Source organism: Schistocerca americana, chromosome 6 (assembly GCF_021461395.2).
Source record: "Schistocerca americana isolate TAMUIC-IGC-003095 chromosome 6, iqSchAmer2.1, whole genome shotgun sequence".
Taxonomy (NCBI): Eukaryota; Metazoa; Arthropoda; class Insecta; order Orthoptera; family Acrididae; genus Schistocerca; species Schistocerca americana.
In genome coordinates this window covers 71,880,748-71,952,836 of record NC_060124.1, presented here as the reverse complement: position 1 = coordinate 71,952,836, position 72,089 = coordinate 71,880,748, and positions in this window count along the sequence as shown.

The window sequence follows — 72,089 nt, the reverse complement described above, 5'->3', positions numbered from 1 at the left end:
CTCTGCTGAGGTGTGTCTGAAGTTACATTCAGGCCTGAAGGTGCCTCTGTTATGAATAACATGATATGTTCTGAAACTTTCTGGCAGATTAAAACTTTGTGGTGGACCGAACTCGAGACCTTTGCCTTCAGTGAGCAAGGGCTCTAACAACTTTTTTTCTTTTTGTTGATCTGATTTAGTTCGTTATTGTTCGATGAATTTGACCGGGGCCGCCATCCCACGACACCGGTTCGAGTTCATCGTTATTCCATTCATTCAGTTTTTTTTTCACGCTGAGCTACCGTGTCAGCAGAGAGCTATCAAACCAAGTACTTTAGTGACTCAATTAGTAGAGCCATTGTCAACGAAAGGCAAAGGTGCCGAGTTCAAGTCTCGGCCTGGCACACAATTTTAAGTTTCATACCAGTGCAAACTTCACTACAGAGTGAAAAATCTCATTCTGGATGATATGTTCTATTTGCTACGAATCCTTCACTCCACTCGCAATGCTGGTGTGATGCCGTAAGCTTCTACTTCTATGGACGATAATCCGTCTCTGTACCCAGTTTTATAAAAATTTCTGGTCTCCAGTGGCGACCGGTGATCATACGCTAATGTGCTACAGCACTCTGTAAATATTGCCCTTAAAATACACCATTTCACTTCAAATGCGAGGAAAAAATCACATTAAAAGTACGTCATTTCCCTTCGAATGCGTGTGGTATGCAAATAAAATGGACGAAATCATATTTTGTAGCACTCTCTTCAGGATAACTTGAAAACAGTGTCGAGTGCTGAAATAATGGTCAGCCGCACTACGATCAACTTAGAGAAGGGATGTTTCCGACTGCGCTTGCTGTAATGTGACGTCATCTCTTCCGGTACTGTGCCCTGTTATCAAGCGCACCGACAGGTAGTTCGTCCCTCGGCTTCGATTCCCGCTGCTACCATATATTTTCGCACTTTTTTTATTCTTCGCAACGTTAAAGTATTAATCACAGAATTTAAATATTTTAAACAGTTTTTTTTATACATGTAAAATTAATGTATTGAATTTAGTTATAATTTATACACTTGTAAGTTGAAAGGTTATAGGTGGTGGTAAAAAAAATGAGTATACGAGGACATTTAGCGTGAAAATGTATGTATATCTGCGGGTGTGATGTTCGCAATGCATTTATTTTGCTTACGATGTTGATTACACAGCAACAGTGATGCTCAAGGTATTGACGGAGCTCACAAACATATCAACAACATACTTGATCTTAGTGCATAGATCACAGGAACATTAACTCACGCACATCACGACGTCATGGTGAGACAACCTGATTTTTGTAATATTGTAGCACATACGTAAAATTTTGCATGAACCGTCACTACCGGAATCTGTTTTCTGTAATAATGGTTTTTCTAAATGCTTGCGGCAGCCTACATGTTATATGTTATGTGACAAAATGACGCGTTCTTGCGGTTTTTATAAACGCTTGCGGCAGCCTACATGTGTAAGTGACAAAATAACAAGTTTTTGCAACAACAAGAGTTCCAAATCAAAACAAATCTGTCGGTGCACAAAGGAAGTACTAACTGTACAAAGGAACAACTAACTGAGCAACATGAGACTAAAGAATCTATCCATAATATCTCCATACTTAATGCGTGCAGTGCTTTGCCACAGGAACGTCACTTCTTAAGGAACAGCTTTAGTCGTACAATGTTGCAATAATCCATTTAGCTTAAAAACACTTTTCCATTCAAGAAATGCTTTCGTGGAACCGCTCTGCATATTTTTCACTAACTGTGCCAACATTATCCCGGAAGAAGATCAAATGACCAATCGAGAAATGTAGTTTATGTAACGTTTTACCCCCAATAAAGTGGTGTGATCGGAGTAGTTTAAGCACGAGATCATGATACTTTTCGGCCTGATATTTATCAAAATTGTTCTTGCTGACACTTGTGAAAAAGAGTCATTCATTGTTGTTTTTTTTAAATCAACCGACAAATCAAGCCAACGGTTATTAGACAAATAACCTGTTTCCTAATTTTAGGTCCGACATATACTCCCTTCATTATATTTCCTTCACCCATCCTTGGAAGCCTAAATCGCAAATAGATGAATCCATGTGAAGTTTTATCCATAGTTTTCACATAGTTTTAAGGAATCCCAATTTAATGCGGAGCTGTGGTATGTATACGTTTTTGGGGCCAACAGTATGACTGTTATATGCGATTTCAGTCTTTCTAGGCGTATTCCACAGATGAATTCTTCTCAGAAGACGATGGGTACGAAACTCATTGAAACGTTACGACAAGACGACTCGGCTGATAACTCGAGAAGAATTCATCAAGATGAGTGTTCAGAACATTTTTCTGTCCAGGCAATTGTTTACTCCGAACAGGCCATTTCCTCCCATAAATGAGTTTTTTCTGCCTCTGCTGTCCCATTCGCATAGAAAGCAGCCGTCCCTCGTGGACCTGAGGTCCGTACTGAGGAGAGATGCTACCACCAAGATATTTTCACATGTATATCATTAGTATTTTTCATACTGGATGCATCTGAGTAGCAACTTAAAGTTCGCACTTTCTCCTTCAGATTAACTGCATGAGCAATTGGAACAGAAGGAAATTTGTTCCCATTGTGGAGAAATAGGCCTACTGCTTTCATATTAACTTGGGTGGACTCTATAAACAAGAGCCACTCAATTACACTGATATCATACTGAACGAGACGTCATTACAAGAAACCATGTCACCTTTGGAGAAACGTTAAGAAAAAGCACCACGGCAATCCCGATAAACAATCACTTTCCTATTGCCAAGGAGAAGATCGCGAAGCCTGTTACATCGACAGATTTAGATCGTACAAGATCGTCGAGATTCCCTTGGGAAAAAAAATTGCAGTTCATTTGATTTATAGTGATCTTTAAACGTCTCGGCGTGTGTATCTCCTCCTTCACTGTTCTCTGCGTGTTTGTCACTGTCACATTCAAAGGAGGCACTGGCATCGGCAATCCATCACTGTAAATGTACAGGCCTTATAGCTAATGGCAAATCAGGTTTTGCACAGTTTTACTTGTTTTCCGGGTGATTACATCTGTTTTTGCCAGAGTAAAATAACAGTCCTTTATGTGATCCTTCGGTTCCCTCCAAATAATGGGAACAGCAAAAGACTCTTGGCGTCATCCTTTTAACCAGCCGGTCAGGAGTGTAATACATAAGGAATAGCAGATGTGAAGGCACAATTGTTTTGTCCTGATATTTTTTGTACATATTTAGATTATTTTTAAACAATTAAATTGGCAGAAATTCTAACTTAACGCTTCGCTGCGATGGATTGCAGGTATGCAAAGCAAAGTTTCAAATCTCTTTCCATAGTTGTCTTTGAAGTTTAACATTGGAAACTGCACTTCAAAAAATGGCTCTGAGCACTATGGGACTTAAGTCCTGAGTTCATCAGTCCCCTCGAACTTAGAACAACTTAAACCTAACTAACTTAAGGACATACACACATCCATGCCCGAGGCATGATTCGAACCTGCGATCGTAGCGGTCGCGCGGTTCCAGACTGTAGCGCCTAGAATCGCTCGGCCACAAACTGCACTTCAGATGGGCAGTGTTGCTTTATAGAGGTAACTAAGTAATTGGAAGGAATGGGTGATCAGAATCAGCTACTGAGCTCATGATGCGATAATGTGAGTTCCTCTGTGTAGCATTGTCAGAGTGGTACGCATTGCTTCCTTGTGATGGCGATTGTTGATATTTGCAAGCAAGAACACGTGAACGTACAAAATATACAGCGTTTCTATAACCATCGGAGAAATACAGTTCAGTTCTGCTTTTATGTTAAGAAATACGTAATTACTACAAGCATCAGTAACGTTTTCATGTACGAAGTAGTGGTTGGTAATGCTCCTTCCCACATTCCAGCGATAGCCAATTAGTGTTTCCTTCCTTCTGCTTTCTTCTAATTTTTCATGTGAGTTCGACGGTTGTAATGGAGTCACTCTAGTATTCTGAAAATGGACGACGCAAATTGATGACATGCAAAGAATTCTTGGCCCTAGAATGTCCGTCTAACACTGAAGATGGATTAGGTTTTGAAGGTTCTAATTAAGATCCCAGTGAAACTGTAAATGATCTGAAATCTGCAGACGGTGATAGCGAGCTTGAGACTACTATAAGGATGATGATAATGAACTTGTTGCTGATATACCAGTACAAGAAGCTTCTGAAAAACACCCAAGATGTGGAAAAATGGAATCATTTGGGAAAAAGAAAATGCTTCATTTGTGAAAAACAAAGGGCCTCATTTATAAAAATAACCTTTTTAGATTCTAAACAAATACCTCACTTCCACATTCAATACTTAGTTATCTACGCCGTAGAAGTTTAAGTACCTTTTTTACTGACGAATTGATGGCAAACATTGTAGATGAGACTAATCTTTAGAGCAAAAAGCAAAACCCAAACAAAACTTTCAATTGCATTTTTCTTGGTATTTATATATTTATAGGCATATGCGTTAGTTTCTCTTTGGCTCTTTCTGCAGCTCTTTGTGATCAGTGGAATGACATTATTCATATTGAGCTAATAAAACAGAAAATGTCTCACAGATACTTTAAAAGTCTGATGACAGCCTTGCATTTCAGTGACAATACGAAGCGACCGGAACCTGAGAGTCGATATCATGACGAATTGTTCAAAATTGGGGCTACAACAGATCATGTGAATAAAAAATGTCTTTACGTTTCAATGAGTGAGCGTTTGTCAGTTCATAGACAAATTTGGCATCCAAAGCTACAGACACGTATTTGAAAGAAAAAGCACATAAATGGGGGTATAAAGTTTTAGTTTCGTGTGGAGAAATGAAGCTTGCTCACAAAACTGAAATCACAATGGGTAAGACAAAAATTCAGAATTCAGATTGGATAATGCGCCAGATGGTGGGCTATCTGGAAATGTGATTCGCCTCGTAAGGGAAATTACAAGGGGGCTAGAAATAAAAGATCTATTTTGACAGATATTATACCTCAATAGATCTACTCTTCGATACTACCGTTAATTCTGTCGTGAACAGTTGTTCATTTTCTGTTTAGAACTATGTTTTATATTTAACAAAATTTCACACGGTTTTGTATTAAGTATAAAGTGTAACTGAATAAGACACGTTTCACAAAGTTTTGCATAGATGCAATGTGTAAAATATATATTTCCTTCCTGAATGAAGAATTTTTCCTAACGTCATTTATCAATTACAAATACAAACAAAGAGATTTGCTGTCCGAAAGAAAAATGCCGAGTGAAAGGTTAAACAGTCAATATGCACCGCAGTTAAGTATTTTGATAGATAGAAGGTGGAATGGCACAAGAAAAATGAGCCTCATAGCAAGAAACTGATTTCATTATCGAATTCAGCACTCATGACCTAGAAAAGTTCTCCACGTTCTTTGGAACAAAATGTTTTTGTCAGTATCCCTAGTCAATATTATAGAAAGAAAAATGTAGGAGTACAGCTCCAATTTAATTCTCGTTGCATTGAAACGATTGGTCAAATAGATATTAGTGTCAGAGGCGTTGGGAAATAACGTTAATTATTAAAACTGAACAAGGCTCAATAGACCGATTGGAATCACTGTCAGGTTTTATAATGAATTTGCTGTTGGGTTAGACCCTCTTTTAATTATAATCTACCGTACAGTCCTCGAAAAAAAACCTTGAAACACTAGTGGGAAGAACGCACACACTTTTACAAAAGGGGAAACAAAAGTACACTATGTGATCAATAGTATTCGGACACCTGGCTGAAAATAACTTACAAGTCCATGGCGCCCTCCATTGTTAATGCTGGAATTCACATAGTGTTGACCACCCATAGCCTTGATCACAGGTTCCAATCACGCAGGCATACGTTCAATCAGGTGCTGGAATGTTTCTTGGGGAATGGCAGCCCATTCTTCACGAAATGGTGCACTGAGGAGAGGTATCGATGTCGGCCGGTGACGCCTGGCATGAAGTTGGCGTTCCAAAACATCCCAAAGGTGTTCTATAGGATTCAGGTCAGGACTCTGTACAGGCCAGTCCATTACAGGGATGTTATTGTCGTGTAACCACTTCGCCACAGGTCTTGCTTTATGAACAGGTGCTCGCGTTGAAAGATGCAATCACCATCCCCGAATTTCTCTTCAACACTGGGAAGCAAGAAGGTGCTTAAAACATCAATGTAGGCCTTTGTTGTGATAGTGCCACGCAAAAACAACAAGGGGTGCGAGTCGCCTCCATGAAAAACACGACCGTACCGAAATATCAGCACCTCCGAATTTTACTGTTGGCACTGCACAAGCTGGCAGATGACTTTCACCAGGAATTCGACATACCCACACCCTGCCATCGGATCGCCACATTGTGTACCCTTTTCGTCACTCCACACAACGTTTTTTCACTGTTCAATCGTCCAATGTTTACGCTCCTTACACCAAGCGAGGCTTCGACTGGCATTTACCGGCGTGATGTGTGGCTTATAGGCAGCCGCTCGACCATGAAACCCACGTTTTATTACCTCCCGCCTAATTGTCATAGTACTTGCACTGGATCCTGATGCAGTATGGAATTCCTGTGTCATGGTCTGGATACATGTCTGCCCATTACACATTACGACCCTCTTCAACTGTCGGCGGTCTCTGCCAGACGACAAACGACGTCGGCCTGTACGCTTTTGTGCTGTACGTGACCCTCCAAGTTTCCACTTCACTATCATATCGGAAACAGTGGACCTAGGGATGTTTGGGAATGTGGAAATCTCACGTACAGACGTATGACTCAAGTGACACCCAGTTATCTGAGCACTTTCGAATATACTCTGAAATCAAACGTAGTGATGCGTCGAACAGAATAACCCCCTCCATGCCAAACAGCATGATTGCCCAGACACTTACTTTGTGAAATCCAGTTCACACTTTTCTCACGTGTCATAATGAAAGCTATGGATCTAGGCAGTATGGTACATGCAGTGTTTGTTGATTTAAGAGAATCATTTGACTAAGTACCACATCTGTGGTTATTATCAAAAGTTGGGATATCAAGCGTAATTTGTGACTGGATTGACGATTTTTTTGGTAGCGGAGCGGCAATTCATTTTGGATGGATAGTCATCAACAGATGTTGTTGCAACTTCGGGTGTACCCCAGGAAAGTGTGTTGAAACCCTTCTTGCTCATGTTGTATATTAATAACCTTGCGGACAATGCCGATAGGAACCTCACCCTTTCAACAGATGATACAGGTATCTATAATGAAGTTGGATCCGAAAGAGGCTGCGTAAATTTTGATTCCGATAGTGATAAGATTTCGAAATGGTGCTAAAATTGGCAACTTGCTCTAAATGTTCGGAATGTAAAATGGTACGTTTCACACCCGGATGTAACAACTTGTAGGGGTATGAAATACAAAGGTCACATGGACACAGTCGTAATTAAAGCAGGTGGTAGACCGCCATTTATTGGCAAAATACTACGAAAACACAGTCAAAGGAGACTTTCGTGATTTCGCGCATTTATATTCTATTTCAGTCGGTATTTTCTAATAAAATTAAAGCAGTTCTTACAGGAACGACGATATCAATATCAGGCGGCTTTTTTGCCTCACATCATTGCGTCGTGTATTCCTATCGATATCAACTGTCTGGACACAGGTTCCTGCCGCGCGGGATTAGACGCGCGGTATTATGCGCTGCAGTCATGGACTGTGCGGCTGGTCCCGGCGGAGGTTCAAGTCCTCCTTCCGGCATATGTGTGTGTGTGTGTGTGTGTGTGTGTGTGTGTGTGTGTGTGTTTGTCCTTAGTATAATTTAGGTGAAGTAGTGTGTAACCTTAGGGACTGATGACCTTAGAGGTTAGGGACTGATGACCTTAGCAGTTAAGTCCCATAAGATTTCACACACACTTGAACATTTTTTTTGACACATGTACCTAGTGTTGCCAAAGAGCCCGTATTTCTAGGGACCTCCCGTATTTCCAGCATAATTTTAAATGTTCCGCCGGGACAGGCTCTGTCCCCATTTCAACCCTGTTCGATTGTTATTGCGAAACCTTTCGAGCTACAGCTGGCAAGTACATAGTACCTACGCTCGTACCGCATACTGATGCGCCTAGCCCGGCTATCAATCGATGATACATACTCTGTTCATCATAAGAATAAACCTGATGTAAACAAACACAAAAGCGATCATTGGTCAGAAGCCGTAGGACGCTGATATTGTTACGCTCTTGGAAGTAGGTCCTACTTATGTATTAGATATCTTATTACTGAGTTACGTTAAATGAAACTTAATACATTCTAATGTATTAATAGCCATCTACGTTCCTCTTAGTCACGCATTAGCTGTGTATTTTTATGTAAAAATTCATATAGTCACAGTGTCTTTACTGTTGTGCTCTGATTGTCGAGCTGTAAATATGCAATATTAGAATGAATGAGGCTGCTTCCTAATTCGCAGTGAAACACGCGTGTGAGCACGAGAAGTAGATGAACACGAGAAATAGATTGTTCTTAATTTTTTTTCATAAATTTACAAAACAAAAATGGCATTGAAGTTTTCCGAGGGACTGCATTCGATACAGTTGAGATACAAGTACACTGGTCGTACAGCGGAATCGGGAGCGAAGTAGCTTGGTAGTGGAGTGCAGTTTATGAATCGCTGGCTCAAGCCTCGTCTTAGTCATCGTCTTTTTTTCGTTCGATTTGAAATACCTACACCTCGTAACTGTAAAATTGATCACCATTTTTTTATGAATAATGCACATCTTCTTGTTTCTAAATACATAATGCACGCGAAAAACCTGTTTTAATTTCAAATATAAATTCTTAATCATCGATAATTTATAAAAGATTGTTAATAAAGATTGCTTAAATTAAGAAAACATAACAATTTAATTTTTAGGACAAAAATGAAGAACCTAATACTATTTGACTATTTCCATTGTTTTATACCACAGATGTAGTCTGACACTCATCAGTGTGTCGTAGAAATGCAAATAATCATTTTCAAAGCATCCAGCGTACCATGCAATTGCTGCAGTTTTACATTTACCAATGTACCAATACAGTATGTACCCTGGACAAAAGATGTGGAGCAAAGTTAAACGATTTGTCGCTAGATATAACAAGACTGTTAAGCTGACACACGTACTGGAACTTACGCACGCAGCTTTATCATGCGTCGCTGCCGAACGCTGGCGGGATAAAGAACGGCACGTCGTAAGAGGGCAAAAGTGAGGCGCCTGAGTGACTTCGTGGATTCTATTGTTGATCGACTCTTTGTCGAGGTAGCAGATGACAGTTCCAGAACTGAAATGTTTTTCTCAGATTGGGAGATTGCCAGACGACTGACAGTAACTAATACTTTCAGTGGCTTCAGTATTCAACACTACGGTGAAATCCCTGCAGTATGTTTCTGCATTACACACAGCTCGCTCAGAAAAATTACCCTGTCTTTAAGTTGAGAATGTTCATCACTCTTGTTTGTAATTAGAATACTATTTTAGTTTAGACGGAGTGCATCTTGTGTTTCTGTCTAGTCACCTAAAAAGCGTGCGGTAGTGCTGAAATTTTGCCGAATATGATTTCTTTTCCTTAAAAATTAAATGACATTCGAAGTTACATTGTTCCTCTGCCCGTCTCTTTCTACGTCTGAACTGCAACTGCTCACATCATTGCAGGTTACTTTGATCAGCTGGCTGGCCACTGCTGACCAAGTTAGATGCGCCGGTAAAGTTGTTTTCCCGCGTTATCGCTCAGTCTATGTACGTGTAACACTACGGAAAATGTATGTATCCCTATCATCGTACTTGACTGTACTGGAAACAGCTTGGCTCCTGCACCACGTGAAACGAAATCCAATGAGATTCAACCAAACGCGCAACAACACATGGCGTAATGTTCACATCTGTTTTATTTTTATGATGAACAGAGTATAGTGCCAAGTGGGGCCGTTATTCACCAATTCCCACCCTCTTGCGCGCCGCCGCACTTCTGTGTTTGCCTCTGTCTGTTTTACATTCTTCTATTTGTTTAATATTCATCCCACTTCCTTTCTGCAATTTTGTGCTTCACATTTTCGTTCGCTTGCTACTTCGTTAATATGCCATCTCAACGCTTGTTAAAATGACTGCAAGGATTTTTTAGCTCCATTCAGGACTGTCATTCTAGTTTCAAAATACGTTCATTGTTTTACGAGAACTGCTGAATGTTGGATGTGTTACACTTTGAATTACTTCTAAAACTATAGACAAATTGATTTAAGTGACAGTGACACAAATAATTCGTTCAGCAGTGATGGAATAACTTCTAAGAAAGCCAAAAGCCTTTTAAAGTATAATCCTAACTGGGAAAATGAAAACTCTTACAAGGCGTAATGTCGCCTGTGCAATAAGGATTTCTCGTGTACTCATCAAAATCTCACGCGACTGTTGCTAGCAGCAGAGCATCAAGTACCTTACCTACATATTTCAGGGAGCCTGAACCATCTGCCTCGGAGACGGACAAGATAACTGTTTGAGTACTCGCATCGGTTTATCACGCGGTAAAACATTCTCTTAGTTAACAGTAGTATGGACTGTGAACAGAAATTATTATCATGTATCTGCAGTGATTTAAAACTCGCTCAAAGTTTTAGCTGAGGATCAACAAAAGCGGAAGCCACTGTATGCAATGTGTTGGCAAAAGAATTTGTTAAAAATATTTTAAAGACTATACAAGAAAAAGATCTATACTTTTCTATAGTGGCAGATGTAAGCTATAAAATAATAGAAAAATATTTCCAATTTGTCTGTTTTTCTTTGATTGTGGTACCGGAATTGTAACTGTCTACTGGAATTTGTAGAATGTAACGATGTATGTGCACATCAAGTTTCGATGTTATTAATAAACACGTTGGAGAAGAATGGATTGCCTTTAAATAAAGATTAGGTATCCGCAGCTGGCAACACTAATGTAAACTTCGGCAGAAACCATTAAATTTATACACGTCTTTTAGAAAAAAATAATAAAATTGTGAAAGCTGGTACCCGCGTTCATATTCTCCGCAATGCTGCAAAGTACATTATTGATAAACTGGGTGTGGTTGTAGAAAGTTTGATACGGAAAATATGCAGCCACTTCAATAGATCTGCGAAACGAAAAGCGGACTTGCAATGCCAATTTGTAGCGAATGTGATGCTATGGGAAGAAATAATAAAACATATTGTCATGAGATTTTTATCTCTTGGCTCTGTTGTCGAAAGATAATTAAAAATATAGCCGGAACTAAAATCTCTCTTCCTGAAATTCCCCGATTAATGTTCTCGTCTATTAGGAAAAACAATCAAATGTGAAGGAGAACAGACAATATATTCAGACGAATTGTTCGTTTCTGCATGACGTAATGTTTTCAGTTGAAATAACAATGAAGGAGATTGAATCAGTTTCTCTGTCAATTGTTGAGATGCATGCTGAAGTGCACGGGATTCGTGAAAAAACTGAGCAAAGAACAAAACACAACTTTTTCGGAAATAAGACAAGAGAAATAATGGATGAATTAAGCACTAACGCAAAGGAATCTGTTTCAAAATCACCAATAAATTACGATCATTTTCAAAAGTTTGCAAATCTTTTCATGATCGATCAGCTGAACATGGATTCCTTGCACGAAGAATTTCAAATAATTAAAAGAAGCCCGTACATGACAAAATCTTTTGATGACAAAAATAAGGTTGTGTCTGAGAAAGGGAAGAAAATCATGGAAGGGTTTTCAAAGGATGAAGTGACCAACATTTTTCACGTCTTATCGTTCATCTTTAGTATCCCTAGCTCCAACTTCTTCGACAAAAAGAGTTTTTTCACAGGTGACGTTAAAATGGACTGATGTACGAAATAAATGTGGCCCGAAACTGATGATAAGTGAATTAATGACGATTTTGAACTATGATTATAACTGCATTCTTTTTTTAAATATGTAAAATCAAACAAGTGCACGTTAAAATTTACACATTCTGTATTAAAATATAATAAACCAACAAATTAAAAAATAACATTTTGAGTTTTTATTTGTAAAAAATGAAAGCCCGTTTTTGGACCAACTGAACATTTGTCCCTTACAGGACGAAAAAAAAAAAACACCACATGTAACCATCTTGCGTAAGCTCACCTTGCCTGCGCACAACTACATTAGTTTGTCTCCTGCAGACCAAGACTTTAAAAAAACCATAACTTCCGTAAAATGAGGCAAAACGATTAGGATACCGCTGAGCACCCACGAAGCACTTTTGTAATACAAGCATAGAGCAACTGAAAATAGCGAACTCTTACTTAATTGCGTCAGCTAATTGGTTAACTAAGACAGCAATATGTGTGCAATTTATTAAAAGCCAGTAAGTGACTGTAAACGTACAAAGAGTACCAAACTGTGATATGTTGAACAGCTGGCTAGTAATAACAAATCCCATAAAGAGTCCGCTTGGTTAGCTGATTGGTAACGCGCTTGTCTCCCATGCACGATAACATGTTAATTAGTTCACTTTTATACTTTAATAAATGAGCATTGTCGATGATAGGAAACAATTTTTTGTCAGTTGAAATGAAAGAACAATAAATTCCCAAAAACATAAACTGATGTAAATATCTACAACAATATAAAAATATGAGAGGAGAATATCTAATGTTAGGCTGAATACAATGTGCATATAGACTAAAATAGCTTCTCCTAACAGTTTATGTACGATGTGGGACTTGTAAATAGTCTTCACGGGTTTGGAGGCAAGAACTAAAATAACACTCCTCTGAACATATTATTATTGTCGACAGTGATTTTCTTAATTTTTTTGTCTGATGCTCGTTGTCCAACTTCTGATAACATTACTTTCTTTTTCACGCATCAAATATTCTGTTAAAAGTAGGTTAACAGCAACTACGACAGAAGTCACAATCTAACGAAGTAGATCAGGACCCAATTTCATATGATAACAGGCAGAGTCTTAGCTTCACGAACAATAGAGATGAGCACCTGAGCTCGGGGTAATCATAATACAGTGCAACGTACCTTTTTACAGAACGGTGGTTACTGGATGTGTCCTCTCTAAATTCTATTGTTCAGAATGTCAGTTTGAACAAACAACGAAGTAGTACACATCGCGAAGAGTTGAGCTTTAAGAAAAAAAAAAAACATCTTCACGCTATGATTGCTGCGAACTTTGAATCACGTCCTTGATCAAAAGTAAATGCAGTTTGTGATAAAGACCGTGCAGTATAATTTCAAAGATCTTCTGACTTCCGTGCACAATAGATCGGCTGCAAATTACAAACTCTTGTAGACTGGAATGTCTAATTTTACTTGATTTTCAGATAAATTTCGTACACCACATCTACTTCGAACATTACCTTGAATTGATTTTAGTTTTATGATTTGTCGCGTATCAGAAATACTGAATACATTTAGTCGTGTGGATAGCTGAGAATGAATCTAATATACACTTCCAGTTCTGCATGTAGTTTACACGTCAAAGTATAGCAATAATAATTTCAGGAAGTGATAACAGCGGAAAAAATTGGCTTTCAGGGGGTCCCTTTTATTAAACCTATCCATCAGACCTAATATGTGACGATTTGCATCTGTCGGAGATCATCGTTTTGATTCATTTCGGTAACACTGATTGTTCTTGTTCAGACGACAAAATGTTTTAAAGGACGTCCGTTCAGGGAATACAACGCAAATCGATTATATTTTAATTAAAACCGAAATAATTAATATATCCTCTTTAAAACATGGCTTTTAAAGCCATTGTATACCTTTTCACACAAAATGCTAATGAAGGACACGCATTAACAAATGAATTTTATTTTAAGCGTTGGAGGAAGTAGACATTTCTGTTATTAAATGTCACATATTTTCTCCTTAAGGCAAACCCAGTTTTGAGGTAATCTACTAATTAAAAGAACTTATTCTACACTAAAAGAATGCTATTCGTGAAAACATAAATTTATGGGAAAGTCTTTCGACTCACAAATGATGTAGCAGATTATAGCATTTCTTAATAGAACCGTTTCAGACATGAAGGGCAGTTGGTGCTGCCAGGTCTTACTAACCAAACAGTTGTCTGATATCGGTTATCTGGTAAATACTGTTTTAGTAATTTTAATGTGGTAACAATTGGAATCAATTCAGTGTCATTCACTGCGTTTACCGCAAGTCCACGTGCACGGATTGGCGTCTGCATGTCAGCAGCTACCACCACCCAGCACAGGAACGGCCTGTCCTAAGGTCCTTCGTCCACCGAGCTGGATATCTCAGATGCTAAAAATCTGCCGAGGTAACTGAGCCACGTCGTACAGTTTTCAAGGGAAACGATTAGAACAACTGACAAATTTCGCAAGAACTTTCATCTGAGGTGTGGAAGCAGAAGGCCTCCGAAGAACACACGAAGCAAATTGCGTTTTCACCTTTCTGTGACTCAATAACTGGGAAGATTAGCCGCCCCCGGGGAAAAATAAAATTGACAGTCTTGAGGTCCCCCAGTAAGGATTTGGCAACTAATGAAGCCTGTGAAAGACGGTGTAGGCCTCAGAACACCTGGAGTATACAAAATACCGTGTGGATCAGGGCAGTTTTATGTTGGTCAGACTGTTCTCATTATTGGACAGCACCGCATAGAACATGATATGTGTTTCGGCCTTCGCTATCCCGAAAAATCAGCTGTAGTGGGTCATGTACTGGAAAATAGACACCACACTGCATTCGACGATACTTCTGTTACTAAACAAACCAACGGCCTCTGGGACAGCGTAATAAATGAAGCAACAGAGATCAAAATACCAACGTTTTCAATAAAAACGGTGTATTGCAGCTGAGTACGGCCTGGAATACTGTGATTGGGGAGTTGAAGCATGCGCGGCGGTGGATGCCACAAAAACATTGCACCTGAATTGTGCGGGACTGGCCACGAATGTTGTCACTGGCGACGGAGCGGCTGTATAAGCACGTTAGCGGCATTCACATGACAGTCAACCACTTGACAATGACAGAGGAGATATCTACCGAAAGCTCATGGGAAGTTAACCACTTTATGCAGCTTGAAACCCGAGAATGTTGTATGAATCCAGTATCACTCTGCAGGAAGTCGGAGTATACAACGGATACTGACTAGTAGCAGTTATACTCAGAGACATTATTTGTCTTGAAATCTCATAACCATTCGTCGTTCGCCACTGTACTCCTGGCAACAGAAAATACCAGATGACTGCGAGTTCTAGAAGATTCCGGTAGCGTTATCCCTTCAGTTCGCGATCTTTTTCCCGACTAACAGCCAACTGAAAGTTTAATACCTAACAGTAGACAAATTATACGTACAAATCTTGGAGAATCACAAGATTTCGACACTATGTGTCTCGTTTGAGCAATGGACTGTGAATACCTAAGGAGCGAACATTTTTTGTTAATTTAATGGAGATTTTCAGAGCGATATATATCGAAGGTGCGAGTTTCACGTTGCCAGATATCGATTTTGTCTGCAGCGATGACACCTGCGACAACAAAAGGTTTTGCCTGTAGGGTTAGCAACAACAACGACCATTCAAAAATATCGTCCGATTACGATATAAAATGGAATTGCACGTACGTTACTTGCCGTTGATATCTTCGTCTTGGGCAATTCCGTATAAGATTTCCATAATAGCGCGATGTTCTGCGTGTGAACCGACAGATCCTCAGAAGACACGAAATCCACTGAATGGTTCACAAATTCGTAGTCAAATCCATCTTTCTTCAAAGTATTGTACGATTTCAATCCGACTGTAACTACTGTGGTTCGGGGAAAGATTAAAAGAGGCACTAAAGTTCGTTTACGCCTGGAATACAGTTTCAAATGAAACATCTCATAGATTCTCTTTCTAAACCTCCATACACACAAATTTTTTTCAGTTTCCTTGTTGAAAAGTCGTCCTTTCCCCGTATCGTGAGGGGATTCATGTACATCTGCAGCTTTGATGTCACTACCTATAGAAGTACTGTCATTAGACAGAATTACGAAACATACTTCACGACAAAAACCGCAGTAACCGAAAACAGTGATAATCGATAATCCAGTGTCTGATGCTGTGGTGTTTTTCAAAAAGTCTTCTTTAAAACAGCAGGAAACCAAGAAGATACCATGCTGTATTGTTAATTTATGAATATCGAACAACGTATTTTTTCTTATACTTATTATTCTCCGTCGTTTGATACAATATAACAGTTATCGAAAGTCAAAATCGCTGGTTTTTGATCCCAATTTGGGACTTTTTTGCCCATAACAGTCCACGAAAATTTCTAGAACCGTGAGTCAGGAGCAGATGGTACTCCTAACAGAAGTCTAAACAATTTTGCATAGTAGTCGGTCAATCAATCAGTCACGCCACGTGAGAGGATTACTACTGTAAATTATACTGGCTTCAGTCGTTTCTATACCACTACTGATATTATATATTCAGTTGTTAATGAAAGTCTATCAGAAGCACTTGCAGAACTCTCGCAATTTCTTTGCAAGCGCATGTCATGTATAAATACACTGCGAAGCGATCCTTTATTTTATATGTGGAGCATACTAAAAACGTGAATGAAGTTGTCTTTCGGAGTTCATTATGCCGCTATAATTTGTGGTAGCAACAAAAAATCTCCAACGTCGTAAAATACATGTCTACTTTTTTAATATGCCAAAATGAGTCTGCAATCCGCAAAGAAACTTTTGAAATGTTTAACAACTGACGCAATTACATTCCACTGCCGTTTCCTTTTATTTTGCTATGAACTTGACACTAGCCATTTATGTTGTATTGAGAACGCCGCTCTTTGCCGCAGTTAATGTATTATAGCTGTAAACACAATTGATATCTGGTTCCGTGACAGTCGCACCTTCGATATATCGCTTGCAAGCTTTCACGGAAGTTATCCACTTTTCTTAAATCGCCTACATACAATGGCTCCAAAAGTCACGCGATTATCGTGCGGTTTAAGGCTTAGCCGTAAGCGCGATCTGTTCTAGAGGTTGCTTCCGTTCAAGAATGCTTTCTATTGTATGACTGCGTCTCGTAGCATCTTAACAATTTGCATTATAGTCCTGGAATGAAACCAGATGTCAGTATTTTTTTCCTAGTTACGGAAAATGAAGAGATCCACTTCACAAATGTTTAGGCTCTGTACTGAACTTTATCGTATTGATGAATCCTTGTTTTAAGAAATTACGAAATGGCTTCTTAGAGCGCCATTATGAAAGTGTCCCGGAAAACTTACAGTTTGGAGCTTTGAAATGCAGCGAATTAGCAACGTATCACACTGCGAAATATTTGGAAGAACTGGATACATACGTTATTACTTTCTGGTACTTTTCCCCGATTTTACTTTCTAGCAAATTTTTTTTCGTTATTTTCTGGGACTTTTTTAAAAAAACGTTCTTCATTCTTAGAGAAACTGATGTATCAGTCGCAATTAAACGTTCACCGCGTAGGGACTTAATGACTACTGTAATATAAGCACAGCTATTTATATCAAGAACTCAGATTGCCATATGTAAATGTTATCTGCATGAGAACATTGCTCGAGGTTAAAGGCACTGCAGTCTGGAACCGCAAGACCGCTACGGTCGCAGGTTCGAATCCTGCCTCGGGCATGGATGTTTGTGATGTCCTTAGGTTAGTTAGGTTTAACTAGTTCTAAGTTCTAGGGGACTAATGACCTCAGCTGTTGAGTTCCATAGTGCTCAAAGCCATTTGAACCATTTGAACATTGCTCGAAATGTGTACGCGGCCAACGAACTGACTGTCTGAACGTTTCCATACTGCCGAATTATATATTACTAGTGTCAGAAATACACACATCAAAAAAAAAAAATTGCGACACCTCTGTTCCCAGAACTCCTGACGACAGACGTTGACTGCGGATATTGTATCAGTCCCTTTGACTGTTCAGAGATGTCACTAAACCCGCCCAAGGACGTAAACAACCATGCATGAGTAGCACTTATTAGACGGAGGGGGTCCGACAGCCGATCAGGTGCCTCGGAGTAAACCCGTCTTCATGGACGACAATTCGTGCCCCCCATCGTGCACGTCTTGCGAAGGACTTCCGTCGGGATAAAGACATCGCTCGACTAGAGTGGCCAGCATGTTCTCCAGGCATGAACTCTATCGAACATGCCTGGGATAGATTGAAAAGAACTGTTTATGGACGACGTGACGCACCAACGACTCTTAGGGATCTACTCCGAATCGCTGTTGAGGAGTGGGACAATCTGGACCAACAGTGCCCCGATAAACTTGTGGATAGTATGCCACGACGAATACAGGCATGCATCAATGAAAGAGGACGTGCTAGTGTGTAAAGCAATCTGGAACACCACCTCTGACAGTCTCTCTGTATGGTGGTGCGACATGCAATGTGTGGTTTTCAGGAGGAGTAAAAAGGGCGGAAATGATGTTTATGTTGATCTCTATTCCAATTTTCTGTACAGGTTCCGGAGCTCTCGGAACCGAGGTGATACAAAACTTTTTTTGATGTGTGTATATGGCGATCGAATTATAAAAATTAGCGCTACATTTTATACCTGCATTGCACTGTATCTCGATATTATTCCACGCTTAAAGTACCTATTACTACTATAATAACTACATTACCACCTTCTTGATACTTACGTATGAAAAATAATTTTTGTCCTTACATTATTTTCGGTTTTTATCTAGAGCAGCAACAGTTCAGCACTATTGCTGTTATCAATAAATAAATCTGTTGTAACAGATCCGATTCATGCAACAACGAATTTTTGGGATTAGCCAAGAATGGCGGGATACAACCAGTCGGTTTTGACCATTGACTTGAGAAGCTACCAGAGATTATGTATTGCACAGATTTAACAGCAAAGAAGAACAGAGAAAACATGCGGTAGACATATATCACGTACATCCATATTTCGAATGTAACGTTAGGTATATTGTTTCTCTGAGTCCTACTGCATGTATGGGTTAACTGCAACACAGGATACAAATTTAACGTCTGTTGACGTTTTCGCCTTCGCTATGTAGGTCAACTGAAGTACGGGACACAAATTTTACGGTTGTTGCTTTTTCGCCTCCGCTACTAGTATCATCCTATTATCCAGTTGGTACAAGTACTAACGAAGGCAAAAAGACGGACATGTAAAATTTACGTAAAATTTCTATCCCATACTTCAGCTGAGCTGTATAGGTCAACTGAAGAATAGGGTACTAACACTAGCGAAGACGAAAAAATCTATGTACTTAATGTTGGCATCCTGCATCTCAGCTGAACTACTCAAAGCCGAAAAGAAACTATATACACACAATTTGTAACCCTTACTTCAGTTGACCTACATAGGCCTTCGATAGTAATAGTATCGACTGAAAAATATCATAGTAGTAATAGCGACAGCGAAAAAACCGACAACAGTAGTATTTGTATACCATACTTCAGTTGACCTAGATAGGTCAACTACACAACAGGATACTACTTCCGTAGTTCAACTGAGGTGCAGGATGACAAGGTTACGTATGTCGCTTTTTTCGTCATTGCTAGCACCAGTATCCTATTCTTCAGTCGACCTATGTAAGTCAACTGATGTAAGGGATACAAATTTTTCATATGTCGGTCTTTTCGCCTTCGATAGTATCGATTGAATAATACTGTAGTAATATTGGTTCTAGCGAATGCGAAAAAAAAGTGGCAACCGTAAAATTTATATCCCGTACTGTAGTCACGATGAATAAATCCATACGACCAAAGGTAATTCAAACAGTAAAAATTGTCCAGAGTGACAAAGTTCTTCCAAAATATCTCAAACCCAATAATAACGGAAATTAAGTACGGAATGAATTGGAAAGAACAAATGATTTAAATTAATACAAGTGACAAAAATCGTACAAACATCTAGTCCTGTCTTTTAAAGAAAGGTTTTATATATTTCAATTTGCAATGATGGACGCCTCACTACTGAATATAACCGATGTACTATCCAGCATAGACCATATATAACATAGCCCGGGAGGGACAGCGCTTGAAACCAAAATCTAATTCACGTGGCTCGGGGCAGAAAGCCGAGTTCCTGTTACTAAGCGACGTGTGAATTGGAGCTGACAGTTACAGTTTCTCTCATTTGTAGCTGAAATCAAGCATTGATTTTGACAATTCAACGAACTGCAGTAGTACTCTTGACATATAATAGCGCAGTTAACCTAATTTCTCCGAAATACCTGATAATAAAGCAGTGGTTATCGTTTTTACACGTGGTCAAGCTGAAACGTATTGACAGTTCTTTTAACAAGCGACAGAATGATTATTCTGAAGTGAATACTTTTTTTTTTGCACTGTGAATTCTTGTAGTCCACTGCTTCCACAAGAGTGGAAGACAAAATAAGTTTCGAACAGAGCATTAGTTTTCTAACGATTACACGTGAATGTGTATGAAATGCTGTAGTAAGCTTTTTCAAGAAAGGAAATTCGCTTATGTGCATAATGTCAGGAATTTACACAAAATAAGCACATATGTTTTCCCAGTACAGATACCGAAACGATATTAAGATAGGAAGCGTAATATATTACAAAACGTATTATTATACTGGTGTAGGGAGCTAGATATCAATGATATGTCGTCTCAAAAGCTTAGTCATTCACCAAGTTTTACATCCGAGGACAAACATCCATGTTAACTTTCAACTTACGGAAATACCTCTGCAAGTATTTTAAAGTAATTCACTTCCACAACTGAGATTTTCGTCACTTACCTAATTCGTAGGATTCAAAACAAGACTTGTCTACGCATATGTGAAGGACTTTCCTTCTGCATCTAGTAAAAATCACAATAGCACAGCATTTGATCTATAACAAAAATGTCATAAATTGTGCACTATGAACGCGTAATGACATACTCGGCTTCGTGCCCTGAGTCACGTGACTTAGGTGTTGGTTTCAGTAAAATGACATCACGCGCAGTCTGTGTTATCTATGGTCTATGGTATCTATGACTCGAAAATAAAGACATTAGTATCTATGAGTGAACTATGACGTCATTGGTCAAAGCCGACATGTTGTATCCCATTCTTCAGTTGGCCCAAAGTTTTGCTCTTAGCGTAAAAGCCAACCACGCTTTCCTTCATGAATCATACGAGCGGCACCTGGCTGTTTCATGGCGGCCACATGGCATTGAGATGCAATAGCTAAGGAATAAGCAGAGCGTCCTGCTATCAGGAGAAAATTGAAGTGGTTGGTCACAAAAACAGCAATGTAAATGTACTTATCGTAGCGAATCTAATCTAGTAAAAATTGTTTACAGGTGGAATGGAATTGTCATAAAATGATCGAAGCTAGTACAGTATCTTAAAATTAACTTCACCTATAGCGAAGTGGAGTCTACGGTACACAGCCACTAAAAGTATGTATGTATCAGAAGTAAACCAAGGTGTTTTACCAAATACCCTTTTTCAGTTAGATAAAGAGGTCATCTAATTTTTCATCTCCTCAGATAAATGCACTCTCGGATTTTCGCTGTCGGTATCTTCAAAAATGTTAACAGCACGAGGCCGCTCGGACTTGTGACCACCTCCACAAAGGCTGATAACTCAATAATATCCTAGAACTATCGTAGAACAGAAAATGCACTGGTAGTTTGAAACCAGCGAAAATATGGAGACGAGCAGCTCGAAAAAGAAATTCAATCCAAAATATGTACCAAAAGGCGGCGATATGGCAGTCATCGCCATTTCATCACTATTAGTTAAAACTGACAGATAGTATCGCGTATTCCTGCTGACTCCGAATCTCATACAAGTCATGCTCTCTCAGTGAACAATACTGTGGGTACAAGTTATCCATTAGTCGTATCATTATTATGGTCGATAATTAATAATTAATTTGTCAACAGTTTTATGCTTTATTTTGTATGAAGTTGTGCTGTTTCCTTCATCTTTCCGCGTTTTATAAAACTAAATTAATTTGAGCTTCACTCTCCCCCTCCTCTCGCCACCAACAAACGTCCTGAGCACGCCCTTGGCTGGGGCCTAACTCCACTAAACTACGCATTCGAGCACGAAGGCAAATATTTTCAGCTACTGTGCAGACATACATTCTTTTGGCGTTTTCTTTATCTTTCCAGGAGAAATGATGGTCAAGGTGGATATTAATTGTTACGAAATTCATGAAGCAGCTGAATGTCTCTTCAAACAGCTAAGGATTCTTACACTGAAATTTTATAACATCTCTTCGTTTATGTGATTTGCGACTGACAATATCAACTTATTTCAAAAAGGAACAGTAGTACCCATTCAGTGAACACATGATATGGTAACGACTTTCATACTGTAACCTTAAACTAAAGCATTCAGCAATCGGTAACAGACTTTTTAACTATGCATCCACAAGAAATTAATGTATTTAGTGACACACAGTTGATTTTCAAATGCAAATTGACGGTTTTACTCCGAGGAAACCTATTCTATTTCCAGAACATGTACTATACTGTCTCATAAGAACTCATTAACACACTATTCTCGCCAAATTAATAAATACTACGTTTCGTTTAATGCTTGATTACCAAACCCAAGTAGCATGCATTACACATACAAAGCCGGAGATGATTTGTAATTATTGGTTCAAATGGTTCAAATGGCTCTGAGCACTATGGGACTCAACTGCTGAGGTCATTAGTCCCCTAGAACTTAGAACTAGTTAAACCTAACTACCCTAAGGACAGCACAAACATCCATCCCCGAGGCAGGATTCGAACCTGCGACCGTAGCGGTCCTGCGGTTCCAGACTGCAGCGCCTTTAACCGCACGGCCACTTCGGCCGGCTGTAATTATTAATTGTCCTAAACTAACAACCGCATTCACTGTATTCTCATACACAAAAGTGCTTGTGACTAAATAAAATGAATGATCAAAATCAACAAGACGATTACGAAAATGATTAAACGGTAGAAATAACTTCAGATAAAATTGTTTGTCAATAAGACTCAGCAGCTCGTAATGACGATACGAACACGTTTCTTGCTCAGATATCATCGTCAGACTCACGTTAAATATAATGTAATAGATGTAAACAAAGTCGCTGGTGTCATGTCCACAGGCTCCCTACAAAATTGTGGCAAGTGTAGTCAATAGCGTATGAGACACTGATCAAAAGTTTAAAATGAAGACTGGTGCCTCGTCTGCGCTACAAAAAGCACAACATTGTGATGCTTTACTCACAGATTGCAGCCCATAGGTTAGCCATCACGCCGCGCCAACTGCTCTCCGCCGCAACAAATGAGAATGTGCAGACAAATGAACGTCGAAGTATTCGGTGCGTGAATTTTTCTCGGAGTTCCGTTAAAAGCGCTCCAACGGCATTTCCACCAACACGGCTGTTGAAAGATGACCAACGATTTAATGGACGCGGAACACTAAATATCCGTATTAATCTAATCTCCCGTCATAGTCAAGCTGCGACGCGTTGAGAATATCGATTACTAATTCTGTCGGAAAGTTGCTGCGCTGCAGTATACTGAAAATAAGGACGCAGTATGAATTTAGCAGTATTTCCTGTAACTGTTACGGTGCATCAGAGATTACGTGCAGCGCGTGACAAGCATAGAGATGTAACATAACTGTCTCTAAAACTAAGGCCCGTGTAACACTCAAGTATATTCGACAGTCTTTTCGTAATAACGAAACGAACACGTTTGTTGCTCATATATCGTCAGACTCACGTTAAATATAATGTAATAGATGTAAACAAAGTCGCTGGTGTCATGTCCACAGGCTCCCTACAAAATTGTGGCAAGTGTAGTCAATAGCGTATGAGATACTGATCAAAAGTACCCCAGTATACCGTCAAAGATATTATAAAAGTCTTTATAAAAACTTTGACAAAATTATTTTACCTTGTGATATGGACGCGAGAAAGGAGTTAGACACTGAACTTATTATTGTACAATTCCGACCAATATTTCATTTTGTCTGACTACTTCTTAGAGCATTACGTCAAAAAGAAAATAGTTCACATGTGCTGCACAATGCCGTTGACGCTTCGAAACATTTATTTCACGTTATGGAAAGTCTTCATTTTGGTGGGATCATTGGACCTTCTGAGGATTAAGGGATATTTCGATAAAAGCATATTGTAGTGAACATGCGCCTACGCGTCACATTTCCACAATAAGACGCCGACATTCATGTCATATTTTTCGGCGTATTTCGAGCTACAAAACATCAGTATTCCTTCAGAAAGATAATAGGTTTGGGTAGAGACATTCTTATAAAAGTATTGTGTCTAAATATATTTTAGCGTCAACTAATGCAACATTTTGCAATTACAAACAAATAAAAAAGAACATAAATAAAATAGACATTTTCATTACAAGATTTTTGTGCATAGCAAGATATACCTTAGAAATGCAGCTGTAGTGAAGACAACTATGCGTATGAATGAAGTAAAAAAGGAAATTAAGGAATGTTACTACGTGTCTCAAAGAAAATTAACTATATATTTCGAGTTTAAACGGCGAGACTCCATTACGAAGGGAGAAAATGAATAAATTTATGTGTGTCAATAAAGAAACGTTGTGAATACTCCTAATGACAGAATTAACTGTGATATCGATGTCCGTATTATACGTAACAGAAATTAACGATATAAACTGTTTCTAAACTAAGGAATATGTAACAATTAAGCATACAGAAACACAATTCGTAGAGCACAGCAGTCATTATGACGTCAAAACCGACTGTCAGTGTCGTAAATTCCTCTTGAACTAATATCCTGAAATAAAATCATTTGAGTAATTAGCTGAATTAGCTTACCGATGAAATTATCTATAGTATCATCTTGAGTTCATTCGCTTCCATTTGCATGTAATACAAAATTACAAACTATAGCTCGTGAAATATTCCACCTGTACACGTACGCTACTCCTGGCCTTGTGACATGGCGCATTATCTTGTTGAAAACTGCCATTTCATCGGGAACATAATGGAGTGTACGTGGTCTGCAACCAGTGTACGATATTCCACGGCCGTCATGGTGCCTTGCACGTACTCCACAGGACCCATGGATGCCCACATGAATGATTCTCAGAGCATAATCAGCCGCCGCCGGCATGTCTCCGTCCCGCAGTACAGTGTCAAGGAACTGTTAACTGGAAGACGACGGATTCGCGCCCTCCCATCGGCATGATGAAGAAACTAACAGGATTCATTAGACCATGCAACTCTCTGCCACAGCACCAACATACATGGTAACGTCCCATTTCAGTAGTAGTTGCCAATGTCGTGGTGTTAATTGTGGCACATGCATGGGTCGTCGGCTGCAGAGGCCCATCGTTAGGAGTGTTCGGTGCACTGTGTGTTCAGACACACTTGTACTCGGCCCTGCATTTAAGTTTGATGTTAGTTCACCTTGGTTTCACCACACGTTGAAGACACTCACAACAACAGTCCTCGAACGCCCGATAAGTGGTGGTTTCCGTAAAGCTCGCGCCGAGCCTGCGAGCCATCGCAACTGCCCTCGGTCAAAATTCAAATAGATCGCGCGCCTTCCCCATTCTACACACGGACAGCATGCTCGCTAGTGCACTCCTAGCGTTATTCCATCTAGCTGGAACCACGTCTAGATATTCTAAGTTGGCGGTGAACAAATGAAGTAAACAATTTGTTTCATATAGCTGCTTTTTATTTAGAACACAATTACATGGAACCTGTTGCGGCGGAAGTGGTTGGTACACCATATTTCTCGGAAGATTTCACCTTTTACAGCGAGTCTTTTTTGTTTTTATGTATTTATAAAACTCCGTGCAAGTCAGCTTGTAGTTAAACTGGCACTTTAAGGCTTATTCCACAGTCCCTGGCAGCATTCGATTTCTTTCATCAGTCCACTGCCGACATCGGCGGAAGTGTTCTTTCCACAGTGGCGTTGTGTGCGGGAGCAGAAAACACATACTCACATAATTTTAGAAATTGGTATTTGTGTCTAGGATTTTTAGTTTCCTTAAGAAAGTAAATCCACCTTTCTTCCATGGAGTGCTTAAGACTTGCAATCTTCTGAGTCACGCTTACTTTCTAAAAAGCCTTTCAGGTACATATATTTCTGAAAACAATTGCTGCCAGAAATCTTCCCATAAGTTTTAGTCACTTATACAATAGTGTTTTCAATTATCATTCAGTCTGGGATTTCAGATAGCGTCGTCCTATCAAACACTTGATATTTACTAATCGAAATAGCCCATGACGCAGGGTTTTTCACATTGTACCGTATCGGTCATTAGTGCTTTTTCCCGTTCCGTTCGTGTATGGAGCGCGCCATGAAATGACTGCTAAATGCAGACTCTGTGCCCGCTGTAGTGAATACACTCTTGTCTTTTACATCTCTACAGGAGCAATGATTTGTAGTTTATTCTTACATTCCTCAGATAAACATTAATCTAGAAGAACAACTGAGTACAGCCAGTACAGCAGAATGATTTTTAAATCGAAATAACTTCTGCCTTCAAGAGAGCTTTTACAAGCAAGTAGATGGTCTGGCAATGGACACACGCTAATCCCCTTGTTATCAGAAATGTTCATGGAGCAGTGACAGACTGATTTTCTTAAAGAGTGAACCACCGGTAAAACAGGCAGTAAAATAGTACAGATATGGTGATGATATTCTTTAGATATGGAAATATTCCAATAGACAATTCCAGAAGTTCTTGGAAAATACGGACCCATGGTTTAGTAACATATGGAGTATGGAGTAAGGTGGTTCCACCATTAATTTTCTTCAAACACAAAATAGTAACCATAAATATCAAATTTACCGGAAAACTCCTTTACAGGAACGTTCATCCCAGCTAGCTCTCCTCACTCAACAACTTACAAACATGCAACATTCCATAGAAAAGTATGACCAGGAGCTTAGTGCATAAAAAACAATAACTGCAAATAACTAATTTAAATGTAACATAACCGATAACGTTCTCAATAACAAACCGAAGAAACAACCCACATCCGTAATATCCAGTGAACAACATAGACCGAAACGGAGATGGTGTATTTTCTCTTCCGTAAGCAAAATTTCTAAGGTAACCTTTTAACTTTTACAAAGCAAAAGGTTTTTCTGTGTTTTTTGATGTCCTATAGACATTAGGTACATGTTTCTTCAATTCAAAGAATAAACAAACTGACATCATGAAAAGTTGAGTTTTTAGGAACATCTATCAAGAGTGTCTTTCTAGCTATATGGAACAGACTGGACGGTCAATCGATATTATGCTCATGAAACACCTCAGGAACTGGAGAGTACGTGAACCAGATTCATCCTTTGTTGAACATCACTGAATCCAGAACCACGAATGTTTAACAGATGTAGAAGTCCTACGTATAGCGAGAAAGGATGTACAACTCACTCCACTACAAGTTAAACGAACAGATAACTGTAGCGTCACATTTATCGCTCAACAAGCACACTCAATTCAGTTATTCACCCCTTTGAGATATTGTTGTAGCTTCTTCATACGAGCGGAACTTTCGTGCCTCCATTCATAAATAAGTATTCACATAATCATCCATTCCTCTGCCCACAGCTTTACTTCTGGATATGTTTAATGACATTTAGAGTAAATGTTATCCTAATGGATACTGAAGGCTGTACAATACAAATGTAACTGTGTCAAAATAGCCAACAGGCGTAACTTTTATATTTTAAGCCCAAAAGTAATAGACCAGTGATTTCACATGTATTTATCTTTGCTTGGTTGCTATTTTTGAAATCAGTGGTGGCTGGAGTAATGGGTTTCCAAACCGAAATACAGGTCGCACAAAACTAATAAAGTTTTGTGAAACAAGGCAAAAAACGGTTTCATTTAGTTAATAATCTACACAACAAAACGTAATGTTTCACCATAATCGAAAATTTAATCAATGATAGTAATACTAATACATGACCACAGCTATTCGTGGTATATATCCAGTGTTCCCTACTGAAAAATTATAAGTCGGTATCGACAGCTTTTTCGGAGCAGCCAACCTAGCCAAACAAAACATAGTAAGACGACACTGTCTTTAGCTCGTCTTCGTACTCGCAAACAAGAGCAGATGTAACACTGAGAGCTCGAGATCACAGAAATATTACGTGTAGGCTACTTGAATTTGAAACAGTTTAAATTTGATGATATATTCAGTGGAGCTACTCTTTGAACTAAGTATGTACAGGGTGTTTCAAAAATGACCGGTATATTTGAAACGGCAATAAAAACTAAACGAGCAGCGATAGAAATACACCGTTTGTTGCAATATGCTTGGGACAACAGTACATTTTCAGGCGGACAAACTTTCGAAATTACAGTAGTTACAATTTTCAACAACAGATGGCGCTGCAAGTGATGTGAAAGATATAGAAGACAACGCAGTCTGTGGGAGCGCCATTCTGTTCGTCGTCTTTCTGCTGTAAGCGTGTGCTGTTCACAACGTGCAAGTGTGCTGTAGACAACATGGTTTATTCCTTAGAACAGAGGATTTTTCTGGTGTTGGAATTCCACCGCCTAGAACACAGTGTTGTTGCAACAAGACGAAGTTTTCAACGGAGGTTTAATGTAACCAAAGGACCGAAAAGCGATACAATAAAGGATCTGTTTGAAAAATTTCAACGGACTGGGAACGTGACGCATGAACGTGCTGGAAAGGTAGGGCGACCACGTACGGCAACCACAGAGGGCAACGCGCAGCTAGTGCAGGAGGTGATCCAACAGCGGCCTCGGTTTTCCGTTCGCCGTGTTGCAGCTGCGGTCCAAATGACGCCAACGTCCACGTATCGTCTCATGCGCCAGAGTTTACACCTCTATCCATACAAAATTCAAATGCGGCAACCCCTCAGCGCCGCTACCATTGCTGCACGAGAGACATTCGCTAACGATATAGTGCACAGGATTGATGACGGCGATATGCATGTGGGCAGTATTTGGTTTACTGACGAAGCTTATTTTTACCTGGACGGCTTCGTCAATAAACAGAACTGGCGCATATGGGGAACCGAAAAGCCCCATGTTGCAGTCCCATCGTCCTTGCATCCTCAAAAAGTACTGGTCTGGGCCGCCATTTCTTTCAAAGGAATCATTGGCCCATTTTTCAGATCCGAAACGATTACTGCATCACGCTATCTGGACATTCTTCGTGAATTTGTGGCGGTACAAACTGCCTTAGATGACATTGCGAACACCTCGTGGTTTATGCAAGATGGTGCCTGGCCACATCGCACGGCCGACGTCTTTAATTTCCTGAATGAATATTTCGATGATCGTGTGATTGCTTTGGGCTATCCGAAACATACAGGAGGCGGCGTGGATTGGCCTCCCTATTCGCCATACATGAACCCCTGTGACTTTTTTCTGTGGGGACACTTGAAAGACCAGGTGTACCGCCAGAATCCAGAAACAATTGAACAGCTGAAGCAGTACATCTCATCTGCATGTGAAGCCATTCCGCCAGACACGTTGTCAAAGGTTTCGGGTAGTTTCATTCAGAGACTACGCCATATTATTGCTACGCATGGTGGATATGTGGAAAATATCGTACTATAGAGTTTCCCAGACCGCAGCGCCATCTGTTGTTGAAAATTGTAACTACTGTAATTTGGAAAGTTTGTCTACCTGAAAATGTACTGTTGTCCCAAGCATATTGCAACAAACGGTGTATTTCTATCATTGCTCGTTTAGTTTTTATTGCCGTTTCAAATATACCGGTCATTTTTGAAACACCCTGTAGCAATTACTGAATATATTCGCCTGTATGTAGGGGTGCTAATACGACGATTTTTAGGGGAGAGGGAGGGGTTGGAGGAGGAAGACCTGGCCGTCTGGAGTGTTTTTAATTTTTTGGAACACTAATGGCAACTTGTCAGTATCCATAAAAAGTTCCATTCCAATCCACTTAAAAACCTACGCAATATCGACCTTTAAATCATTTTCTTGAAAGCAAAACACCTGACTATACTAGATCTTTCCTTTCCTTGATAGTCATGGGGGAGGGCGGTCCTCCTTGCCCCCAGATATGGACGCTCTTGCCTGGAAGCGTGTTACTCAACTTTTAGCATCTTCTTTAGGCTGGGTACGCTTTTTCCTGTATAGGCAGCAGTTCGCTTTCTAGACAGAGCAATTGGATGTAGCATTTGTTTTGCTGTTTTCAATATCACATCATTGTACAACATTTAGCATCGTTTTGCCAGTTTGGATCCGAATCACAGGTCGCTTTCCACGAAATGGAGAGGGAGGAGTTGAACCAAGATCAGCCTCATCATTTATTTCAGACCTTTCGCGGGCGCATTTTTTCTAGCAGCTCAACGAAGACAATTTTTTTGGAATCTTGTTAGATACGTCACCAACTGAACATTTTAATTTTTGATAATTTTATGTTTGTGATTTAGGAGCAAAAATTGTGGTGGTACATGTATCACCACGGCACCTTTGTGAGGTATTGAAACAGATGATAACTGTATTTCCCACTTCTGTTTTGTGAGCTGTTATATGTTGCACCTACATATAAAAAAATAATGAACAATATTTTCTGTTTTTACTTTCTATTTTCTTTGTCTTTATTTTTAAACTAAACATTTGGTAAAGATGTTATAGTTTACTTACCACCAAGTGAAAACAGTTCTTGAAACTTTATCACACAATAAAGATATGAGCCGATACAGGTATATTGCAGAAGCGAAGCAATGTGTTCTGAGAACCGTAGTAATCCCATGAAAAACAGAGTGTTGTAGCAGTTTCCATACACCTGGTGCAGTGTACTACCACAAGATGTCAGGCATAAACAGAGGCGGTAAAACGTTTTCCCAAAACCTTTGTGATACCCCTAAGTTGATGGTAAGTATACTTCCCAAGGACCACTAATGACAGATTAGTCATCTGCTTGGTATACCTCCCAAGCCCCTTCCAGAAACCTAATTGGTGCTAACTATACTTTCCAACAACCATTAAAACATCGTTGTTTGCTGGGATACATACTTCCCACAGTCCTGAAAGCTATATTCCATATCAAACACAAACTACAACTGGTGCAGCGGGCTGCTACTAGATGTCAGGAGCGTACAGAAGTGGTAACAAATATTCCTTTAAACGCTGTAAAGAAATACGTTTCGTGGGAAGTGTACTCCCATGGCCCGAAAAAGGGTTAAAAAATAAAAATGAAATATCTTCATAACTCACATCTCGGCACGGCAAAGTTAAACTGGAAACAATGTGGATACAACAATAGCAGAGTGCTTACATACTTTCTTGGAAGCTAAGATTGGTAACAACCGGAAACAAATGAACATCGTTCCGATGCCATAAACAGTTTTTCGACTTTTATCGAAACAGCGACTTCTGTCAGGTACCGCGCCGTAGCTGTTTACAAAGTGAACAATTATAACTTGAAGTGAGTGACGGAAAATATAAAATAATACAAAATTGACTGAACTGAAATGAATGGGATCAGTGCTGGTGAAATTAGTGAAAACCACTGATAAGGACTGATGTCACTTAAGCCCTTTCAGGGTGCAATATCAAATACTGGGGTGAGTAAAACGAAAATCATGAATTTTGAATAAAAAAGCATAAAACTGAGCTAGCAGCCATTAATCATCTGACTTACTATCCATGGAGATTAAGTGTTTTATTGATTACGTTTTTTAAATATTTACGACACAATAACACGCGCATTTCACAATGCCGTAACCAGTTTCGACCACGCAGTGTTCATCTTCAGACTAAAGGCACATGCTGCGATTGTGGAAACTGGGTACATCATTGTGAAATGCACTGTCATTGTGTTGTACAATATGAAAGAATATTGGCACAGGAAGTGTGTCCCACATACAGTTCTCAGCAGGGAGAGTCTAATTTCTGTTTGTATCTTTTGTCCGTGACCTGTAAACTGTTCCTGCTACAATATATAAAATCCGTTAACTGTGTTCATCATTACATGTAATTTGCATTAATAGTCTGAAAGTATTTGTATGGAGTGTAGCCATGTATGGAAGTGAAACATGGACGATAAATACACTCCTGGAAATTGAAGTAAGAGCACCGTGAATTCATTGTCCCAGGAAGGGGAAACTTTATTGACACATTCCTGGGGTCAGATACATCACATGATCACACTGACAGAACCACAGGCACATAGACACAGGCAACAGAGCATGCACAATGTCGGCACTAGTACGGTGTATATCCACCTTTCGCAGCAATGCAGGCTGCTATTCTCCCATGGAGACGATCGTAGAGATGCTGGATGTAGTCCTGTGGAACGGCTTGCCATGCCATTTCCACCTGGCGCCTCAGTTGGACCAGCGTTCGTGCTGGACGTGCAGACCGCGTGAGACGACGCTTCATCCAGTCCCAAACATGCTCAATGGGGTACAGATCCGGAGATCTTGCTGGCCAGGATAGTTGACGTACACCTTCTAGAGCACGTTGGGTGGCACGGGATACATGCGGACGTGCATTGTCCTGTTGGAACAGCAAGTTCCCTTGCCGGTCTAGGAATGGTACAACGATGGGTTCGATGACGGTTTGGATGTACCGTGCACTATTCAGTGTTCCCTCGACGATCACCAGTGGTGTACGGCCAGTGTAGGAGATCGCTTCCCACACCATGATGCCGGGTGTTGGCCCTGTGTGCCTCGGTCGTATGCAGTCCTGATTGTGGCGCTCACCTGCACGGCGCCAAACACGCATACGACCATCATTGGCACCAAGGCAGAAGCGACTCTCATCGCTGAAGACGACACGTCTCCATTCGTCCCTCCATTCACGCCTGTCGCGACACCACTGGAGGCGGGCTGCACGATGTTGGGGCGTGAGCGGAAGACGGCCTAACGGTGTGCGGGACCGTAGCCCAGCTTCATGGAGACGGTTGCGAATGGTCCTCGCCGATACCCCAGGAGCAACAGTGTCCCTAATTTGCTGGGAAGTGGCGGTGCGGTCCCCTACGGCACTGCGCAGGATCCTACGGTCTTGGCGTGCATCCGTGCGTCGCTGCGGTCCGGTCCCAGGTCGACGGGCACGTGCACCTTCCGCCGACCACTGGCGACAACATCGATGTACTGTGGAGACCTCACGCCCCACGTGTTGAGCAATTCGGCGGTACGTCCACCCGGCCTCCCGCATGCCCACTATACGCCCTCGCTCAAAGTCCGTCAACTGAACATACGGTTCACGTCCACGCTGTCGCGGCATGCTACCAGTGTTAAAGACTGCGATGGAGCTCCGTATGCCACGGCAAACTGGCAGACACTGACGGCAGCGGTGCACAAATGCTGCGCAGCTAGCGCCATTCGATGGCCAACACCGCGGTTCCTGGTGTGTCCGCTGTGCCGTGCGTGTGATCATTGCTTGTACAGCCCTCTCGCAGTGTCCGGAGCAAGTATGGTGGGTCTGACACACTGGTGTCAATGTGTTCTTTTTTCTATTTCCAGGAGTGTAGTTTGGACAAGAGGAGAATAGAATCTTTCGAAATGTGGTGCTACAGAAGAATGCTGAAGATTAGATGGGTAGATCACATAACTATTGAGGAGGTATTGAATAGAATTGGGGAGAAGAGAAGTTTGTGGCACAACTTGACAAGAAGAAGGGACCGGTTGGTACGACATGTTCTGAGGCATCAAGGGATCATAAATTTAGTACTGGAGGGCAGCGTGGAGGGTAAAAATCGTAGAGGGAGACCAAGAGATGAAAACACTAAGCAGATGCAGAAGGATGTAGGTTGCAGTAAGTACGGGGAGATGAAGAAGCTTGCACGGGATAGAGTAGCATGGAGAGCTGCATCAAACCAGTCTCAGGACTGAAGACAACAACAACAACAACATCTTTGATAGACACAAAACATATTTTAGATGTAGTCTTCTCCATCGCTGCAAATTGGATTCAAGCGGGAGCAGATGGGACGCATGTAACTCTACTGCGTTTATCATAAGAATAAACCTGATGTTAGAGGCAAATGTTAATACGGAGCATTTGCATGGTGCGCTCGACGCTGAGAAAGTGACTGTTTTTCATATTTGTACGACACTGTGATTCGTGTGAGACAACATCTGTGGTAAAAAAACAATGGACATAGTCTATTTATAAAGATTATTTGGTTTTTCATTTTCGTCCTAAATATGAAACTGTTATGTTTTCTTAATTTAAACAACCTTTATTAACAGTCTTTCGTAAAATTTAGTTAAGGCAACAGTCGACATCGCAATAACATTTGTTTATTGTGAACGGTTTCGGCTTGGCATGCTCAGATATTTTTGGCGTCCTGTGGTTGATGCTGGCGGCTCCTCGATTGGCTTTAATATAAGCCGAAACGGGCCATAGGAGTGCGTCTCAAATGCATCAAATACAGTCTCTCGGAAAACTTCAAAGTCAATTTTTTTTCTATAAATTTATGAAAAACATTAAGACAACCTATTTCTCGTCACTTTTTAACCATGTTCCACAAGCGTGTTTCAGTACGGAGCAGGAAGCAGCCTCAGCCATTCTCACTCATACTGCATATTAACAGCGTGACAATCAGAGAACAACAATACAGAGACTGTAATTGTACGCGAGTTGTGAAATAAAAATTACGTAGCTAAAGTGTCATTAAGAAAAACTTGGATCGCTGTTAATACATTAGAATATCTTAAAATTTCATTTAATGTAGGTTAGTTATCTTTATATATATAATTCTACTGTACGTGTGTATGTCACTGAACTCCTCCCAATCGGCTGAACCGATCGGAATGAATTTTTTTGTATGTGTTAGGGTGGCGCCCTGGATGGTTTAGTTTCGCAAATCAGTCCGGCAGATGGCGCTGCAGTCAGTATCTAGGTTATTTATCGATACTGCAACTAAGCGGCTGGATCGATTTGAATGAATTTTTGTGAATGCATTCAAGTGGGGGCCTGGATAATTTAGATTCACAAATTAGCCAGGCAGATGGTGCTGCAGTCGATATCTAGGTTATTTATCTATACTGCAACTAAACGGCTGGATGAAGTGAATGAATTTTTGTGTATGCATTCAAGTAGGCGCCTGGCAAATTTGCATTCTTATATCAGCACGGTAGGTGGCGTTGCATTTTTGTGTGCAAAATTGAGCGTATTATATTCAGATATAAGTTACGTGCATAGGATTTCGTTTATTTTCCGACATTTTAATTTGATTGTATTATATTATGTGTGTTTCGTTATTTTGAAATTTTAATATTTTTTTTTTTTTTTTTTTGTACAGAGTCTTTTGATATTTCAGGTGTCACATTTCAGCGTATATTAAGTGTATTATATTCACTTGTAAGTTACGTACATAAAACAAATGCCATTTCGTTGACGAGGAGGAAATATTGGTCGACGGACTCGGAATTCACAATTAGTCCAGAACCGTCGGTTAAATAGATCGGCAGAAGACCAATTGATGGAGAATCATAATTTAAGAAACCAGGCTGCAATCAGACATGCTAATGAAAGTCAAGAGCAGCGCAACGAACGCCTTAGAGCTAATGCATTGAGACAAAGACTGGCCCGTCAACGAGTCACCGACACATTCAGAAGACGTGAACAACAGCGTTTGCAAGTGTATCGCGCATTGACACGTTTATCACTTCTTCGGCTTGCTTTGAATATGAGGAGGACATCGACTATTCGTCACATTCACAAATTGTAATCGGTGCTATGAACAAACAATGCCAACACTGTCATGCACTCAAATACTAAGGTGAATCGGCCGGTTTCTGCTGCGCGTCTGGAAAAGTTGTATTGCCACCACTGAATTCGCCGCCAGAACCATTGAATACACTATTGCGTGGAGATACATCTCAATCTAAATTGTTTTTGCGTAAAATTCACAAATTCAATTCGTGCTTTCAAATGACATCATTTGGAGCAACAAAAATCGTTCAGAATGAGGATGGTCCCAATTTTCAATCAACGTTTAAGATTCAGGGCCAAGTGTATCATCAAATTGGTTGCTTAATGCCGATGCCTGATACCGATTCAAAATTTCTGCAAATCTACTTCATGGGTAATGAGGAGCAGCAAATAAACGCACGGTGCCAGTACAACCATATCGAGCAGATGGAGGAGCGAGAAATTGTGGGTATTTCAAAACCGTTTTTACAGAATAACAACCAGTTGGTCCAGTTGTTCAATACCGTTCAAACAGACTGCAAAACGATAACTATACGATCGTCACCAAAGCAGACAAAGTACCATCTGGGCAGCACACTGGCCGATATAAAGCACAGACCATTAATGAAGTTGCAGCTGTTATGGTAGGCAACGCATTTGAACGTCGAGATATACGAATCCAACGCAGAGATAACACAGTGCATACGATTGAAGACAGCCATCACTCTTACAACGCTTTGCAATATCCATTGATATTTTGGGAATGAGAAGATGGATATCATTTAAATATCAAACAAAGAAATCCAGCAACAGGTACAATCTACACATGTCATTACCTAATATTTTATTTTTATTTGCGATTAATTTCTTTTTGTGTTAATTATATTTTTACTTTGCAGGTGCAGAAACCAGCAAGGAAGTGAGCGCTATGAACTTCTACGCATATCGCTTGATGATTCGTGCCAATGAAGACAATATTCACTAATGCCGCCAGCTGTTTCATCAATATATCGTTGATATTTATGCGAAAATTGAAAGCGAGCGATTATGAATTTACGAGACTTCAGGTATAATCAAGCGAAACTTCAAGCTCAGGAATACATTCATTTGCGTGATGCTATTGTTGGTAACGTAGATGGAATAACTAATATCAGCGACATCGGTACTTCATATATTCTTCCATCATCATATATTGGTAGCCCACGTCATATGCAAGAATATATTCAAGACGCAAAGAGTTTTGTGAGCGCGTACGGACGAACAGATTTGTTCATTACACTTACGTGTAACCCAAAATGGTATGAAATTAAAATTGCGTTATTGCCAGGTCGCACTGCAATAGATCGGCACGATGTCACTGCACGTGTCTTCAGACAAAAGTTAAATGATTATACATTCCTCTGTATTTGGCAAAACACATTGCTGGCTGTATTCTTTTGAATGGCAAAAACGAGGTGTGCCACTCGCGCGTGTTTTGAATTGGTTGGTTGGCAAAATACAGTCTGAAGAAATTGATAAAATTAGCAGAAATTCAGGATCGGAATATCGATCAAGAATTGTATGAGATTGTTACAGCTAACGTGATCCATGGTCCATGCGGTGATACAAACATGACGGCGCCGTGCATGGACAATGGAAAATGCACGAAACATTTTCCAAAAAATTGTATAAATGATACTATCACTAACATCGATGTTTATCCACTGTATCGTCGTAGAGACACTGACCATGGTGGTCAATCACATCAATTACGCATGTCAAACGGTACAACAGTTGACATTGACAATCACTGGGCGGTTCCTTATTCACCATTGCTGTGTAAAATCTACAAAGCACACATAAACATTGAGCTCTGCAGTTCGGTGAAGTCCATAAAATAATTATGCAAATATGTCCATAAGGGCAGTGATATGGCTGTATTTGCTGTTCACAATGTTAACGGAAACGATGAAATAACACGGAATCAAATGGGCCGATACATCAGCAGCAATGAAGCAGTTTGGCGTATTTTGCGTTTTCCGATACACGAAAGAGGCCCTCCTCTTATACATTTGGCCGTGCACCTTGAAAATGGACAGCGTGTTTATTTCACGGAAGAGACTGCTCTACAACGTGCCCAAAATCCACATTAACTGAGTTTTTCAAACTATGCAACGGACCAGGTATTCCCGGTGAATTCGCAAAGACATTGATGTATACTGATGTGCCACGATATTTCACATGGAACAAACAGTAAAAAAAATGGGAACCACGATACCGAGGTGTTCCGGTTGAAGGATACAACGGCATATTTATGGGAAATACATTAGGTCGAGTATACACAGTCCCTCCAAAGCAACGCGAATGTTTCTTCGTGCGTTTATTGTTGGTTAATGTTCCTGGACCGACGTCCTTCCAGTACTTGCGAACAGGCAATGGCATTTTGTGCGACACATACCATGCTGCCTGTCGTGAATTACATTTGCTGGAAGATGACAACCATTGGGATATTACGCTTGCAGATGCAGCATTGAGTTCCTCTCCTCATCAAATTCACCAATATTTCGCCATATTATTGACGACATGTTTTCCATCTCAAGCTTCTGTCCTCTGGGACAAATATACAGTTTCCATGAGCGACGACATTCTGCATCGCATTCGGATTGCTGATCAAGATCCCAAAATCGATTTTTCACCGGAAATATATAATGAGGCCCTAATTAAGATTGAAGTTATTTTAATTCTGATTTCGGATATGCCACTCATTCATTTTGGTATGCCCTCACCTAACCGCCCAGCAACAGATATCATTATCAGCGAGGTTCGGCGCGAACAACAGTTCAATACGGTCTCTTTAACTACTTTCGTCGAAAATAATGAGCAACTACTCACTAATTAACAAAAGAATGTATACGATCGAATTAATTTCTGAATTGCAGCAGAACAATGTGGATTTTTTTTTTTTTTTTGACGCACCAGGTGACACTGCAAAAACGTTTCTCATCGCACTAATAATTGAGCGCATATTCGATCACAAAATCATATTGCGTTAGCAGTTGCTTCATCAGGTATTTCAGCCACTTTGATTGATGACAGACGGACTGCACATTCCGCACTCAAGTTGCCGTTGAATATTCACACAAATCCAGATGCAGTGTGCAACATAAAAAAGCAGTCCGGTATGGCTAAAGTTCATCTGGGATGAATGCACTATGGCCCACAAGTATTCACTTGAAGCTCTCGATAGAATTATGAAAGATCTAAATAATAACACCAGCCTTTCGGAGGTGTCTTACTGCTGCTGTCCGGTGATTTTACACAGACATTGCCGGTCATTCCATGCGCTACATATGCGGATAAAATTAACGCATGTATAAAACAATCTTATCTATGGCGAAATGTCGGTACATTACGTCTTAACACCAATATACGTGTTCAACTGCAAAACGATCCATCGGCACTATCATTCTCCGAGCAATTGCTCAACATTGGAAATCGAACAATACCATTGCATGGAGACACCCAATGCATCAAATTGCCAGACAATTTCTGCAACATGGTAAATACGAAAGATGCTTTGATTGAAAGCATATTTCCAGATTTACAAGCTAATTATATTAATCATGCGTGGCTTCGTGAACGAGCTGTTTTAGCCGCAAAAAATATCGATGTTGACGCTATTAACTTCGAAGTACAACAGTCATTGCCCGGCAATGAGATATTGTTCAAATCGATCGACACTGTTACCGATCCTGACGAAGCAGTCAACTATCCTGTTGAATTTTTGAATCCGCTGGATTTACCAGGAATGCCACCTCATAACTTGCGATTAAAAGTTGGCTCACGTATCATCTTGCTTCGGAATTTAAACGCACCTAAGCCATGCAACGGTACACGATTAGTCAAAAAAAATTATGAGCAATGTTCTTGAAGCTACAATTCTGAACGGCAAATTTGAAGGTGAAGGTGTTCTCCTGCCACGAATCCCAATGCTCTCTTCAGACTCACCCATTCCATTCAGACGTCTGCAATTTCCAATTCGCTTGGCATTTGCCATGACTATTAATAAGTCACAAGGTCAAACAATGTCGATTTGTGGGCTGGATCTAGAGAATCGGGCTTTTTAACATGGCCAATCATATGTGGCGTGTTCACGCGTTGGATAACTGTTAAGTTTATTCCGTTATACTCCTCAGGAATTGACTAAAATATTGTTCATAAACTCGCATTAAGATAAAATTAAACAAACAATACTGATTATAACGAATTGTTTTAAGAAAAATTGATGTTATTTCAAAATAAATAATAATGAAATTCTTATATTATTTGTCTTTCATTTCATACTTGGTTTATTATCCTAATCGCTTGAAATATTATGCGGGGCAACGGCTGTCGGGTCCGCTAGTAAGATATATAATACGTAAGTAGGAGCTACTTAAAAGAGCTTAACAACACCAGTGCACGTGTGCTACGGCGTCTGACCAGTCGTCGTGTTTGTATTTGTCTACATCAGGTTTATTCATATGATGAACAGAGTATTCCCCCTTTACCAGGAGGACCGAACGTAATCAGGGTAAATGACTTTCACGCCGCAGATTTGCCTCGTAAAAATCAGAATCACACTCGGCTCGCAGTCGCGTGTTGCTAACGGTCGCAATTTGTAGCGGACGCTCAGCAATTCGTGTAGCCCTGCAGCGCCGCGTCGTTTGTAATCCCGCTAATTCAATAACGCGAGTTCAGCGACCGGTGTAATTAATTTCATAACCGTGAGCACCCACAGATGGAAAAACAAACACGAAAACATCGGCGCGTTGCAAAGACCACAGCGCTAGGCCGCGGTGCATCTCTGGGCCGTTTGTTATGCAGCCGATACAAAAAACCGGTATAAAGTGCCGGCCGCGCGCGGAACAAACCGCACGTTCCGGCACGGTTAACGTCGCCCAATAATGGCCGCCTTGTCGCCCGCCGCTATTGTTGCAGCGGCGGATAGCCGAGTTTTATGGCGCCAGCGCTGCAGCTGCGCCGCGGGATAAAGCCGGCTCCGGCCACCGCCCTCTCGCAGATAAAACTGTTAAACAATTACGGCCTGGTTTATCCTGCACGTAACTTCTTTTGCTGGAATCACCATCGCATATTTTATGCTCAGTTATGCTATACTACCATTTTAGCTGGGTTTATTTATGGTTGCAGTAGATAAGCTACTTTTTTTCTCTTTCATTTGTAAATGAGCACATTTTACACCTTTCATGTTATTCACTACCTCCAATTACACCAGATTTGTGACAACAGCCTCAGTCACAATTTGGTAACAGTACGTTTGTTCTATCCATAGTCTGCGTAGTAAACAGCATTAAGTCACTCGCCGTATCGCGCGATTCGCGAATACTGCATGCGGACCTGCAGCGATGATGAACGTCGAGATACCAAGGGACGGGGATTTTTTTTTTTGGGGGGGGGGGGGGATTACTTTGTCCGTACCTTTCGAAAACTTCATAGTCTACTCTGGTACTTTATATTTTAAAATTTTGAGAAAGAAATATTTATTGTTTTCATTATTCCTTAACTGTTTTAAATTTTTCAGTAAAACATAACCCAAAAGTTTAAGTCTTAGTAGTGAATGGGACTTCTCGCAACAAGTGTCATATTCATATTTTCAAGTTCAGGGCCTTCCTTACAAACATATGTAACATGAAAAGGTATGTTTTGAATACATTCATTTTATTTAATCCTATGGCTAGGGCGCCCAGTCGGGCTGGCCGTTCGCCGGGTGCCGGTCATTGGATGATAGGACAATGATGAAGACAGCACAACAGCCAGGTCCTGGGCCGAGAAAATTCCCCGACCCAGCCGGGAATCGAACCCGGGCCCAGAGGATTGACAACCCGTCACGCTGACCATTCAACGACACTTAACGAAATTTGTGTTCCTTTAAACTTTTTGTGGGGTCATAAAGTACTCCTCTACTCAGTGTAAACATTACCCAAAAAGCGTCAGTTTTTCTCAGATTGTGCTAAAAGGTATTTTCAGGTTCTGTGGCCACTTAATAAATCAATACGTATTTAAAATAAATCAATACATATTTTAAAATATGTTGTTCATAAAAGGTAAATGCATTTAACGAAATTTGTTTTCATTAGGTTTTTTTACTGGCGGGCACGAATTTGCCCCCCAGCCCCCCCCCCCCCCCCCTACTTTTGTATTACGCCTTATGGAAAATGCGCTTGTAATGCTAGGGTTAAACTGCTACGTTTTGCATTAGCTTTTACGGGTTATAAGTAGAAAGAATAATATGTGAATTGCTGCATCAAAATGTGCTGCTTGAAAACACCTGTTGTGTTCCCAGTTCCACTGCATGGCTGTTGTATGTATTCTACTAACAAGGAACCCTTGAGTGCGAGTTCGCAAAAGGCCAATGTTGTTTACGGCATTCGACGCGCTACACGTTGGCTGCTAATGGCAGCAGGGTGTGGGACTGAAGGTAGTCAATGATGAGCTAAGCAGGTCGCCACGGAGCGAGGGAATTGCTTAGTCTACGAGTCACGCACAAGAGTGCTACAGTGCTAGTGGTGTTGATAACTTCGATATGCAGCAGGATTTTAGAACATATATTGTGTTCGAACATTATGAATTACCTCGAAGGAAACGGTCTATTGACACACAGTCAACATGGGTTTAGAAAACATCGTTCCTGTGAAACACAATTAGCTCTTTATTCACATGAAGTGCTGAGTGCTATTGACAAGGGATTTCAGATCGATTCCGTATTCCTGGATTTCCGGAAGGCTTTTGACACTGTACCACACAAGTGGGCCGCAATGAAATTGCGTGCTTATGGAATATCGTCTCAGTTACGTGACTTGATTTCCGATTTCCTGCCAGAGAGGTCACAGTTCGTAGTAATTGACTGATAGTCATCGAGTAAAACAGAAGTGGTTTTAGGCGTTCCCCAAGGTAGTGTTATAGGCCCTTTGCTGTTCCTTATCTATATAAACGATTTGGGAGACAATCTGAGTAGCCGTCTTCGGTTGTTTGCAGATGACGCTATCGTTTATCGATTAATAAAGTCATCAGAAGATCAAAACAAACTGCTAAACGATTTAGAAAAAAATATCTGAATGGTGCGAAAAGTGGCAGTTGACCCTAAATAACGAAAAGTGTGAGGTCATCCACATGAGTGCTGAAAGGAACTCGTTAAACTTCGGTTACACGATAAACAGTCTAATCTAAAAGCCGTAAATTCAACTAAATACCTAGGTATTACAATTACGAACAACGTAAATTAGAAAGAACACATAGAAAATGTGGTGGGGAAGTCTAACCAAAGGCAGCGTTTTATTGGCAGGACACTTAGAAAATGTAACAGACTTGCTAAGGAGACTGCCTACACTACATTGTCCGTCCTCTCTTTGAATACTGCTGCGCGGTGTGGGATCCTTACCAGATAGGACTGATGGAGTACATCGAAAAAATTCAAAAAAAGGCAGCAGGTTTTTTACTATCGCGAAATATGGGAGAGATTTGGACTGGAAATCATTAAAAGAGTGGCGTTTTTCGTTGCAACGGTATCTTCTCACGAAATTCTAATCACCAACTTTCTCCTCCGAATGCGAAAAGATTTGGTTGACACCGACCTACATAGAGAAGAACGATCACCACGATAAAATAAGGGAAATCAGAGCTCGTACGTAAAGATTGAAACGTCCCCTTTGAACAATTCTACAAGACTGTGCTTTCCCTGACACACAATATTTTGTTAGCGCAACGCAATCTGGCTTTCAAAATTCCCTACAAAAGAATGGCCCTGACTAACATTAAACTATACCTTTCACAAATCACTTACCTCACAAAAAATCTTCGCTGCTCAAGCTACTGCAATACAGCGAGCGCCACTACTGCCAGCTAAATAAAAGATTCAAACTATGGAAGGCACTAACTACTGATAGGGATAGTTAGCAAATGAAAGATATTAACAGAGAACAAACAATGTATTTACCTTGATATCATCATATATAAATATAGCAGTTCATGACAAATTACAAAACTCCGCCATCTCTCTCCCCACATCCACCACTGCTGGCGGCTCACCTCCAACTGAGCAACGCTATGCGCTGTTCACAGCCAGCTGCCTAACACTACAATGGCGAGTATTACAACAATGCAAAGCAGCCACAGACTGCACACAGCACAGCCAGTGATTTTCATATTGAGCGCTACGTAACGTTGCCAATAAGAAAACATAAACAGCCTACTTACATAGAGAAAACATAAACAGCCTACTTACATAGCCCCCATGCTCCCCACAAAAAATTTTTACAAATGGTGTTGGGCACTGGCCAATACAGATTTGACAAAAATTTTTCATAATTACAATAACAAAGAAATCAAATGCACACACTTATTGATACAATGTTGGTCAAAAGCTAAAATTTTCTCACAGTCCATAAAGACAGTCCTGATCATTCACCACAGTAAAACTGCCGTTTCTTTTATCAAAGTCTGAGCAGTAAGAGACAATGCACATGGAAGTAGTGGATTTCCATGCAGTCTTGAAGAAGTAGTGTTGTCCTTCCAACGGAAAGACAGTGCTGACTCTTGACATGCTGACAGGTAATGGGCCACAACAGAGCAAACCCACAGCAGAGTCATTCCAAGTTCTGACGAATACTGGTAGGTAGGTCATCACAGAGCAGACCCACTGTAGTCCTGGTAGAGATTACGGTATTGGTGGGCCACCAGAGGTGCAGACCCACTGCAGTCCTTGTAGAAATAATGGCGTTGGTGGGTCATCATAGATGCAGACCCACTGTAGTCCTTGTAGAGATAATGGTATTGGTGGGCCACCAGAGGTGCAGACCCACTGTAGTCCTTGTAGAGATGATGGTATTGGTGAGTCAGCAAAGGTGTAGACCCACTGTAGTCCTTGTAGAGATAATGGTATTGGTGGGCCACCACAGGTGCAGACCCACTGTAGTCCTTGTAGAGATGGCCAGCAGCCATCTGTTGCGATTGTGCAGGTGCACATTCACCATCAAAGAGTCTTGCGGAGAATATAGCAAGTCCATAAACCACCACTTGTGCACTCACAAAGTTGTTTTTAATTGTCCTTAGAACCAGCAATGCTGTTATCCAGTCCCTTGCTGAATTATTAACACACGTGCAAACACTATCAGTCCCTACTTCTCACATATTGTCCATATACTATGACCAACAGAAACGTGTGCAGTGAAATGTAACTTACAAGTTAATAATAAGATGAACTGGTGTCAATTACAATTTTATAAATTTACAACATGAAAATACAATTACAAAGGTACAAATTACATCATTAAAGAACATAACAATACAGATAACATTTGTAGTAAAACAGGCTTTACAAAAGAATAGAAATAGACATATACATCAGTGTTGCAGGAATTATGACATGAGTACATACATAAAGATCACAAGAATTTTTGAAACATCACCTTCACATGTGAGCAACAAACCAGAATAAATAATGTCTAAGCATATTTACAAGGTAAATAAAATATTATTAATGCAAATTATATTTGAGGATAACAGTATTCCTCATCATAGTGAATGTAGCTTAATATTAAAAGAAGAAAAAATTCTATGAAACTACACAGAGACAGGAAGAAAACAAATACACAAGGGTACACAAACACATAGTGGGATAACACCAATGGGAAAGGACAGGGTTCGTTTTCAGTGTAACATTTGGTACTGCAGTCCAACCCAAAACTTCATATATCTTTCCTCTTATTTCATCCTTCGTTTCCACCAAAAAAATTCTATCTAAGCATGCTTTCTGTATTTATATGTTCATACATTTCTTACCTCAACATTTATTTCCAAGAAAATCCTACCTAAACCTGTTTTCTCAATGCATTTCTTCCAATTCATCGCAACTCATTCTCTTAGAGGCTACCCCCTCTTAAGCTAACTTAAATCTACTGAGCTCAGATGCTAAACTAAGGGACGAGGCAATGCAGCAGCACATAATAAGTAACACAAACAGCAATGACCAAAAAATTGGAAAATTGCAAAGCAAGCTACAGTAAATCTAAATTACCAAGCAATGCAACATTACAACTAATATGAGCCAATGTGCAGCAACAAAAAAATAAATCTGGCTTAGCAGAGTAACACAAATTAAAGTTCAGTAGCACTATGCCTGGCAAACAGCAGCTTATATCTAAACATGACATAGCTCAAGCAGAAAAAATATTACAGTAAAAACAACAATGCTGATAAGGGAAGTGTATATTCACATCTTAATGTCTATGTAATTAAAGTGGTGCACCACAACAACTTATTGTAAAAGAAATATTACCATGTACTTGAAAAGAAAATTATGTGTTACTGTTACTAGTTCCTTCTTATTGTTCTTTCCTTTCCAAGTGCTCCTTTTTTAAAGAATGTGGATCATAAAACAATTATTTAATAGATCTGTTGACAGAAAGTGTTCACATTAGCAAATGCATTTCAATTTATAAAAGCAATGCTGCAACACAGCTGGAAACCAGATATCAAATGAAATAAGCAACTATGAAAAGCAAAGTATAAAAATATCATGCAGTAGTCATGTGACATTTCATAAGTTAGTAGAAACTCTCTCAACTCTCGTAGAAAGACGCTTGTCATAATCAGGTGTGCAGATGTAAAAATATTTCTCGTCATTTCATTAGGCATTTCAGTAAATATCGTAAATTAAGAGCTAGTGTAATCATATGTTTTCAAGTTCGACCGTGTCGTTTTTGCGATGCTTTCTACAAAGGAATGTCAGAAGCAAGGTTAATGGCGTCCCCTTTTTTTTTTTTTTTTACCTGTGCCGCTGAAAAGGGCTCGCAATAATGGCTTTTCCTCCAGGCAACTGGCACACCTGGCCACTCGCAACGCATTACGTCACAGTCACCTACCTTTCTTACCGACATATTTACGACAGCAGTTTCCGCTACAGTGACAGTCTCATATAAACATTTCACAGGTCGAAAATTTGCGTAACAAATGTGTAGAAAAAAAATCCTGTAAATATAACAGTGTCCAAAAAATTTTCGCCAGCATTGTGATACATTGACGCATATACACACATTTCTTAACTCTTAAAGTACGATTCTTGGTTTCCAACAACCTTTTTCACAAGTCAAGAGTCCCTAACTTCTATTCATTATTCCTTACCTTATTCATCGACACTTCTTCAGTATTTCATCATAAGAAATACGTAGCATAATCAAACTCCTCATATACGGTATCATCATCTTATTAATCATAAACATACCTCAGCAGTATAATACACATCGTCGTCGTAATAATATCATAACATCTTAGTCAACTCTCAAAATCGTCGTAGCTTCTTCCAATCATTAAAAAAAATTCTCTGCTCGTGTCAAAAGTGTCATCTGCCTCAAACGTACTTTAAAAATCATGATCCCATACCAAATATATCATTCAAAGCTCTCATAGTATCACAATGATTCCGAAAAAATATGAACAGTTTACAAAGTACAGACAAAATACAGTTTCATAAGTGTGAAGTTACCCAACTGTGTATTGCGTAAACATGTGTCACTGATGTAGTAAAAAAATGTTTATCTCTCAGTTAAATGATCAGATAGCTGTGTAATTTGTGTGTTAGAGAAATATGGTACCGATGTGTAAAGTTGTATAAGCAAATACCATATTAGCTAGGGTTCCTTGTGGTTGCCACACACATGGTACACAAAGTAAGCATGTACCCCCCTGAGGATTAATGTAATTATACCCTCAGGTGTTACAGATTACAGCAATGGAATGAAATGTATCACGGAAAACTTTCTTTGTAATTCAAAAATCTTTAAAAATAAATGTTTTAAGTACAACATTAATCACTCAAATGCGTGTACTGTAGCGCTAAACTGTGCGTCTTGTTGTAAGATAATCTCTGTGGAAGTGTCGTAGTTATCGTCCTCCGAAAGCTAAGTTCTGCAGAAGTCAATGTACTTACCTCATGATAAACAAAAGTGAAATGCTTTGCGTATAGATATCGTAGTTATTATGCTTATTGGCGTGATGAAGAAAGTACTGTACAGTCACGTATTGTTATGCCACGAAAAGGGCTGTCTCATTGTTGCTATACCACAAAAGTTACTACTAAAACATGTTTTTCTTCCTGGAAGAATTCAGAAAACTGTGGAGATATAAAACAGATACACTGCAAAAGCAGCATTGTAAATTGTCACTCATTAGTAGTGTCGTGATAACATCGTGTAGCTGTCACATAAACTAACCACTGTGCCATCTGGTATCTCACTGAAAGTACTTTAAATCCAGAATATATTTTCAAGTAAACCAAAATGTTGCATTAAAATCTCATTAGCAGTACTGGTAAATGTTCTAAGTATGTAAGCCTTATAGTCGTTCCATAATCGTGCAACTAACAAGCAAGAATTTACAAATGCAACACTGTGTAGTCTGTTCACTATAACAATGCATTCGTAATTTCTATTTAAATAAGTTCTCTTGGTTCTTGATTGGATATTTAACTTCAAAATTGTTGTATGTTAACAGATTCTAAGTCTGACAAGCATACTAGTAATGTAAAGTGAAAAGTTTTATGGCAATGACAAAGTTAAAAAGCAGATTATCTCTCAGTAAGCGGTTTTACATGTGAAGTGTGGTGCAATCCTTTACTCTTCCTAGTACGCAGACTTTCAACTTCAAAGCAATTATCATGTTGTTTACATCGGTAAAGAATGCTAAATCTTTTCTCAAGGCTAGCGTCTTTGTTATTTTTCCCTGAGCCAGCGGCCGCATGCAGCTGCCTGCTGTGCGAGTCATTGTCTGTCTCTTTGTTGGCACGCGTCGTTATTGGGATTAGGAGACCTAACTTCTACAAATTCACTCTGACGAGAAGGCCCTGCTCTGTTTGAATCCCGCCAGTTCTGATGCAATTCAGGTCTGTCGTTACGATCACATCGTCTGTCGTCATGTCGGTAGTTCCTATAGTTTCTTTCTTGTCGGTCATGTGGTGGAGAATTTCTCCCTGAATCGTAACTCTGCGCCGAACTGTTGCGTCTGAAGTTATTCTGCCTCCCTTGATAATACTTGTTTTGGTTCCCATATTGTCTGTTTCTCTGATTGTCTCTGTGATAGTCATTACTACGGAAATGCGATCTTTCTCTGTAACTATTATTACTCTACCAACGGTTGTCGTATGGGTGGTGTCTATTTTGGTCACGATTTGCGTTGTAAGAATAGACCAGTCGTGTCCGGTTATTGTTTCTGTCGTCACGGAATTGTGACGGATGTGACCTGTAATTGTTGTGTCCTTGCTTTCGCGTTCCGCGATTGTCAGTGTCACTTTCCAGTTCTTGTAACAGTCCCTGAAAAGCTTCAATGTCGTCTTTGCAACGTCCTGCCAAAATAATATGTAGTAAATGTTCAGGTAATTTGATTAAGCAAATGCGGATGAGTTCTGAGGGGCTGTATGGGTTTGTCAGGTACTGATTCTTGTGCAACATGTCTTCAAAATATTTCACAAGACTGGAGAATTCAGATTGTTCGAAATGTTTCATCATTATGATGTCATGTTTTACGCGGTCTTGTGTGGCTTGAGACCAATATGCTGAGAGGAAGGCATGGTAAAATTCTCCTTCACTGTGGCAATCGTGAATGACCGATCGCATTCTTACAGCTGGTTCATTCTCTAAGTAGCCACACATAAATTCTAATCTGTGCTCTAATGACCAGTTGGGAGGAAAACAATGAGAGAATTGATGGAGCCATGCTTGTGGATGAATGTCGTTGCCAGAATTCTTAAATGTTTTGAATTTACGTGTAGTAATGAACAGCTTATAGTCAAAGTCATCATGTCGGCGAGTCGCATATCGGTCATTGTTACGTCGTTTCGGCGGTTCCATTTCAAAATTCGGTGCACCTTGCCAATTTCTTTCATAACTTCCGAAGTGTCCTGTGTTATTATTTTGTGGTTGTTCCGTATTTCTAAGTCCCTCTTCCCGTATTGGAGCGCGAGTGTCCTCTGAAATACGTAATTCTTGTATTACCTGTGTCAGCTGATCTTGTACTTCCCGGATTTCTCTTTTGTACTGTGGATTGATTTGATTTTGATTCTGTTTGAATTTTCTAATTTGTTCATACTCTTCTGTGTCAGTGAAGGCTACAGGTCTTGTGTCATTCAGATCATCATCTACCTTTGTAGATAAGTTAGTGACCTGATCCGAAAGTTCGGCTACTTTCTCCGATAGTGTACTTATTTCTTCAGTGTGTTTTTCTGAACCAAGTTTCAGAGTATCTACTGTGTCCTTAAAGTTTTCCTGAGTTTTTGCAAGTTGCGTAACCGAATCGGTAGACGCAACTGAGTCAAATTTAGCTTGCAAGGTCTCATGATTTTCATGAACAATAATTTGCAGTTCTTTTATGGCTGCTTCGTGATTCTGTAATGCATTTTCATGCCGCGAAAAAATAGGTTGAAAATGCTCACAAATTTGTGTTTTTACGTCATTACAGACTTTTTGACATTTCGATTCGATGTTATGTAACTCAGTAGTTAAATCTTCACGTGTTTGTTCAAGTGTTTGTTCCAATGAGTCTAACTTTATAAGATTTTGTTCCATTGTGTCTAACTTTTTGAGATTTTGTTCCACTGTGTCTAACTGTTGCTGTGTTTGTCTCTGGTGTTGTTCCATTGTGTCTAACTTTTCAAGCTTTTGTCCCATTTGTTGCATTAATTGTAATAACAATGCACTGGTGTCTGAAACATGTTCCTCAGTGCTTTTCGGCAGTGAATTTGCACCGGCAACATTCACATTTTGACAACCGGAAAATGTGTCTTGACTCATTTGAGAAAACGGTGAGGACGCAAAACCTGAATCTACAGTATTTGCAAAATTGTGTCCTGTCATTTCGGATTCCTGAGGCGAGCTGTTGCCGACCGATCGATCGATAATGCTTCCCTCTTCACTAATTGTTTCACTGTCCACGCCATTGTTTGCAGCCCGCTCCATTTCCCTATGCACAATTACCAAATTACTACTTTGAATGTCTGTTAATTCATTATTCTGCGGCGCTATCACACTGCTTTCGTCTTCACTGTCATTTCTCAGTTTACTTTGGAGCCTAGTATTACGTTTTTCCCACGCCATTATTGTCACAGTATTTCACACGACAACACAGAAAAACACAATTTGAAGATCAAAAATAAGAGAACACATTAACATTAACATAGCACTGAAAATAATATCTAGTTAATTGCAGCTGCGAAATACTTGGTGCAAATCTACATGCATGCCACAACAACAATGAAAGACTGCAACTACAAAGGAGATTCTCTCTACAATTATGCGCTAACAATAAACAAAAGCTACACTAAATACACAAACTACAAGAAAAAAATCAGAAGATTCCAGTGAGGTATCCTAGGCTAAGGGTCGACATATGGAACGTCCCCTTTGAACAATTCTACAAGACTGTGCTTTCCCTGACACACAATATTTTGTTAGCGCAACGCAATCTGGCTTTCAAAATTCCCTACAAAAGAATGGCCCTGACTAACATTAAACTATACCTTTCACAAATCACTTACCTCACAAAAAATCTTCGCTGCTCAAGCTACTGCAATACAGCGAGCGCCACTACTGCCAGCTAAATAAAAGATTCAAACTATGGAAGGCACTAACTACTGATAGGGATAGTTAGCAAATGAAAGATATTAATAGAGAGCAAACAATGTATTTACCTTGATATCATCATATATAAATATAGCAGTTCATGACAAATTACAAAACTCCGCCATCTCTCTCCCCACATCCACCACTGCTGGCGGCTCACCTCCAACTGAGCAACGCTATGCGCTGTTCACAGCCAGCTGCCTAACACTACAATGGCGAGTATTACAACAATGCAAAGCAGCCACAGACTGCACACAGCGCAGCCAGTGATTTTCATATTGAGCGCTACGTAACGTTGCCAGTAAGAAAACATAAACAGCCTACTTACATAGAGAAAACATAAACAGCCTACTTACAAGATATAGGTGTTCATTCTTTCCGCGCGCTATACAAGATTGGAATAATAGAGAATTGTGAATGTGGTTCGATGAACCCTCTGCCAGGCACTTAAATGTGATTCGCAGAGTATCCGTGTGGATGTAGATGTAGATGATACAGAGCAGAGCTCCGGCCGGTGTGGTTCAAACGGCTCTGAACACTGTGGTACGTAACTGCTGACGTCATCAGTCCCCTAGAACTTAGAACTACTTAACCTAACGAACCTAAGGACATCACACACATCCATGCCCGAGGCAGGATTCGAACCTGCGACTGTAGCGGTCGCGCGGTTCCAGACTGTAGCGCCTAGAACCGCTCGGCCACTCTGGCCGGACCGGCCGGTGTGGCCGACAGGTTCTAGGCGCTTCAGTCTGGAACCGCGCGACCGTTAGGGTCGCAGGTTCGAATCCTGCCTCGGTCATGGATGTGTGTGATGTCCCTAGGTTAGTTAGGTTTAAGTAGTTCTAAGTTCTAGGGGACTGATGTACTCAGATGTTAAGTCCCATAGTGCTCAGAGCCATTTGAACTATTTTTTGAACAGATGAGCTATGGCAACGATAAAGAAAGCAAATATTACATCATATCTACTACAACAGATGCCGATGTTGACAAGGAATTTCGCAGAGTGAGGAAGAGGTGATGATAAGGTCCCATATTCTGAGCAGCGTAGGGCACGATGCGGGAGACCCGCACCGCCGTACCAGGCAAGGTCGTAGCGGAGGTGGTTTGCCATTGCCTTCCTCCGACCGAAATGGGGACGAATGATGACGATGATGACGACACTACAACACCCAGTCTTCTCAAGGCAGGAAAAATCCCTGACCCCACCGGGAATCGGACCCGGGACCCCGTGCGTGGGAAGCGAGAATGCTACCGCAAGACAACAAGCTGCGGACAGGAACAGGTGGCAGACGAAATATTAGTGTTTCTGCATATGAGACAGTGTAATGTGTTGTGTCGTATACACTCGACTGTGCAGGCAATGTACGCAATGTACATGAGGAGTACAGTGATACCGAGATGTACTTAACAAGTGACAGTCATATTGCAATGTGTCAAGCCACACAGTTCGTCATCCTTGTTGGACAGGGAACCATAAATTCCGTTTCTAGTGAAACGTGGTAAAGGACAGTTGTTGTCTTTTTTTTTCCTTTATTGTATTTCAATTCCCCCCGAAGGGGGGCGGGCTGGCAGCAGCTTACTACGCTGCTCTGCAGCCTACAGACTTTTTAAAATGTAAGGAGAAGTTAAGAAACGATAAAAGCAGGTGATAAAACGGGGACTTTAATAGCAAAACGGCGGAAAATTGGGGAAAATTAAAACATAAAGCAGAGAGTTGGCAAAGCGAATAAAAATACACAGGATGCAGACAGGTAACATAGTAGACAGACAATCAGAAAACATGGCGACATTCTGGTTTCTGTTCGCAAGAGATATAAAATCACACGCAGCGACAGTATGATGGCCATTCGCAACACTTCGGAAAAGACACACAACACTGAACATTCACTGTAAACACTGCACTAAAATGTCGGCACAAAAAAAAATGGTTCAAATGGCTCTGAGCACTATGGGACTTAACATCTGAGGTCATCAGTCCCCTAGAACTTAGAACTACTTAAACCTAACTAACCTATGGACATCACACACATCCATGCCCGAGGCAGGATTCGAACCTGCGACCGTAGCGGTCTTGCGGTTCCAGACTGAAGCGCCTTTAACCGCGTGGCCACACTGGCCGGCGTCGGCACAAAGAGGGTACACCGTAGCGTAGGGCAAATTGGGAGGGGGGGGAGGGACCGGGACAGATGAGGGGGAAAACAAGGAGGGAGGAGAGGAGAAACGAAAGGGGGGAACCAAAGGAGGGAGAGGATTCATAAGGGGGGCAGGGACCTGGACAGATGAGGGGGAAATCAAGGAGGGAGGAGAGGAGAAATGAAAGGGGGGAACCAAAGGAGGGAGAGGATTCATAAGGGGGGCAGGGGCAGGGCAGATGTGAGAGGGAATGGGAATAGGCAGAGGAGGGAAATGCAAAAGGGGGGAGAAGGGGGGCAGAGAGAGGGTAGGTGGGGAAAAATGGGATGGAAGTGGGGGCGAGGAGCCCAAGAAAGGGATGGAGGAAAGGAGGGGGAGTGAGGATCAGAGTTGATAGGAGGGATAAATGGAGGGAGAGAGGGCATCATCCGGGAGGGGGAGTTGAAGGAAGCCGCCTTGGGAAAGGAGATGAAGGGTGTAGAGATGGAGGGTAGGGGGGACACAACAGTGAAGTTATGGCAGGGGGCAGGGATGGGAGATGAGACGAGCAACCAGGGGGTGAGGGGGATCAAGGCGGCGGGAGGTGTAGAGTATGTGGATATGTTCGAGGAACAGGAGCAGATGGGGGAAAGGAATGAGGTCATAGAGGATCCGCGTGGGGGACGGGAGGAATATACGGAAGGCGAGGTGAAGTGCATGATGCTCAAGGATCAGGAGGGACTTATAGAATTTGGGGGGGGGGGGGGGGGGGGGTAGGCATATATCCAGACGGGACTGGCATAACAGAGGATGGGACGGATTAAGGATTTGTAGGTGTGGAGGATGGTAGAGTGGTGCAACCCCCATGTCCGGCAAGAGGGGAGTTTGAGGAGTCGGAGGCGGTTGTGGGCTTTGGATTGGATGGAGCGGAGATGAGAGGTCCAGGTGAGGTGACAGTCAATGGTGTGGCCAAGGTAGGTGAGGGTGGGGGTGAGGTGGACAGGACGGGCACAGGCGGTAAGGGAGAAATTCAGGAGCTGGAAGGAGCGAGTGGTGCGACCTATGATGATTGCCTGGGTCTTGGAAGGATTGATTTTCAGGAGCCACTGGTTACACCATGCGGCAAAAAGGTCAAGGTGATTCTCGAGAAGACGTTGGGACCGTTGGAGGGTAGGAGCGAGGGCGAGGAATGCGGTGTCATCGGCATATTGCAAGAGGTGTACTGGAGGAGGGGGGGGGGGGGTTGGGGCATATTTGCCGTGTTCAGGAGATAGAGGATAGGGGAGAGGACAGAACCCTGGGGCACCAGTCGTTGTCCAAGCAACGGGTATTAAACATAATTACGCACGTAGAAGATCATCCGCAACGTAGTAAAGAAAACGATATTATGAACAGCTTTCTGAGTAAGTCTGCAGCAGTACGACCTTGTAGTGCATAAGAAAAACTGCGGATATTCAAGAGAGTACAGGGCGCACTTGTTACGAAAACTATAGCGAGTAGAAGAGAAAGTGTGCTGACTCCTCGCCCGTTAACACAGGCAGCATAGGACGGGTGGCGTGCCTGCGAACTACGAGCAACACTGCCGCTTCAGACTCAAGTTCGCGCGGTTTTGCTTTATCCGAAGGTGTGTTTCGCTATTGTCTGTGCTTATTTTGTGAGAGTAATTATGTTGTTGTGAGTGAACGTTGAAGAGTTGAATTCTGTGGTGAATAAGTGGTGTTTAGGGATACAGTTACTCGTATCTGAAGAAGGATAAAAAATGCCGACTTGTTTCGTTCCAGCGTGCAGATCTGGCTACCGAGAAAGTAATGTTAAACATTTTTTAGGCTTCCAAATCACTAAGTAGAATTTGCAAAATGAGTCAGAACAATTCCTCAGAAAGACAGAAATCTAACTCACAATTGTGTTCGTTTGTGATTCACATTTCTGTGAGGAACTTATTATAAAAACTGACGTGTTTTTCATCAAGGGTAAACAAGTTAAAATTCCAAGACAAAGGTGGTCTCTAAAATCAGGGACAGTTCCTCATTTATTTCAAAATGTACCGAAATATCTATCGAAAATATTACACAAAAGAAAACCACCGCCAGTAAGACACTCACAAAAGAGTGGCTGCTGTAAAGAAAACGTTCAACAAGAAGTTCCGATGTTTCTCAGTGTCTCATCTGTCGAGGAAAATGTACGGAAGGTGCCGGATGCAGCGCTCATTTCACTAAAGAAACATTTAAGTGTAAGAAGCTGGAAGTTGTGCGGTTACGTAATAAACTAAGAACAGCGACTGCAGAAATCCATCTACTGCGAAAGCAGCTCTCAGACGAAAGGCGTAAGACAGCTCAATCAAATCTCCTACATCATTCCGAACTGAGTAAGAAACAGAAAATGATAGACTCTATGATAAGGAAATGCCAATTAAAAAGCACTAAGGGAATGCGGTATGATGACGAGGTTCTTCTGGACAGCGTGTTCTTAAAAATTAAGTCGCCCAAAGGATATCGCCCAAAGGATACAGGCATTGTCTGAAGCATCGTTTGTTGACACTTGCTTCTGCATCACATCTTCGAAGTTTAGTAAAGGATCTCAAATGCTCATATGGAATCAATACACACGCTGTGTTGGCCATTAAGAATTATTTTCGTGAAGAACAAGATGAAAACAAATACTTAGGTGTGCTGATTTTTGATGAAATTAAGCTCCAAGAAGAACTGCAATTTAATAACAGTTCCCTGAAAGTTGATGGTATCGTCAATTTAGGAGAGTATACTCCGGACGACTGGAAGAATAAACTTGCCAATCATGCTCTCGTGTTCATGTTTGCTCCTCTTTTGCATAACTCGATCCAACCTGTTGCTGTGTATGCAAGTCGCAATGCAACTCCAGACGACATTGTCTTGCAGATATCAATTCAAGTGATTATCCAGCTGGAACAAGGCGGAACAAGAATTATTGCAATCACTTGTAATGGCAGTCAACCTTATGAAAAGGTCTGGCAATGTCCTGGAATTAGTGGCAATAATAATAATAATAACTTGCTCTATATCAAATCCTGTTGACGAAACCAGAACAGTTTGGGCATTTTCAGACGCTGTTCACGCAATAAAGTGTGTAATAAATAATTTCTGTGATAAAACTGAAGTACTTTTTAATGATGAGATCGTCAACTATAATTTTTATCGCAGAGTCTATCAAGAAGATAATTTCCCAGGATTTGCCGAATTAAAAGTTTGCCCCAAGTTAACTTCCATCCACTTGAACCCGACGTCATTTCAACGAATGACTGTAAGATTAGCCCTGCAGTTATTCAGTAACACAGTAGCCAACGGCATAAAATTCTTCAGGGAAATTAAAGCAACAGGATTCGAAGGCAGTGAGTCAATGGAATGATTCACTAGATGTATGAACAACATAGTGGTCGCACTTAAATCTTCGTTTTCTAAGGATGCATTCTACAAAAATTCAGAGGCTCACAAAACATTAATGAAATGGAAAAGCATTCTCGCCGATAAAAAATAATAGCTTTGCTTCCGAAAGAACTCTCCAGTCCCTAAGAGTAACCATTGAAAGTACATTGGAGATATCTAAATATTTGTGGGAAAAATGTTTCAGCCATGTCTTCACTGCAAAATTTCATCTGGATCCACTTGAACGTCATTTCGGTCTCGTAAGGTCTCTGAGTTGCAATGATCACCCGTCAGTAATAGACATCTTGAGCTGGCACATGTTACAGTCCGTTTACATTCCTGTAAAACTAGCCCTATCTTCCGGCGGAAACTACGAACGTAAATGTGAATTTTCATTGACGTCATATGTATGCCAAATACGGACGTGAACCAGATATTTGCAGCAAAAGAACAGAGTTCTTTAAATGGAAGACATAATTTTAAAAAAGCTATGTGTTCCACATAACTTCACAGAGGCTCATCCTAATCCACAACATATTCCGGAGAGTCTTGAAAGCACCACAGGAAAGGAATGTTTAGTTTATCATCTGGCAGGTTACTTGGCGCATCAAGCAAGAAAAGCCGTAAAATGCTATAAGTGTTTGTGCCTTCTAAGTGGAACTTTGTCTGACATCCCATCTCTTTACTTGCATCTGTTAGAGATTAGGGCTCTTCTACAGAAAAGACATTGCTCACATATCCATCGAAAGGCGTCTTCAATGTTCTTATGCAGGTGGAAAAACTCCGTGAAGGCAGTTTATGGGACGACATTTTTTTATGATTGCCTCAATAGTTTGGACCACATTAAGTGTTGAAATATCTAACGTAGGATGCTGCGAAGATCATTTGATGAACATCGTTCCCAAGCTGACTCTTCATTGTATGAGATGCCGGTTTTTCACTGGCATTAAACAAATTTGGAAGGAATTTAAGTCTTCAAAAACTGCCCGGAAACTATCAAAACTAGCTGACAATTGATGTCTACTGAGGTAAGTTAATTAAATCCATCTCGTAGCAAAGTGTCATGGACTTTTCAGACCAATGGGAGCATTCCTTTCATCTTGTGGAAACTACCCCCGTCAATCGCAAAGAACCTATCTCTAAACTGCGTCGAAATATCGCCACTTCTACTCCTTCCCAGTTTCTTTCAGCCAATGCACATTTTGTGCCCGCTCCTGACTCCTAGAAGTTACGCACGTACATCACCAGAGCACCACAGACCTTTCACGTGATCAGTAACTGCGTCTCTCTTTTAACTGCGTCTCTGGCCTGTTTGTATCGATATGGAAATTCCCCAAGGCAGTTTTAAAAGAATTTATCCGTCACAGGCAGCACAGTGATGCTATCTGCCCCCTTGATGTATTGCCCGGCGCGTACATTGTCTCGTTAACCACTGGTCACTGACCACTGCTAGAAGCCTTTCATTGTATGCAGCAAATCTGCTCACTATCGCCGAAGTATGTCAGGAGGCATATCTGTCTACTTGTTACGATGTATAAAATCTCATGTAAGGAGTGAAATTAACATTCATTCATGCTGCCACCTTACATATCCGCCTCCTTCCGTGTTCAGGTTTGTGCTGGGTCAATCAACAGTTGAGAAATTGATTGAAGTCAGTGCAGAATTGTTCTCAAGTGCTGAATGTAGCAATTTTTATGTTTTTATACTGACCAACTCTCTATTTTAACATGGCATAGTCAAAACAGGTGTTCTTTCAGTCTCTCTTTGTTTTCAAATCACAATTGTTTTAGTATATATGACCCAGTTTGAGCATTAAACTGATGTTTTTTCGAGAACTTAACATGTTTTACTAGTTTTCTGATTTAATAAAATTATTTTTTATGGTAAGTTCCCATTGGATCAACCTACTGTGGTCATCAGGCCCTAGGCTTACACACTACTCAATCCAACGTAAACCAACTTATACTAAGGGCTACACACACACCCATACCTGAGGGAGGACTCGAACCTCCGACAGGGTATGCGGCGCGAACTGTGGCAAGGTACCTCAGATGCTCAGCTGACCCATGCAGCAATAAAATGGTTTAAGTAATATAAACCCTTTTCTTTCTATTGTATGGTTGTCTATATTTTAATTTTCAATTTAAACAAATTAGAGACTATCTATAAATTTGTACCACTCATAATTTTTTTAAAATTTGGGACTGATTTTTATTTCACATCAACACCTTTGTTAAATGATGGTGGAGATGTATTGAAGTTGAGTATACTTCATTTAAAATTATCCTTGCTTTTTGCCAGTACTTATGTCTTATACTCAACCTATCTGTTAGTAGCTTCTATGGCAATTATAATTCAAGAAAGTTTTATCCCTTACAGTAATTTCTCTACTTGTCTTACATGTGTAAGCATCATTCCCATAACCTTACAGGCATGATTGTATTGATTTTTCGCATTATCATAAACAAGTTTATCCCCCAAAAATCTTAAACTTATGCATTATAACTTTACAGAAGAAATAAATTATTCATTGAGTTTTGGAAAATATTTAAGTCCTAATCATACTAATTAACTTGTAAACATTAAATCAATATCATCAAATTCCAAAACTCATTTTAGTATATAACCTACATATCAACAAACATGTTAGCTACTAGAATCTTGGCCTCCAAAGAAAATATCAACATTTGGTTTTCTTAACATAGATTTGCTGTCAAAATATGAAATACAAGAAAATATCATTTACCTGTGATGATTAAAAAACTCTAACGTATTGTTAACAAAAATCTGTTTCTTGCACAAAACTTTTACAAAATTTAATATTTTTGAACAATAACAAACTCTATGTGTTCATAATTTTTTTTAGTTTAATTTCAAGCCTTCTGTAATCTTTCTCTCTGATGGCTGCCATTCCATGCTCATAGGAGACATGTCGACTTGCACCCTGAAGATGAGAATGATGACTTCAGTGAATAACCGTTATGATGTATGAGAAAAGACTGTCTGTGACAGACTAACATGTATGAAATAAAACTGAAAAAAATTTTATGAAATAAATATATTTAATTTTTGAAGAGTTTTGTGTAAGACACAGATTTTTGTTAGTAATCCTTTCGAGATTTTTTATTATGACAGTTAAATTATATTTTCCTGTATTTCGTATTGTGATAACAAATCTAGGTTAAGAAAATCAAATGTTGATATTTTCTTAGGAGGCTAAGATTCTTGTACGTGATGTGTTTGTTGATGTATAGGTTATGTATAAAAAATGGGTTCTTCAATTTGATGATACTGATTTTTGTTTACAAGATAATTAGTAGGATTAGGAATTTAATATTTTTGTAAAAGTCAATGAATAATTTATTTCTCCTGTAAAGTTATAATGCATAAGTTTGAAATTTTGGGGGGATAGATATGTTTCTAATGTTGAATGTAAGAAATTGTGGGATTGTGCTTATAAAGTAATGAGAATAGTGCTTATAAATGTAAAATAAATTGAGAAATTATTGTAAGGGATGAATCTTTCTTGAATTATAATTGCCATTGAAGCTACTAACAGATAGAGAAATTAAGGTTGAGAATAAGATGTAGGTATTGAAAACTCAACTTCAGCACATCTCCATCATCATTTAACATAAGTCTTGATGTCAAACAAAAATCAGTCTCAAATTTAAAAAAAAATTAGTGCCACAAATTTATAGACTATCTCTAATTTGTTTAAATTTAAAATTAAAATATAGACAACCACAGATTAGAAAGAAAAGGCTTAATATTATTTAAATAATTTTATTAAATCAGAAAACTAATAAACACGAGTTACATTATAGAAAAACATTAGCTTAGTGCTCAAATCAGTAGCATATAGTAAATCAATTGAGGTGGAAAGACAGATACTGAAATAACTCCTATTTTGACTATGCCATATTAAAATAGAGAGTTGGTCAGTATAAATATATAAGAATTGCTCCATTCAGCAGTTGAGAATAATTTTGCACTGACTTCAATCAATTTCTCAACTGTTGATTGACCCAGCGCAAAACTGAACAGAGAGGGAGGTGGATATGTAAGGTGGCAGTTTGAATGAATGTTAATTTTGCACCTTCCATGACATTTTATATGTCATAAAAAGTAGATGGCTATGTCTTCTGATGTACCTCGGTGATAGCAGATATGTCTATCAAAATGTACAGTATGTAATACAAAGGGATGACACTCGATTCGATGGTATTAACACACTGAACCAAAATCCAGCATGTCAGTGAGCAAAAGGTGAAAAGAGCTGCTGGAAGAAACACTTTAGTTTTGGGACAGATGTGAGTTGACCCTCAGACAACGAAAGTCTTCTAACAGGGGCAGTGACCAGCGGCGAGAGAGACAAAGAATGCGCCAGGAAATACATCGAGGGGAGCAGCCTGTGATGGAGTAATTCTTTGAAAACTGGGTTGGGGAAATTCCAGATCGATACAAACGGGCCAGAGGCGCAGTTAAAAGAGAGGCGCAGTTACTGATCATGTGAAAGGTCCGTGGTGCTCTAGTGATGTATGCACGTAACTTCTAGGCGTCCTTAGTGGGCACAAAATATCTGTTTGGCTGAAATTAACTCGGAAGGAGAAGAAGTGGCGATATTGCGACACAGTTTAAGATAGGCCACTTTCGATTGGCGGGGGTAGTTTCCAAGAGACGAAAGGTTGGTTGATTGTTTGGGGAAGGAGACCAGACAGCGTGGTCATCGGTCTCATCGAATTAGGGAAGGATGGGGAAGGAAGTCGGCCGTGCCCTTTCAGAGGAACCATCCCGGCATTTGCCTGGAGTGATTTAGGGAAATCACGGAAAACCTAAATCAGGATGGCCGGACGCTGGATTGAACCGTCGTCCTCCTGAATGCGAGTCCAGTGTCCAACCCCTGCGCCACCTCGCTCGGTCAGAGATGAAAGGAAAGCGTGAATGGACACAGGCGGGAGACATTTTACTACGAAAGACAGAATACCGAAAACTTGGGGGTCTCTCCTCTGAACCAGCATAAAGTGTAGAACAGGGCTCATCATGGTCTGTACGACGCAAGAATAGGAATTTTGTGTGAACACTGCGTTCACTTTGGCTGACGTTCAGCTAGAAATTACCTGAAGAATCACCGAGGTCCAGCAGTGGAGAAACGAAACAGCCACATAGTTAACTGTTTTTGGGAAACAGAGGGCATTGAAGTATACACGCTGCTCCATCTATCCACGTTTATATCACCATACTTTTCTGACTAGGGATGAGTGCATGTTTTCTCACCTAACGAGAAACATAGGGGAGTTTCAGCTGATAAAAATCAGTAAAGATTTTGATTAGCTTTTCATAGGATTTTCAGTGGGCGAGAGCAGTCATGCTGCTGACAACATGTCGCATCTAAAGGTAAATAATTCCCGAATGCAATTTTCTAATGAATTTCTCCGTCGCAGGCAGCGCTGGCCGCTCCCTAGTCCCCTCGACGTATCGCCCACCTCGTTCGTTGTCTCTCTCGCTGCATGTCACCGGCCCCTGTTAGAAGCCTTTCGTTTTACGCGGGCAGTGACCGTGCAACTCACCTCTATCCCCAAATTAAAGCGCTTATTCCAGTAGCTCTTTTCACCTTTTGCTCATTGACATGCAGGATTTGGGTTCGGTGTGTTAATTCCATCGAATCGATTGTCATCCCTTTTCTGCATTACATGCTGTACATTTTGATAGGCATATCTACTCACTTTCACGGAAGTATATCAGGTGACACATCCATCTAATTGTTACGGAGTATAAAATCTCATGTAAAGTGCATAATTAACTTTCATTCAAGCTGCCACGTTACAGCCACACACTTTCGCAGATGATGCAGTTATCTATATCGAAATATTTTCTGATAAAAAGCTGGACTTAGTAGTATCCTTTGTCTAAAACATCAATGACACACTGCTGGAATCAGTCAATTCATACAAATACCTGTGTCTATCTATTTGTAGTGATATGATATGGGCTCAGTCGTTGATAGGGCAGGTGGCAGTCTTCGGTTCATTGGTAGGATCCAATTAGTGTCCTAAGGAGATTGGTTAAAAATTGCTTGTGGGACCCATCTTACAATATTACTGATGTGTGTGGGACTCGAAGCGAATCAGAGTGACAGAGCACAATTTACGTATAAAAAGGAGGATACCTCGAATGGTCACAGGTTTGATGGACTTACTGATGTCACAAATGCTTGAAGAGATGTCAGTTTTTTCGCGAAGGCATATTTACGAAGGTGAAAGATGTAACTTAAGGATCTATTTTCCTGAGTCAGTCTATAAAATAAGCGATTTTTACGACTTTGTTTTTCTAAAACTAATATCGCAGTCAACATAAGCATTTTTGAGCATTATTTACTGATTTACGGACAATATTTTCTGATTTTTTAAATAAATTTATTCTCATGGAGCCCCCCCCCCCCTCCCCCCACATTCGATGAGTTAAAATAGCTCTGTCGAAAATGAGGTGTAACCATGGCAGAAGTCCAGCATTCTGCATACCGAAGTCAAAAAACAAGCAAATTTCATAATACATTCTAAGACAAGTAAAACGACGCACCACGATGGAATGCTCCAAATGGGACGGAAATCGGTAGATGTGATGTCCATGAACGGACAAAAAAATGATTTCAATGTCAGAGAAATTGGATGGTTTATTCAAGAGAAAGAGCTTCACGAATCGAGCATGTCAATAACAGGTTGTTCAAGCTGTGGCCCATACGCAAGCCCTTATGCTTGATTGTTCGAGTTTTTGGCTGCGCTCCTGACGGACATCGCGTCAAACTCTGTCATAGTGGCGCATTGTATCGTCAAAATACCGAGATGGTTGGATAGCCCTGCCCATAATGCTCCACGCATTCTCTAATGGGGAGAGATCCGACGACGTTGTTTGGCCTCGGAATGGTCTGACGAGCACATAGACAAGCAGTAGAAACTCTAACCGTGGGCGCGCGGGCATTGTCTAGCTGAAATGTAAACCAAGGATGGCTTCCTATGATGGGCAAAAAAACGGGATCTAGAATTTAGGGGACGTAGCGCTGTGCCGTCAGGGTGCCGCGGATAATAACCAGAGTCCTACCATGAAAAGAAGTGACACAGCAGACCATCACATTAGGTCCTCAAGCCTTATGGTGGATAACTGTTAGGTTCGTATCCTACCGCTGTCCAGGGTGTCTCCAGATAGACACTGGTCATCGGTGCTCAGATCGAAGCGGAACTCATCACCAAAGGATGTTCTGCCCCAGTCAATGAGAGTCCAAGCTGAAGATGAGCTGTTATTGGACTTCCTACAGTGCAGATCTCTAGCGATGGACAGTTTCCGCCAGCATGCAGTGACTGGAGTTCTTACACTGACTAAACCGACCACATGTAATGTGTTACCAAATAGAATAATTTGGTACACCAGAATATGGGATTTTAAAATCTCGAAATTTTAATAAATAATTACTACAACTGAAGCGGACCTCTCTAAATCAATTATCATGACTCCCAGTTGCGAAAGTCCTACATACCAAATGTTATATTCCAACTACTCTAAATAAGGCTGTAGTTGTACTAACAATATATGGAGTCATTGCTGTTAACTTTATATTGTCAGCCCTCCTTTTTAATTGCTGATCCCTAACTATCTTTTGTCGTTCGTTAACATTTTAAGATGTTTGCTTTCTTTCTGTTCTGCCTTGTTTAGAATTCAGTACCTGCAAACGGAACCCTGATACGATCACCTTGTTGTCCGTCTGCCTGTGTGTCTATCAAGACCCATTTTCTCAGAACGAGCTAGAGGTTCAGGCTGAAATATGTGTCAAATACCAAATACTGATGTCTACAGTCCCATGGCGATGTAGGAAATTTATAGCACTAAGTCAGTGAAATCGAAAGATACAGCCACTTATGTCTCATATTCTGATACTCGCAAACTCTCTTAGAAACATACAGATGACCTGTCTCTAACAGGGGAGTACAGACTTACTGGTACCGGCGGGCCACACACTACTCACTGTGATTACGAAAGGGATACAGCAAAAAAGTGTTTAGCTCACATGTACGAAAAAACAATATTCCACTTGAGTCCAAAGACGTATCACGGCACTGCACTGAACAGATATTGGAATGCTGTACAGGGGCAGTTGAATTTAGTGAAACTAAATTTCTAAATGTTGTTGTTTACAGGTCCCCTAACCCTGACTTCAGAGCATTTCTGCTCAAGCTAGAGAGGGTTCTTGATTCGCTTTATAGGAAGTACCAGAAATTAGTTACTGTAGTGACTTCAATATAAATTTTGTATATGATGCTGCAAGAAAAAGGGTATTGGTAGATCTCCTAATTTCATATGACCTGATGCAGACAGTGTTTTTTCCAATTAGGGTGCAGGGGAACAGTAGCACAGCCATAGAAAATATTTTTATTCATTCTTCATTACTAGAAGGGCATTCTGTTAGTAAAAGGGCGAATGGCCTTTTAGACCATGACGCAACACTACAAGGATTTTGTACTCAAATGAATGTCACGTATAATTACAAGCTATGTAGGAAAGTTAATCCAACAGCAATAGATATAATACTTCCCTTAATTCATTTCTTATGCTCTTTGAGAGCTGCATTCCATTAGAACGTTCTAAACGGGGCACTAGCACTACAACGCAGCCTGGGTGGATGACTAGTGGGATAAGTATATCATGTAGAACAAAGCGGGAATTATTTCAAAATGTTAGAAGTAGTCCCAATAAAGCTACAGTAGCCCATTAGAAACAGTACTGCAAAGTGCTTAAAAATGTTTTTAGGAAGGCAAACAGTATGTGGTATGCAAATAGAAAGGTTAATTCACAGGATAAAATTAAAACCATATGGTCAGTTGTGAAGGAAGTGTCTGGCCAGCAGCACAAGGACGACGATATAAAGTCAGTTTGTGGTAAAAATATTTCTGTTACTGATGTATGTACAGTAGTTAACAATCATTTTCTAAGCACTGCTGGTGAATTAAATAAAAAATTATTTTCTACTCTCTCGGCAAATGCCTTTCCGAGATTGAAGTCCGAAATATTCCTCAGTGGTAGAGAAAAGGGGGAGATTGAGTTAATAATTAAATCACAGAAGACTAAGGACTCTCGCGGATATCATCGAGTGCCTAGAAGAAAATTAAAGTACTGTGCTGCACGTGATAGCCCTGTACTTAGCCATATTTATAATTTTTCCTGTAGGTATGGTCAGTTGCCTGGACGATTAAAATACTCAGTAGTACAGCCGCTTTATAAAAAGAGAGGAAGGGACAAGGTTGACAATTTTAGACCAGTGATTATTCAGTTTCTCCCGACGTATTTCTTGCTCGAACAGTCCCAGGTGTACTGCGGATCCATAGTGTCCAACGGTCCCCATTGGACACTATGGACCGGCAGTACACCCGTGGACTGTTCGAGCAATATTAGACCTATATCTATGCCATCAGTGTTTGCTAAAGTTATTGAAAAGGCTACGTATGTAAGGACAATTGATCGTTTCATATCACACGATTTGCTATCAAATTGTACAGTTCGTCAACTGAAAATGCTATATTCTCTTCTCTCTGTGAGGTACTGGATTGGTTAAAGAAAAGGTTTCGAATGCTAGGCGCATTTTTTGATTTAAGTAAGGCGTTTGATTGTGTTGATCACAAAATATTGCTCCAGAAGTTGGACCATTACGAAATAAGAGGAGTAGCTCTTACTTTATCTACAAACAGCAAAAGGTCATTATTCACAGTGTTGAGAATGGCTGTGACGGTGGAGGGAGGGGGGGGGGGGGGGTGGGCAGGGGCCACTCCCATTCCTTATAAATGATATGCCCTCTGGTATAACAGGTAACTCTAAAATATTTCTATTGGCTGATGACACTAGATTGTCAGCAAAGGATGTTGTGCGCAACGTTGTCTCGGTTTCATACAGTGCAGTTCATGACATAAGTTAATGGCTTGTAGAAAATGGACTAACGCAAAATCACAACAAGACTCAGTTTTTACAGTTTCTAACACACAGTTCAAGAAAACCTGACATTGTAATTTCACAGAATGGGCATATGATTAGTAAAACTGAAGCGTTCAAATTTCTAAGTGTTCAGATAGGTAGTAAACTGTCGTGGAAAGCGTACGTTCAGAATCTTGGTCAACGACTTAATGCAGCCATTTTTACTATTCGAACGGTATCTGAAGTGAGTGATCATTCGACACGAAAATTTATCTACTTTGCTTATTTTCATTCGCTTGTAAGTTCACAAACCTCTTGTCGACCGCTGTTCACGACTCTGTGTACTGTTGTGTCTAGACAAGACAGCCCAGACACAATGAGAGGAAGCCAAAAGGCACGCGCTTAACTCACGCAGGCTGGCGTGAGGTCTGAAACAGGATACGTAATGAATGCTATAAAGAAAAGTACGTAGCTTCTGGAATACTTAACTTTAATCAACCTTTGTAGAACATCGCTCTTGATGATACATTAATAGAATCTCAATATCAATTGAATATGGCGCCTTGCTAGGTCGTAGCAAATGTAGCTGAAGGCTATGCTAACTATCGTCTCGGCAAATGAGAGCGTATTGGTCAGTGAACCATTGCTATGAACGTCGGCTGTACAACTGGGGCGAGTGCTAGTACGTCTCTCTAGACCTGCCGTGTGGTGGCGCTCGGTCTGCTATCACTGACAGTGGCGACACGCGGGTCCGACGTATACTAGCGGACCGCGGCCGATTTAAAGGCTACCACCTAGCAAGTGTGGTGTCTGGCGGTGACACCACATTCCTCCCCCGCAGATCGGCGAACGGTGGTGTTATAAGGCTTCCGCCCGCCGTGGGGAGGACCCCATGTTGACGTATGCGACGAGGTGGGGAGCCTAACAACAGGCGAGGCTGTGCTACCCGCACCCTGCCATTCAGTCCGAGGGGAGCTAGGAAACGCCTGAAAACCTAGTCCAGGGTGCACGCCAACATGCGGTGTATGCGCCCGTAAAGAGACAGGAGGGGCCGTAGGGTCGACCTCCATCGCGTCGGGGCAGCCGACGGGCGAAGACGACATCTGGTCCGGAGCGGGCAAGAGTTCCATGGCGGAGGACAGCTGGTCACGGGAAGCAATCGGCGGCGCGTGACCCAGGCAGGCGCTTGGCGGCTGCAGCGAAGCGTCCACTGCGGGCGTCGCCGGCGGGAGAACAGGCGGCGGCGGCGCGTCGCCATGGGGCAAAATGGAAGGCAGCGTCGGTAACACCTGGGGATGAGGCGAGCCAGTAGATGGGTCCCCAGGGCGCTGACCGGACGACACCGTCGCTGAAAGCAGACGGGGGAGTGGTAGAACCCGTGCGACGACAGAGGCGCAACTGATTGAGATGCCGACGCACCTCACCAGAGGCCCCCAAAACCAAATACATAGCGCGGCCGAGGCAGCGAAGAATGCGCCCTGCGAGCCAACGCCGTGAACCTCGATAGTGGCGATAATATACAACGTCGCCTGGAGCAAAAGCAGGTGGCTGCCGCTGCACATGGACCTGATGCGGCGGATGTAGCAAAGACATCAAGGTTCGATGAGGACGACTGTGGAGCAACTCAGCCGGCGAGCGACCATCTCGGGGCTGAGAGCGATACGAAGACAAAAAGAGCAATAACGGGTCCTCCCGAGAATGCGACTCTTTGAACTTCAACATCTGTGACTTGAAAGTCCGGACCAATCGTTCAGCGGCACCGTTTGACTGAGGCGGAAACGGCGCGGATGTCAGATGTTGAATACCATTGGCCTTGCAGAATGACTGAAATTCTGCGGACATCAATTGTGGGCCATTGTCAGAAACAGTCTGTGGAAGACCTTCAATGCAAAAGATAGCGGATAACGCTTGGATGGTGGCAAATGACGTCGTGGAAGACAGCCGGACAACAAAAGGAAAATTACTGAATGAATCGACAAAAACCAACCATCGAGCATTCCAGAATGGACCAGCAAAATCTATGTGTAAGCGTTTCCAAGGGGAAGTGGCTTTCGGCCATGCAAAGAATTTCCGGGGTGGTGCGGACTGTTGTTCGGCACACGCCATGCAAGAAGAGCACATTTTCGTAATCGCAGCATCGATTCCGAACCAAGTACAGTGCAGACGAGCAAGTTGTTTCATGCGCACTATACCCCAATGTCCTTGGTGGAGAAGCCGTAAGACAGAGGACTGTAACGAACGTGGGACCACGACCCTGGACTGATCATTATCAGAACGCAACAGCAAAACACCACGTCGTACAAAAAGTCTCTCCTTGTGAGCAAAAAATCGGCGAACCAATGGATCCTTGATCCGTGACTTCGACAAGGGCCATTGCGTAGCAACAAAACGCAAAACGGTAGCAAGGACAGGGTCAGCAGCTGTGGCTGTAGCTACACGACGAAAATCAATCGAAAACGATTCGACCACGTCATCGGTTTCCGCATCAATGAACATGCAAGCAAGTTCGGATGAATCGAATGCTCTATCCTCAGCAACAGGCAAACGGGACAACGCATCGGCGTTTCCGTGCTTAGCAGTGGACCGATACAAGATATCGTAGCGATACTGCGAGAGGAAAATTGACCAGCGAATGAATTTCTGCTCTGTACGTGGAGGTACAGGCTTGTTTGGATGAAAAAGCGACGTCAAAGGTTCGTGGTCTGTGAAGATGGTAAAGTGACGACCATACAAGAAATCGTGAAACTTAGTAACACCAAATACGAGAGCCAAAGCTTCCTTCTCTATGTGTGAATAATTTCTTTGCGCAGACGAGAGCAATTTGGACGCAAAGGCAATAGGGCGATCATGCGAGCCATCTTTGTGCGCAAGCACAGCACCGCTCCCGAAATCCGATGCATCTACCACCAACAAAAGGGGTTTCTGGGGATCGAATGGCGTAAGGCAAGTATTTGAAAGCAACGCCGATTTCAACTGGCGAAAGGCGCGTTCGCATTTCGTCGTCCAGACAAACGGAACACCTTTACGGCGTAAGCGATGAAGCGGAGCTGAAATGGAAGAGGCATGGGGAATATATCGATGATAGTAATTTATTTTTCCCAGCACACTCTGTAGCTGCTTCAAAGTCTGCGGCGAAGGCAAGTCTTGTATGGCACGGAGGTGATCTTGACTGGGATGTATGCCTTGGGCATTGATTACATGGCCCAGATAGGGTAAGTCCCGAGCAAAAAACACACATTTGGCCTTCCGCAAGCGAAGACCATTTTGTCACAAGACCTGCAATAATGTTCTGGGATTGGCTAAATGTTCTTCTTCCGTCTTTCCGGAGATCACAATATCGTCCAGATAGTTTGCTGCAGTAGGGACCGAGGCACAAACAGTTTGCAGATATTGCTGAAACAATGCAGGGGCGGATGCACACCCGAATGGCAGTCTTTTGAATCGTTACAAACCAAGATGTGTGTTAACCACCAAAACGCGCTGGGATTCGTCGTCCACTGGTATTTGCAAGTACGCATCTGCTAGGTCCAACTTCGAAAAATATTTACCCGGGCATAGTTAGTCAAAAAGATCTTCCGGGTGGGGTAAAGGAAAAGTTGCAATCACTAATTGTGGATTCACTGTAGCTTTGAAGTCCACACAAAGTCTCAGTTTCCCGGAAAGTTTCGGTAAAATTACTAAGGGTGATGCCCAGAGAGAAGCCTGCACACGTACAATCACACATTGTGATTCCAATTCGTGTAATGTTCTTGCGACCTCATCACGCACTGCGTGGGGAACATTGCGCACTCTGAAAAATTTCGGTTGCGCGTTTACTTTCAGGTCCAAATGGGCTTCATAGTTCGTAGCGCAACCAAGGCCCAGTGCAAAAATGTCTGCAAACTCTTCACATAGACGAGAAACACTGGCTGAAGGCACAGTCTGGTTCACTGAGAGGACCTGATTTACTATAGACAAGTTAAACAACTGAAATAAATCTAAACCAAACAAGTTCACTGCAGAAGAAGAACGAAGTACGTAAAATGACACAAGTTTTATTTGCCCCTTGTATGTGGCAAGAAGGCTGCACTGTCCTAACACAGGGATGTTCTGACCTGAATATGTAGTTAGCTTAACATTTGCGGCACGCAACGGAGGTTTGCCCAGCTGTTGGTACGTGTCTTTATTGAGCAATGAAACTGCAGCTCCGGTATCGAGCTGGAATGGGATGACCTTGCCATGAATGTCCAAGTCTACAAAAAGTTTATTGTCCTGCTGACGACAAGAGCGACTGTCTCGTGCAATGTGAACAGACACTGGTACAGAATCACTTGCTAATTGACGCGATTTCCGGCGACGTCGACGCACACTTTTTGTGGGACGCACACAGTCACTTTTAGAGAGAGTGGCACTGGGCAGAGTGGAATTAACTACATGAATGTCCATGGGCGAAGGTTCACGAGCTTGATTGTCCATGGTTCGATTCCGGCGTGAAGCAAAGGGCCTGGAATCGTTGTGAGTGTCCGATCTGAGCTTTTTCTGGCAAACACTCTGAACATGTCCTTTTCTATTACAGAAAAAGCAAATAGCTTGGCGTGACGGGCAATTTTCACGCGAATGTCTAGTAGCACACCGCGGGCATGATTTCACTGCATTTGCTTGCTGCCGCTGGACACGTGGTTGATAGCTGGGCGGCAGCTGCGCGGACGAGCGCGAGGGCTGTTTACAGTTCCGTGCAGCTCACACGGCGGGCCGGTTAATGTGACACACAGCTGGCGAAGTTGCAAATGATTCCTGAGCAAAGTCAAGTGCGTCTTGCCTATCCAATATGTCTATCACTTGTTGAAGGGAGGGATTGACTAGTTTCAAAATTTGCTCCCATATAAGAACATCAGAAACGTTCCGTGCAATTGCATCATGCACCATAGTATCTCAATAAGGGAGTCCACATTCACACTCAAAAGCACAATCCCTAGTAAGGCCTTGCAAAGTTGCAACCCACTCCCGATTAGTTTGACCGGCCGTACGTTTGGTACGAAAGAACGTATACCTTTTTGCAACTACATTGACTGATTCCTTGAAATATGCATCTAATGCAGACAAAATTTCTTCATAGGACAGAGTTGCTACGTCGCGTCGGGGAAACAATTTCACTATCACACGGTACGTCTGCACGCCGACACATGATAATAAGTGAGGCTGCCGCTCATTACCTTGAATTCTGTAGGTAGCGAGATGGAATCCAGATTGGCGTGACCACTCCGTCCAGCTTTCCATCGCTGCATCAAATGGACGAAAAGGTGGTGCAACTGCATGTTGTGGCTGCGGTAGCGGTGGAGCGGCGGCTGCCGCATCGTTTTGCATTGCACGTTGACC